Genomic DNA, 59,469 nt, shown 5'->3' on the forward strand with positions numbered 1-59,469 from the left:
TCCCGTCGTGTCTTCTCATCCCCCCGATGGTGGGGAGAAGGAGTCGAGACTTTGGGGATCTCGACCCTCATTTCATCTGGGAGTTAAAAGGGAGGGCAAAAAAAGGGGGAGGTAAAAAGGGGAAGGGCGAGCAGAACCAGTCTGCTCCCTCCCCCCACTCACTGTCATCTCGGCGGCGCTCCCGTAAGTGTCGGTGGGTGCGCCGTCGCCAATGGCGACGATGACGGCGGCGGGTGCGGCGGAAGTCGCACCAGCCGGACCGTCACCGGACGCAAGAGGGGCCCAGGTGGTGGGGGAGGTTGGGGTCTCCTGCCAGGAGCCCTTCCCCTCGCCCGTCCTGGTCTACCCTCCCTTTCGGCGCTTTCCTTCTGAGCCATGACCGCCTCGCAAAAGGCGGCCACGGCTCTCCAGTTGTCTTCGCTGCCGAGCATCTTGACAACGACGCTCGGCAGTGCCAAGTCGTCCCCGATAGTCCGGGTTAGAACGTCGCGCTCGTCCCTCCAGGCTGGGCATGCTTGGAGGGTGTGTTGCGCGGTGTCCTTCTCGTGGCCGCAATGGTGGCAGGCCTCGCTTGCCTCCCGTCCGATGCGGTACAGGTACTCTCCGAAACACCCATGTGCGGAGAGCACCTGTGTCATCCTAAAGGTGCTGTTGCCCCACGCCCTGTCCAGCCATTCCGCCAGACAGGGCAGGACGGCCGACATAGTTTTCTCTCCGGATGTTGGGGGACGCTCGTGCAGCGACGCGATCCATCGCTGCTCGAGGGACTTTTTCTCCTGGAGCTTCCAGGTGCCCAGTATCCTGGCCGGGATCTTGGCTACTCCTCCCCTGCGTGCCGCGGATTTCCGGTCATACAAACGTCTGTATGAATCCGCGACCATATGCAGGGGAGGTAGTCCGGCCAGGATGGTGGCCGCCGCGTGCGACACCGTCCTATAGCCTCGGACGAGACGAATGGCCAACCTGCGCTGGACGCGACGCATCGTGTCCTGTATGCGTCTGGTGGCCATCGCCTCGCCCGCCCACACCGGTGCTGCATACATTAGTATGCTAAAGACGGTGTGCGCGTAGACGCGGCGCACCCGACCGTCCGGCCCACCAAGATTCGGCAGCAAACGGCTAATCGCTGCCGCCGTCTTCTCCGCTCTTGGGACCAGGCGGTCAAAGTGACCCGCGAAGCTCCATCGGCCGTCGATGTGGAGCCCCAGGTATTTAATCTGGGACCCCACTGGGACAACAGTACCGTCCACATCTAGTTGGGAGGTGGGGGGATGCTCCCCAGCGGCCCGGCGGTTGTAGAAGTAGACCGCCTCGGTTTTGCTGGAAGCCACCCTCAGGCCAGTCCGGCTTATGGCCCTCACGAGGCCTGCCACCCCTTCGTTAGCCCTGTTTAGGGCTTTCCCCCAGTTGTCCTCCTCGGCTACCAGCAGGGTATCGTCGGCATACCCGATGACCCGGCAGTCGAGGGGGAGGGCGGTATGGAGGACCCCGAGGTATTTGAGGTTCCACAGCAGCGGGCCCAACACCGAGCCCTGTGGGACCTCGCAGTACACGCGACGGGTGTGACCCTGGCTTTCTTGGTCTTTGTATTCGAGCCTACGGTGACCGAAGTAGGCTCGAATTCCTTTCACGAGGTAGTCGGGGACGCGGTGGGTGTTAAGCGCGTCCCCGATTGTCTTCCACGGGAGGGTGTTGAAGGCGTTGGACACGTCCAAAGCGACGGCCAACGCCACCCTCCCGCGTTCCACCGCTGACTCCGTGAGGGCCCTGACGCGCAGTACGGCGTCCACCGTGGACCTGCCCTCACGGAAGCCGTATTGTTCCTCGTGAAGGGAAGGGACCTCATCGCGCGCCAGATGCTGGACGAGTCGGCGAACGAGAATCCTCTCGTATATTTTGCCGACCTCGTCCAGCAGGCAAATCGGCCGGTACGATGACGGGTCACCCTCCTTCTTACCGCCCTTGTGGAGAAGAAGCAGCTTGGCCCTTCCCCACGTTAAGGGGAATTCCTCCTCCGCGAGGCATCTATTAAAGATGCCTCGCAGCCACCCGGATAGGTTTGGCTCCTCCAGGACGAGCTTTTAAACGCGCTCTGGGATGCCGTCCGGGCCAGGGGCCTTGTTGTTCTTGACCCCCCGGACGGCATCCCTCAACTCCTCCTCGGTGATTTCGACATCCCTGGACCAGGCCTCGGCAACGCCGGTGTTTGCGCTGCCCCAATCGAGACCTCGAGGATCGGGTTTGGTCGGGAACAGAGTCTTGACTATTCGGTCCAGGGATCCCGAGGGGAGGGTTTCCGTCACGGGGGGCGCCCAGTTTATTCGTCACTATTTTGTATGGGCGCCCCCACGGGTCGGCGTCAAGGGACGCGATCAGTTCGTCCCACGATCTCGTCCTGGAGGAGCGAATGGCGACACTCAGCGCCACTCGAGCGGACCGGTAGTTGCTGAGTGCCTCGGCTTTCCAGGCCTCGTCACCACGGCGCTGGGCTCGTTTGAGGAGTCTCCTGGCCGCGACGGAGGAGCGGCGAAGAGACGCGATCTCCTCCGTCCACCAGTACGCAGCCGGGCGCGAATGGGGCCTGCTCTTGGGCATGGAGAAATCGCACGCCTGGGTGATCGAGTCTACCAGGCGCGCGACATCCTCCACCAGGCTCCCCACTCCCTCCTCTGACGGATGGTATTGCCAGAGGATGGCCTGGACGGCCGCCGTCAACCTATCCGGGTCTAATTTTTTCAGGTTCCATCGCGGCGGTGGCGCACCGCCGGTCGGGCTCCCGGGCTGGACGATGGTGCAACCAAACTCTATATATCGGTGGTCCGATAGAGTCTCTTGGTCGATCACCCCCCATGACCAATTTAGGCGTGCCGCGGAGGGGGTTATCTTAGTGAGATCCACTATGGACGCCCCCCGCAGCAGCCGGTCGCATGTGGGCTCGTTGCCGGTGTTTAGTAGGCATAGCCCGAGAGCCCCCATCCAGTCCAGTAGGACCTCTCCCTTGGGGGTGGTGAGCCGGTCTCCCCAGGCTTGCGCTCTGGCGTTAAAGTCACCGGCCACCACCACCTCCTGGGGGAGTATGCTGCGTATGCAGTGCTCCAACTCCCCCAGATACAGCTCAAATTGGGAAAGGCCCCAACTAGGCGGTGCGTAACACGCCACCACCGCGATGGATCCCCATTTCACCGCCACTACCCCCTTCCTGACTTGAGTAAGGAACAGGGGGGGTTGTGGCTGTTCGATCCTCGTATGATTGGGACCGTGCCAGAGCCGTCCACCCTCCAATTAGGATGGTTTGATGGGGGTCGGTACGGCTCCGACACGATCGCCAGTCCTATACCACGCTCGGCGATAGTCTGCAGGAGTAAGTCCTGCGCCCGCCGAGCGTGGTTAATGTTTGCCTGTATGAATTTACAGGCCCTCATTGATGTCGGTAGAGAGGGCCTCCGTCGATTCAGACCCCGCACCACGTGGCCGTGGAAGGGGGGCTCCATCCGCGTTCGATGGCGCATTACCCACGGGCTCAATTTCGCCCGGGGTAAGGGTGTCTCCTTGCACGTTACCACGCTTAGGGTCTAAGCGTGGCTTCCTTTGGGGCTTGGGGGAGTCGGAGCAGAGCTCTTTACCCCCCGCACCCTCCTCGTTTCTTTCTTTGACCGAGTCCGCGCGCCGCTTGCGACACTCCGATGTGTCCATCGGCGCGGGCGCAGACTCGTCTGAAGCCGTTTGGTTCGCTTGTGAAATTTCTCCCACAACGACCTCCATCAGGGACGGAATTGGGCTCTTGTTTTCGATTCCCCCTTTCTCCCCTCCTACCGACGGGGTGGGTTTTTTGGAGGGAGGAATCGATTTGGCCTTCTTCCTGTTGAGTTTTTTCGGGGGGCAACAATTCATGCCCCCCATCCTGTGTCCCGCGGGTGCCCCGAAGTCAGCACAGAGTGCGCAGTGCACTTTCTGCTCGGAGCAGGAATTGGCCTTGTGGCCCTCCTTGCCGCAGCGGAAACACATGTTGGCACAGGATTGGTCGCTGCCGCACTGTTGCTGCACATGCCCCTCCTCCATGCACTTAAAGCATCGAAGGGGGAGCCGCGGCAACAGCTTGATGGGTAATTTGTACCACGATATCGGTACCTTTCCCATCTGTGTCAATTTGTTGGCCGCGTCTATTGGACACTGCACCAACACCGTATTGAGGCCGGTGCGGGGGGCCTTCACGAACGCTCCCACTTTGACGTCCGAGAACCCGCACTTACCCTCTCCGGAGATTGCGGCAACAATCTCCGCCCGGGTAATGGAGTCTTCCAGCCCCCAAATGCGGAGGTCGGCCATTTTTTGGGGGCACGTGACTCGCACCCCTTCGTTGTCCCCAGTCACCTCTCTAACACGTTCGGCGAGTTGTCTCGCCTTGCGTGCCTTGTCCTCACCTGAAATCTCAAGGATTAAGGCACCGGTGAGACCTTTCCTTATCTTGAGGCTTCCTTCCTTGATTCCCAGTTGGTCAAGTTTTACCTCCTTTTTGATGGCGGCCATGTTCTCGCCATATTTTCCTTCTGGGCAATTTATCATGACCGCCGAGGTTTTGGGAACTTTTCTTTTACCGGGTTTCTCTCCCCCCGTTACCTGCCCCCGCTTCTGCTTACCCTGTTCACTGGGCGGTGACTGGGCCGCAGCAACGGGTACAGTTCTGGAGGGGAGGGGAGTCTGTCCTACTTTCTTCTTTCCCTTACGTCCGACCACCACGCTCCACGGAGTTTCCGTGGTCGGAGAGGGGTCATATGTCCCGAGGTCTGTCGACTTCTTGTCGAAGGGCCCCGGGCCTAATGGTCCTCCGCCAAAGGGTGGAGCCCCAGAGGGTTCCGCATCCTGGCGAGATTTCTTTCCAGGTATTCTCTCATCGGCAGCGGGTACCGGCAGGGAAGGGGGGGAGAGATCTTGGTGTGAGCACAAACCTGGCTTTCTCCTTTTTTCTTTCCCTTCTTGGCCGCTTTTTCCTTTTGGCTGCTTTTAGGAACCATTCCCTGCGTCTTGGGCTGAGTTGGCGAGGGGATCTCAGCCTCGGCCTCCTTCCCCATTGGCGGCTAAGTATGTGCGTTCAGGGGAGCAGATTGGACCGCCTCCCCCTGTCCGTTCGTTGCTTCAAAGAATCGCAGCATCCTCTCCCTCAAGTCAACGCCTATTTGTAGGTGTTGATTGAGGGCTTCGTACAGGATTGCAAAGTCGCCCTGGACTGTAGGGCGAGTTACCGGTGGGAGGGGTCAAGGAGATCCACTCAAGAGAGGCCCCTGTGCCTCCGTTACGCTCGCGGCCTGCGGTTCTACCTTCATGCAGGGGTCACCAGCCAGGCCCGGGGACACGCATGCCGGAGATAGTCCGCCCCTCCTCAAGGCGGTCTTCTTTGGGGAGACATTTTGTGTTGTCCTCAGCCTGAGAGAATGCCACTCCCCGCTGTCGGAATCTGAATCCCGGTCAGATTCAATGCGGTTCCGTCCTCTCAGGTTCCTGCCCCTTTTCTCCTTTTCACTTTTTGTGATGCTTCCCTCTTCGATCAGGCGAGTACTGAGCTGGTTCGTCAGCACTTTTACCTGATCGGCGAGTTCCGCCATCTGTTTTTTGAGCTCGCTCGTCTCCTTTTCTTTCTCGGCTTTGAGGAGCTCCAATTGGTGCCAAAGTTCCTCCGCTTCAGCGTTGCTCGGCGAGGACGATACAGTTCTGTCGTGAAGGACTGCTGTGGCAGCCATGATGGACGCCACAGCCTTCTTCATCTCCCCTTCCAGTGGGCCCTTGATGTTCTTGGAGACCTGCAGACTCTTGAAAATGGTCACGCAGTTTGCTATGGTATCCGACACCACAGCCGGTGTCGGAGAGTGGAGGAACATCTCCCTCGCCACCCTCTGGTTGTCTCGGCATCTCTCCCAGGCCTGTCCATCGGGCATTGAGGCACCCAGGGCCCAATCCGTGTCCACTCTCTCTCTGGCCTCTTCCCTCGCTCTGGCCCTTGCCTCCCTTTTCTCCCTTGTCCCTTCACCTGTGGTGATGGGCCTTCCTCTGCCTCTCTTGACGGAGCTGACGTCCGACTGCTCGTCCTCCGAGCCAGCATAGTACGACCCAGCGTGCGATGCTGCTTCGTACTCGTCAGGATCACCCGCCACGCTACTGGCGCGTGATCCCGCTGGGAACGCCAAGTCCTCGTCACTAGGAGCAGGAGTTATACCTGTATCGGTATGTTTCCTCCTTTTCCCGCTCGCTCGGCAGCTGTGGCATATATGCCTCGCGTTGTGAGGGCATTTGCTCGTTTTTTTGGCCATTGGAAATTGGAGGTATCTCCTTTCCAACGCCTCCCTCGCTGCCGTACCATCCTGAATGGCCGTAATGGTAGGTTTGCCACCGAATGTCGATGGCCCTGGGTACGAAGGCATAACCTTCCCCTCTGAGCCCTCGGGTATTTCGGGGAATACCCGCCAATAGATATAAAAATAATTATTAATAAAATAGAAAAATTTAAATAATAAAAATTAGTAGCAAACGGATATAATAATCATATAGATAATATAGTTACAAATTTCATTAAAGGAGTCAAATAAAATAATCGATAATTAGATTTATAAACATAAAATAATTCTTTATTTAATAATTTAATAGCATCGCTGAAAGGTTGCAAAATACCAACTAACCCGACCTTATTAGGACCTTTACGTATTTGTACATGTATATCCTAAAAATTTCCGCTCTAATAAAGTTAAAAAAGCAATCCCTAACAATAAAATTAATAATAAAATTAATAAATTTAATAAATTTAAAACTAAATAATAATAAATATTTTTAATTATTACTTATATAAATTATTTTTATATATTTATAAATTCTAAATTTATTACACTATTCTGCCAAAGTAATCTACAATTTTTATAAAATTAATATTATTCTTTAATTTAAAAAAAATTTCAAATAAAAAGTCCTTTCGTACAAATTTATTTACACTTTAATTATAGATAAAATCCGATCTGGCTTACGTCGATCTAAACTCAAATCATGTAAAATTTTAATAGTCGAACAGACTAAATAATTAAATTTTTCCATCTAATTTTTATTTTAATTCAACATCGAGGTCTCAATCATTTTTTATAATATGATCTTAAAAAAAATATTACGCTGTTATCCCTAAGGTAATTAATTTTTCAATAATTTCTTTTAAAACTTATTCATATTTTCATAAATATATGATTATCTATTAAATAAAATTAAAAAAGTTTATAAAATTTTTTAATCCTCCCAACTAAATATAATTTTATACTAAATTTAAAAACTAATGTATTTTAATAAAAATTATATTAAATTCTATAGGGTCTTATCGTCCCATAATATTATTTGAACATTTTTATTCAAAATTTAAATTTTTATTATTTAATTTAAAAAGCTTAAATCTTATCCATTCCTTCATTCCAGCCTCCAATTAAAAGACAAATGATTATGCTACGTTAGCACAGTCAAATTACTGCGGCTATTTAATACACATCATTGAGCAGAACAAACCTTTAATTATTTTCTAAAAACCATGTTTTTATTAAACAGGTGGACTTAATTTTATTTAAATATATTAAATAAATTTATTTTGCCTAATTCTTTAATTAAATATAAATTATTAATTATTATCAAATTTTTAAAAATAAATTTTATAAATAATACTAATTTTATCATTATTAATTTTTAATTTAAATTAATAAAAATATTTTTTTAATTTATTAAATTTATTTTAATTTTAAAATTATAATTAAACTATGCTGAAATAAATAAATTATTAAATTTTTTCAAAAAATTTTAAATTTTAAAACCATTTTTATAAAATTTTTATAAATAATATTAATAAATTTTTTAAATTTTAAAATTAATTTATAGATTATCCCATAAATTTTTAATATAAATCAATATATTTATTGTAAATAAAAATTATTTTAAACTTTAATAAAAATTTACATATTTAAATTTATATCTAAATTAAATTTATATAAAAAAAAAAATTAGATATCAAAAAAATTGATTAAAGTATCTTCTCTAAATAAATATTAAAAATAATTTTTTTATATTAAATTTTATTTATTTATTTAACTCTTTTTTTTCGAGAAATTTATTTATCAATAATTTTTTTTAATAAACCCTGATACAAAAGGTACATTTAACTAAAATTACTTTTAAAAATTTTTTTATTTTTCATTTACATTACATTATCATTAAAATTAAAATAATTATTTTAAAATTTTTTACTAAAACTTTTTTTTTTTTTAATATAATTTTATTTAATAATTTATAATATTTTTTCTTATATTTATTTATTATTAATAATTTATTTATTAATTATAATAAAATTTTAATAATTTTTAATTAATCTTTTCAATGTAAATGAAAAATTTTTATTTAAACTAAAATTTTTTTTTATTCTAAATACATTTTCCAATATATTTACTTTGTTACGACTTTTTCCATAAATTTTTATTAATGAAAATGACGGGCAATTTGTACATATTTTAATTAAAATTCAATTTAAATATTTTTTTAACTTTACAATTAAATTCAATATTTATAAAACTTTAAAAATTTATTTCAATTAATTAAATTAAATGTAACTCATTTAAATCTTAACTATTCTACATTTTGATTTGAATTATAATTATAATTAAATTTTTAAATTATTAATCTTTTAATATAATTTTTCAGCAACAATATATAAAAATTAAATTAAGTAATTCTATTCGTGGATTATCAAATTAATCAACAAGTTCCTCTAAATCATAAAATACCGCCAAATTTTTTATTTTTAATGATTAACATTTAATATTTAATTATATTTTATTTTCATTTAAATAATAGGGTATCTAATCCTAATTTATTATATAAATTTTTTTAATTTTATTATTAATTTAAATAAAATTATTTAACTTTTAATATCTATTCATATTTCACCATAAAAAAATAAATTAGTTAAATATATTTATTTATTTATATATTTTATATTTATATATAATTATTTAAATTTATTTTTATTTAAAGTATAAACCGCAATTGCTGGCACTTTATTTATTAATAATAAATTATAATTTTCTATTATAAATTTTCATTTAATTAATTATTATAAATACTAATTTATATATTATTAAATTATTTAAATTTTATATAATTTTTTAAAATTTTATTTATACTTTAAATTATAAAATAAATTTAAAAAAAAAAATTAATTTTTAATTATATTTATTAATTATTAAAAACAAATTATAAAAATAATTTAAATTTAAATTTAATATGAATATAAAATTTAATTTATAATATACATAAAAAAAAAATTAAATAATATTCCCCCCCCTTTTTTATATTATTATCATTATTATTAATTATTAATAATTATTTAAATATATTAAAATATTTTATTAATAAATAATTTTTTTTTTCTATATTTTAGGTTTTTAATATTTTAAATTAAAAATAATGATTAATAAGTTTTAATTAATTAATATTAAATAATTAATGTTAATTAAATATTTTAAATATATATAATTAATTATATATTTATAAAAATAATTAAAATATTTTATTAACATTAAATAATAATTATTAAATAATATTAATGTATATATAAATAAAAACTTAAATTTTTAATTTTTTTTACTTTCTATAAAATACTCTCCTTAAATTTATATAAATAAGATTTTTAATTATTATTAATTATTTTATTTATAGATAAGTTTTTTAATTTTAATTTTAATAATATATTTTTTTTTGTAAATACATATAATTAAAATAGTCAATTATTAAATTTAAATAAAATTACTCTCTCCCTCTGAATTTTATTTTAACTAATTATACTTTTTTAATTCTATAATAACTAATTATTTTTAAAAAATCAATTTTTATAATAATTTTATTTATAATATTTTATTATTTAATTTATTAATTAATCTTTATAACTACTTTAATTTTAATAAATTCTTTTATTATTTTTACTAATACAAATTTAATTTAAATTATTTATTTAAATTTACTTATAACCTTTTTTTAAATTAAATTTACTTATCATATTTAATTTTAACTAATGATTAATAGTCAATTTTCAAAAATATTATACTAATTTATATTTATTTAATTAAAGTAAGTAAGCTAATTCTCTAAGCTTTTAGGTTCATACCCTAAATATAGAAATTTTATCTTTCTCTTATTTAATTAATTATTTTTGCTATTTAAATTTTATTAATAACTAAAAATTTATTTAATGATATGCCTGATAAAAGGATTATTTTGATAGAATAAATCATACATAATTTATATATGTTTTCATTTAAATTAATTTTTTTATATTTAATAGATTTAAACTATCTCAAAAAATTTCAAAAATTTTTATGCTTCATAATACATTAAAATATAATATTAATATTCAATATTTATTCAAAGTTTAATACAACTAAAAAATTAATTTTATTTATATGCATCATAATTTATTCATAAAATTTTTTTTAATGTCTTATTTAATTTATTTTTCTTTTATTTCTTTATTTTTATACGATTTATTAATAATTTGATTTATTATGGAAATTAATAATTTTTTATTCATTTGTTTTTTATCAATTAAATTAAAAAATAAAAAAATTATTTTTTTATATTATCTCATTCAAGCTTTAGCTTCCTTAATAATAATGTTAACTTTAATTATTAATAATTTTATATATATACAAATAAATTTTATTATAATCAATTTTTTTATCTCTATTATAATTAAATTAGGGATCCCCCCATTTCATTCATGAATCCCTTCTGTAGCTATTTTTTTAGATTGATATTCATTATTTATTTTTTTAACAATTCAAAAAATTATTCCTTTATACATAATTTCACTTATTAACCCTCCAATTTTTTTACTATATTTTATAATTTTAACATCTGCATTTATCTCCGCCTTTAAAATAATTAATTCAATAAATTTTAAAATTTTATTAAGATTTTCTTCAATTAACCAAATGTTTTCTTCAATTAACCGGATGAATATTAATTTTAATTTATTTTAAAACCCTAATCTGATTTTCATATTTAATATTCTATACACTTATCCTATTAATTATTATTATAATTTTTATATATTTTAAAATTTCATTTAGATTTTCTTTAAGTAATAACTTTCCTTCAATTAATTTTAATTTAATTTGTTTGTTATTAATTTTTAATTTAGCCAGAATTCCTCCACTAACGTTTTTTATTTTTAAATGAACTATAATCTATATTTTTTTATTAAATTCAAATTTTTACTTTATTTTTATTTTAATGATTTTAAATTCTTTCATTTTAAATTATGTTTTTTATTAATTTAATAAATCTAATAATATATTTTTATTCAATTAAAATTAAGCTTTTTAATAAACCAATATACATATATAAATTTTCCCACTCATATAGATTATTTATTTTTTTCATGATTTTAAGCTTAATCTTTTCATTAATTATAATTTCAATTTAGTTTGTATACAATTTTTTAAAATTAGATATATAATTTTCACCCCACTTAATCAATAAATTTTAAATATTAAGATTTTAAGTTAAATTTTTAAACTTTAAATTTTCAAAGTTTACACAATAAAATTTTTAAAAATTTTTAAATCTTAAAAATTCTAATATTTTAATTTTTTATTAAAAATTTTTTTAAATTTGCAATTTAATATTTTTATTAGTTAAACTATAAAATATATAAAAAATTTTTATTTTTATAACACATTTAATGTAATATCAGAAAATTAAAATTTTCTTAAATAAATTTACAATTTATTACTTAAATCAGACATGATATCTATTATTATCTCACTTAAACTTAGTAAATAATTTTATTATCAATAAAAATATACTATGAATAAGTGACTTTATTCAACTAATCACAAAGATATTGGCATTCTATATTTTTTATTTGCAATTTGGGCTGGGATAATCGGATCTTCTATAAGAATAATTATTCGTTTAAAATTAGGATCATCTAATGCACTAATTAATAATGATCAAATTTATAATTCAATAGTTACTAGACACGCATTTATTATAATTTTCTTTATAGTTATGCCATTTATAATTGGGGGATTTGGAAATTTTCTTGTCCCTCTAATACTTGGTTCACCTGATATAGCCTACCCTCGAATAAATAATATAAGTTTTTGATTTCTACCCCCCTCACTCTCTCTACTTTTATTAAGTAATTTTATTAATGATGGAACTGGGACTGGATGAACAATTTATCCCCCTTTAGCCTCTAATACATTTCACAATGGTCCTTCAGTAGATTTAACAATTATTTCTCTTCATATTGCCGGAATATCTTCTATTCTAGGGGCTATTAATTTTATTTCTACAATCTTAAATATACATCATAAAAATCTCGCAATTGATAAAATACCCCTTCTAGTTTGATCAATTCTCATTACAGCAATTCTCTTACTTTTATCCCTCCCAATTTTAGCCGGAGCAATCACAATACTTTTAACAGACCGAAATTTAAATACTTCATTTTTTGATCCGTCAGGAGGGGGTGATCCTATTCTTTATCAACATTTATTTTGATTCTTTGGTCACCCCGAAGTTTATATTCTTATTCTCCCAGGATTTGGGCTAATTTCCCATATTATCATAAATGAGAGAGGAAAAAAAGAAACCTTTGGTGCCTTAGGAATAATCTATGCTCTTATAGCAATTGGATTTTTAGGCTTTATTGTTTGGGCTCATCATATATCTATTGAGCTAGATGTTGATACCCGAGCCTATTTCACTTCAGCAACAATAATTATTGCAATTCCAACAGGAATTAAAATCTTCAGTTGAATTACAACACTTCATGGTACAAAAATTAATTATAATTCCTCTCTTTGATGGGCTATAGGATTAATTTTTTTATTCACAATGGGGGGATTAACTGGAATTATACTATCCAATTCCTCAATTGATATTATTCTTCATGATACATATTATGTTGTTGCCTACTTTCATTATGTTCTTTCTATAGGAGCTGTATTTGCCATTATTGTAAGATTTATTCATTGATTCCCTCTTATTACAGGATATTCTTTAAATAATTACTTTTTAAATATTCAATTTATCTCAATATTTGTTGGTGTAAATTTAACATTCTTCCCACAACATTTTTTAGGGGTGAGAGGCATACCTCGACGATACTCAGATTATCCAGACACCTACCTCTCATGAAATATTATTTCTTCAATTGGTTCATTAATTTCTATCATCAGATTAATTTTTTTAATATATTTAATTTGAGAATCCCTATCATCTAAACGTCTTGTCTTAAATATATTCTATCTTAATCCTTCATTAGAATGACTAAGAAAATTACCACCTGTTAATCACAGATATAATGAAATTCCTTCAATTTAATTAAAAATTATCAACTTTAAAAAATTTTAATATGGCAGATTAGTGGCAATAGATTTAAACTCTATATATAAAGATAAATTCTTTTATTAAAAATAATTACTTGAATAATTTTCCTTCAAAATTCTAATTCACCTACATATGATATAATAATTTTTTTTCATGATTTTACTATAATAATTTTAATTTTCATTACTTTATTAATTCTTTTTATTATAATTTCAATAATTAATAATAAATTTACTGACCGATTTATACTTCAAGGCCACACTATTGAATTAATTTGAACTATTTTTCCAATATTTATTTTAATTTTTATTGCCATCCCATCAATTAAAATTTTATATTTAACTGATGAGATATTTAATAATAAAATTACCCTGAAATCTATGGGACATCAATGATATTGAAGGTATGAACTTTCAGATTTTTTAAATATTGAATTTGATTCATTTATAATTCCTACTAATGAATTAAACCCCAATGAATTTCGTCTATTAGACGTAGATAATCGTTGTATTCTTCCATATAATTATCCCATTCGTGTTTTAACTACATCTATAGATGTAATTCACGCTTGAACAGTCCCATCTTTAGGAATTAAAATAGATTCTACACCCGGACGACTAAATCAATCAATGTTAATTATAAACCGACCAGGTCTTTTTTTTGGCCAATGTTCTGAAATTTGTGCTATAAATCATAGATTTATACTCATTGTTATTGAATCAACAAACTTTCCTAACTTCAAAGACTGACTTCTTACCTTTTAACTAATTTTTTTTATTTTAATTGAATAATTAATAAATATAAAATATAATTTTTACATTCATTAAATGACTGAAAGTAAGTTTTGACTTTTTAAGTCAAATTATAATAGATCTAACACCCTATTTTTAATGTAAAGAATTAGTTTAATATTAAAAAACATTAAATTGTCAATTTAAAAATATTTTCACCCCCACAAAAATATTCTTTTATACCACACATAATACCGATAATATGAGCAATAATGTTAATTTTAACTATATTTTCACTTTTTATGATTTTAAGCATTATTTATTTTTATCCTATCAACTTAAAAATTAATTATTATAATAATATAATTTTAACAAATCCTAAAAAATGAATTTGAAAATGATAATAAATTTATTTTCTATTTTTGACCCCTCAACTAGAATTAATTTTTCTCTAAATTGATTAAGAACTTTAATTATTTTTCTTATTTTTTCATATCAATATTGACTTATCCCCTCTCGTTTACATATATTTTTTAATTTTTTATTAAATTTTCTAATAAAAGAATTTAAAATTTTAATTAATTATTCCTATTCTAATTTAATTATTTTTATTAGTTTATTTTTATTTATTATTGTAAATAATTTCATAGGCTTATTCCCCTATATCTTTACATCTTCTAGTCACTTAAGTTTTTGTCTTTCTTTATCTTTATCCCTGTGAATTTCTATAATGTTATTTAGAATTTTAAATTACACTAATGATTTCTTTTCTCATCTTACCCCTCAAGGAACTCCCTTCATTCTAATACCATTTATAGTCATTATTGAATCAATCAGTCTGATTATCCGGCCTCTCACGTTGGCAATTCGTCTGACAGCAAATATAATTGCAGGACATTTACTTTTATTATTATTAGGATCTTTCTGGGCAAATTATTAATAATTTCTTAATTTTTTTAATTATAATCTCCTCTCAACTTTTATTATTTATTCTTGAATTATTTGTATCAATTATTCAGGCCTATGTGTTTTCCATTCTTTCTACATTATTTAGAAGAGAAATTTAATTAATTTTTACTATTTCAAATAAATAAATAATAAATAATTATAATCAAATTTTATAGTATTATCATTATGACAAAATTACATCAAAATCATTCATTTCATTTAGTATCAATTAGACCTTGGCCTATTATTATTTCTTTCAGATTATTTAATAACTTAATTTCAATAATTATATGATTTCATAAATTAAATTATCTAATTATAATTTCTATTCCTTGCACATTATTATGCATATATCAATGATGACGAGATGTAACACGAGAATCAACATTTCAAGGATCTCATACAATTAATGTATATATTGGCCTTCGCTTAGGGATAATTTTATTTATTATTTCAGAAATTTTCTTTTTTATTTCCTTTTTCTGAGCTTATTTTCATTCTGCTTTAGCCCCTTCCATAGAAATTGGTCAATTATGACCCCCCTTAGGCATTAAACCATTCAATCCATTTGATATCCCTCTAATAAATACTATTATTCTTTTATCCTCTGGGATAACAGTAACTTGAACGCATCATTCTATCTTAAATAAAAACTTTAATGAAAGATATCAAAGCCTTTTATTAACAATTATACTTGGGATTTATTTTACCTCCCTTCAAATAATTGAATATTTCGAGTCACCTTTTTCAATTGCTGACTCTATTTATGGGTCAACCTTTTTTCTAGCTACAGGCTTTCACGGAATTCATGTAATTATTGGGACGCTATTTCTTTCAATTTGTTTGCTTCGCATAAATTTTCTTCATTTCAGAAAATCTCACCATTTTGGTTTTGAGGCAGCAGCCTGATACTGACATTTTGTAGATGTTGTTTGATTATTTTTATATATTTCTATTTATTGATGAAGATACTAAAATATTACTTAATTTAAATTAATTTATTATTTTATAAATTTATATAGTATATTCATATTACATTTAATTTCCAATTAAAAAAATTAATAAAATTTTAATATAAATAATTTTAACTTTTATTTATATAATTACATTTTTTATTATTCTATCAACTCTAATTTTATTAATTAATTTACTTATCTCATCTAAATCATTAGCAAATCGAGAAAAAATCTCACCATTTGAATGTGGATTTGATCCTCTATCTAATTCTCGTCACCCATTTAGAATTCAATTTTTTTTAATTAGTTTAATCTTTTTAATTTTTGACATTGAAATTACTCTCTTAATCCCATTAATTTACATATATTTTATAAATAAAATTATTATTTTTTCCTCATTATTGTTCATTTTCATTCTAATTTCTGGCCTAATCATTGAATATTTAGAAAAATCAATTGACTGAAAAACTAATTAAAATTTATAATTTTTTTACATTCATAAATTTATTTTTTATTCTTGATAAATTTTATTCAGGATTTTAGTTAAACATAAATAACATTTAAATTGCAATTAAAAATTAAATATCTTAATATTTAAATCTTAATTTTCTTTTAAAGTAAATATTTACATTTAATTTCGACCTAAAAATTTGATTAATTTCAATTAATCTAAAAGAATCACATCGAATAAAATTTATTTTTTGAAATAATAATATTTTTGAGCTTCTAACTCAACATTCAATGAAAGGTTTCATTTTATTTCATAAATTTAATAAATATCTAATTAAAAATTATTAACTAAAACCAAAAAAGAGGTAAATTATTGTTAATAATTATATTGAATCTATAAAAAAATTCTAGTTAATTTTTCTTTTTTATTCATTTATATAGTTTAATTAATAAAAACCTTATATTTTCATTATAAAAATAATAAATTTTTCTTTATTTATAAATAAATTATTTAAAAATAAAATCTTATTATCTTAATATCTTCAATATTATGCTTTACGAAATTTAAGCTATTTAAATATAAATTACTTTAAAAATTAATTAACTAATAAAAAAAATAATTAATAAAATTAATACTGAAATAAAAATAAATATATAAATTTTAAATAATTTTATCTTAATTACTAATCTATTTATTATCCTATAAATAATTTTCTTTCCCATAAATTCAATCCATATCTTATCTATCCTATAGGTGTTTAATCTACAAATTATAATAAGACTATAAATTCATATATATATATATATATATAATTTATAAATCATATAGATCTAAAAAAATAACTAAATATTAATATATTAATTAAATTTTTTATAGACATAATCAACCTTAATAATACTCCCACAAATAATAATAACATTGTAGTTATTTTTACATTTACATTCATATATAAAAAGTAATTATCAAAAAAAAATATTCACATTAATATAGATCCTCTAATTAACCTTAAGATTAATAAAATAAACATCGATAAATTCATTAATTTATCTTCTTTATAATAATAAAATCTTGAATTTTTAAATGAGCCAAAATAAATATAATAAATCAATCGTAAAGAATATGACACAGTAAGAGAAATTGATAAAGTAATTATTATTAATAAAAAAATATTAATATTATTTAAATAGATAATTTCTATAATTAAATCTTTAGAATAAAATCCGGCTAAAAAAGGAATTCCTATTAATGCTAATCTAGAAATATAAAATCTTATTATAGTAAATGGAGTAAACTCATTTAAATTACCACATAATCGAATATCCTGATTATTATTCATTAAATGAATTATAACTCCTGCACACATAAATAATAATGACTTAAAAATTGCATGAGTCAATAGATGAAAAAAGGCTAAAAAATTAAATCTTAAACTTAAAATTATTATCATTAACCCTAATTGACTTAAAGTAGATAAAGCAATAATTTTTTTTAAATCATTTTCAAAATTTGCCATCAACCCAGCTATAAATATAGTAAAAATTGAAATATATAATAAAATTTTCTCAATGCCCCTATTCATTAAATATTTATTAAAACGAATTATTAGATAAACCCCTGCAGTAACCAAAGTTGATGAATGAACCAAGGCTGATACTGGGGTCGGGGCGGCCATAGCTATTGGTAATGAAACAGAAAAAGGAATCTGAGCACTTTTTGTAGCTGCTGCTAAAACAATTATTCTTAAAATTAACTTATAATTTTCCATAAAACTTAAATTCCAACTTCAAAATGTAAATATTAATCCAATTCTTATTAATAACCCAATATCTCCCACTCGATTGCATAAGACTGTCACTATCCCAGAATTATATGATAAATAATTCTGATAATAAATCACTAAACAATAAGAAGTTAATTCTAACCCATCTCACCCAAATAAAATTCTAATTAAATTAGGGCTAATAATCATTAAAATTATTGATAAAACAAATATAATTACTAACTTAATAAACCGATCAATAAATATGTCATCGCCTATATAAATTATTCTATGTAATATAATTATTGAAGAAATTAATATAACTACCCCAATGAACAATGAGACTCAATCAAATAAAATATAAAATTCTACATTAATTGAATTAAAATTAAAAAATAATCATTCCATTATATATCTTAAATTTATTAAATTTAAATATAATCTTATAAAAAAAAATAACATAAAAATAATTATTATAAAAAATGAATAAATTTATAATAATCTAAGATAAATTTTTTTTATATCACTAATTTCACAAATTAATATTTTATTTTAAACTACTTAAATAATGACATTATAATAAAATAAATAAATAATAAACATTACTTATTTATTAATAATTAATATTATCTATATTGACTAATATAACAAAACTAAATTCTATTTAAAAAAATTAATGTAAAAAACTTAAATTTAAAATTATTAAAATTAAAGGAATTAAATGAATCAAAATAATCATATAATCTTTTATATAAATAAATTGTTGAAAATTTTTCTTCAAAATAATTAAATCCATGCTGAATATATGAATATAAATATAATGAATAAGCACTCCTAAAAAAACAAATTATTATTATATAAATAATAACAGATATCTCTCATCTAATTAAAACTCTAATTATAAAAATCTCTCTAAAAAAATTTAAAGAAAAAGGAAAAGAAAAGTTAGCAGCACATAATAAAAATCATCAAATTCTTAAAGACGGAAAAATATTTAATATTCCTTTATTAAAAAAAATTAACCGACTCCCTGATCGCTCATAATATAAATTCACTATAAAAAATAAACCTGATGAACATAGGCCATGAGAAATTATTAAAATATAAGCACTAATAAATCCTAATTTTATTATTGTTAATATTGAACATATTATTACATTTATATGTACAACAGAAGAATAAGCCACCAAACTTTTTATATCAATTTCAACTAAACATAAAATACCAATAAACAACCTTCCTACAATCCCAACTCTAAAAATTACATACCTATACTTATTCCTTTGAAAAATAAATATTATAATAAAACGTAATAAACCATACCCCCCTAATTTCAATAAAACAGCAGCTAAAATTATTGACCCATAAACAGGCGCTTCAACATGGGCCTTAGGCAACCAAACATGAAAAATAAAAATTGGTAGCTTAATAAAAAATGCTATAAAATAAACTAAATAATCTCAAAATCCTATATTAATTATTATATTTTTTATCAATAAATTAAAATCAAATGTTATATTATGCTTATAAATTTCATATAAATAAATTAATAAAGGCAAAGAAATAAATATTGTATATATTAATAAATAATAAGATGCAGAGGTTCGTTCAAAATTTAACCCTCAATAAATAATGACAATAAACATAGGAATTAATCTTAACTCACAAACATTAAATAAAATAATATTAAATTTATAGAAGAAAAATAAATAATTAAAATTAATAATATAATTTCAAATATTAACAATTATTTTTCATAATTTATTTTAATTAGCCTACCACTCCTCTCCTCCAACTGAATAACTATTTTTATTAAAGCTAAAATTCAAAATCTTAAAGCTAATAAAAAAAATGAATAAAAATCAAACCCTATAAATATTCTCACCCTAATTCAAATATCATCTTTAAATATAAATTTAAATAAAAATGAAAATCTAAAAATAAAACATGAATTATAAAAAAATATAATTTTTTTATTTTTTATTAATAAAATTATAAATATAAAAAAAAATAAAAATTTTATCATATTAATTCAAAAAAAATAAATAATAGAATAATTTAATTATACTATAGTTTATACTAAAACATTAATTTTGTAAATTAAAAATATTTATTATAATAAATTTGTGTAAAATTATAAAATATTTTAATATAAAATATTAAATAAATTTTTAATTTTTTAATTAAAACTTATTAATATTAAATAAATAATATAATTCATTCCCATGAAAACGAACAATAATTACCAATAATGTTAATCCCAAAACTCCTTCACACACACTAAAAACTAAATAATAAATTATAAAAATCTCCAAATTAAATATCCTAAAAATCATAAATATAATTATTGATAAAATTAATACTATTAATTCAATTATTATTAAAATAATTAATATAAATTTATATATAAAAATTAATAATAATAAAATAATTATATATATATATATGTATAAATTAATAAATCAATATAAATAATTATATAATTATTTTATTATATAATTCAAAAAATAAATCTATTTATGCCATTAATCTCCAAAATTAATATTCTTTTTCTAAACTATTTTTTGAAAATAATTAAATTTTCATTGATTTTTACCAATATATTCAATTTAATTAAACTTTAATTTTTTCAACCCCTCTTATATATGAATAAAGAATTACTTACTTTTACTATTTTAATTTTTTTAATATTTTTTATTATTTTATTTTTACTAGCTACTAATAACAGCTCTATCCACCCTATCTGAATAATTATCTCTATTTTAATTTTTAGAATATTTATTTGCATAAATCTTTCAGTCTGACAATCTAATTATATTTATTCTATTATATTATTCTTAATTATAATTAGAGGCTTATTAATTATTTTTCTTTATTTTGCAAGATTAATCTCAAATGATCAAAATAAACTTAATAATTACAACCCCTATTTACTTATATTATTCATTTTAAATTGATTATTATTAATTAGATATATATATATTTCAATTTACCTTGACCTAACTTATTAAAAAATAAATTTAATTATAGTGATTCAATAATAATCTTAAAATTTAATGAAATAAATTATCAAAATATTATTAACCTTTATGAATACCCATATAATAATATAACTATTAGCTCAATATTTTATCTACTAATTTCATTATTTACTATTATCAAAGTTTGTTCTATTAAATTATTCACTATACGTAAAATCAATTAAAAATTTATTTATGAATAAAAACTTAATAATATTTATTAATAACTCTTTACTTAAACTCCCTACACCAATTAATATTTCTTACTGATGAAATTTTGGATCATTATTAGGAATATTCTTATTTATCCAAATTTTAAGGGGCTTTTTTTTATCCATACATTATTGTTCTAATATAAATTATGCTTTTAACAGAATTATTCACATTATTCAAAATGTAAAATTAGGATGATTATTGCATAATATTCACATAAATGGAGCTTCAATATTTTTTATCTGTATATATATTCATATTAGACGAGGATTATACTATAATTCTTACAAACTTTTTAATACCTGAATAATTGGAGTAAGAATCTTCTTAATATCCATAGCAACAGCTTTTTTAGGATACGTTTTGCCATGAGGCCAAATATCATTCTGAGGAGCAACAGTTATTACTAATTTAATTTCCACAATCCCCTACATAGGAAATATAATCGTCCAATGAATTTGAGGGGGATTCTCTATTAATAACGCAACTTTAAATCGATTTTACTCTCTTCATTTTATTATACCCTTCCTCTCTCTAATTATATTAATAATTATTTTACATTTATTTTTCTTACATAATACAGGATCTTCTAATCCTTTAGAAACTAATAGAAATCTCTATAAAATTCCATTTCATATTTACTTCACGATAAAAGATAATATTACTTTTATAATTTTCATCATAATTTTTTGAATTATTAATCTAGAATATCCATATATATTTAGGGATCCTGATAACTTTCTTCTCGCAAATCCTATAATTACACCTATTCATATTCAACCTGAATGATACTTTCTCTTTGCTTATGCTATTCTTCGATCAATCCCTAATAAACTAGGGGGGGTTATTGCCCTATTAATATCAATTTTAATCTTATACACCCTTCCTCTTTTAACCCCTAAATTCAATTCATTAATAATTTATCCTATTAACCAGCTATTATATTGAATTTTTTTAAACACATTTATTCTCCTTACTTGGGCAGGAGCCCAAGTAATTGAATATCCATTTATTAGAATTAGTCAAATTTTATCAGTTATTTATTTTCTTTATTTTATTCTTATATCTATCATAATAAAAATCTGAGATATTATTTTATTAAATTAAAAATTTATTTTTATTATTTATATTTAACTATTAACCAATAAAAAAATTATAAATTCATAAGTTAATGATCTTGATTAATAAGTTTATGTTTTGAAAACATAATAAAGAAATTCAAAATTTTCTATTAACTTCCAAATTACTTATTTTTAATCTCACACACACCACACAACTTAAGCCCACTTTATCTCTATTCTATAATAAAACAATAACTATTATGAATTTTATTCTTAAAATTAAAACTAAATATATTAAAATAATAGGCAAAATAATTTTTCAACATAAATATATTAATTCATCATACCGCATTCGAGGTAATAATCCTCGCATAAAAATAATCAAAGATCTTATTAAATTAATTATAACAAATATTAACATAGAATATAAAAGTAAATTAGTAAATAAAATAATTCTAATAAATCTAAAAAAAATAATCATACCATATTCAGATAAAAAAATTAATGTAAATCCCCCCCTAAAATATTCAATATTAAACCCCGAAACTAACTCTGATTCGCCCTCAATAAAATCTATAGGGCTACGATTTAACTCAGCCAAAATTCTAATAAAATATAACAAAAATAAAGGATATAAACTAACTAAATACCAAATATAAATTTGATATTTATAAAAATTCAAAAAAGAGTATCTTTCTCTTATAATTATTAAAATTAAAATAATTAAAATAAACCTTACTTCATAAGATAATATTTGAGCAACAGATCGCATAGACCCTATTATTGAATAAATTGAATTTGCTGACCATCCTATAAAAATAATGAAATACCCGCCAATAGATATAAAAATAATTATTAATAAAATAGAAAAATTTAAATAATAAAAATTAGTAGCAAACGGATATAATAATCATATAGATAATATAGTTACAAATCTCATTAAAGGAGTCAAATAAAATAATCGATAATTAGATTTATAAACATAAAATAATTCTTTATTTAATAATTTAATAGCATCGCTGAAAGGTTGCAAAATACCAACTAACCCGACCTTATTAGGACCTTTACGTATTTGTACATGTATATCCTAAAAATTTCCGCTCTAATAAAGTTAAAAAAGCAATCCCTAACAATAAAATTAATAATAAAATTAATAAATTTAATAAATTTAAAACTAAATAATAATAAATATTTTTAATTATTACTTATATAAATTATTTTTATATATTTATAAATTCTAAATTTATTACACTATTCTGCCAAAGTAATCTACAATTTTTATAAAATTAATATTATTCTTTAATTTAAAAAAAATTTCAAATAAAAAGTCCTTTCGTACAAATTTATTTACACTTTAATTATAGATAAAATCCGATCTGGCTTACGCCGATCTAAACTCAAATCATGTAAAATTTTAATAGTCGAACAGACTAAATAATTAAATTTTTCCATCTAATTTTTATTTTAATTCAACATCGAGGTCGCAATCATTTTTTATAATATGATCTTAAAAAAAATATTACGCTGTTATCCCTAAGGTAATTAATTTTTCAATAATTTTTTTTAAAACTTATTCATATTTTCATAAATATATGATTATCTATTAAATAAAATTAAAAAAGTTTATAAAATTTTTTAATCCTCCCAACTAAATATAATTTTATACTAAATTTAAAAACTAATGTATTTTAATAAAAATTATATTAAATTCTATAGGGTCTTATCGTCCCATAATATTATTTGAACATTTTTATTCAAAATTTAAATTTTTATTATTTAATTTAAAAAGCTTAAATCTCATCCATTCCTTCATTCCAGCCTCCAATTAAAAGACAAATGATTATGCTACGTTAGCACAGTCAAATTACTGCGGCTATTTAATACACATCATTGAGCAGAACAAATCTTTAATTATTTTCTAAAAACCATGTTTTTATTAAACAGGTGGACTTAATTTTATTTAAATATATTAAATAAATTTATTTTGCCTAATTCTTTAATTAAATATAAATTATTAATTATTATCAAATTTTTAAAAATAAATTTTATAAATAATACTAATTTTATCATTATTAATTTTTAATTTAAATTAATAAAAATATTTTTTTAATTTATTAAATTTATTTTAATTTTAAAATTATAATTAAACTATGCTAAAATAAATAAATTATTAAATTTTTTCAAAAAATTTTAAATTTTAAAACCATTTTTATAAAATTTTTATAAATAATATTAATAAATTTTTTAAATTTTAAAATTAATTTATAGATTATCCCATAAATTTTTAATATAAATCAATATATTTATTGTAAATAAAAATTATTTTAAACTTTAATAAAAATTTACATATTTAAATTTATATCTAAATTAAATTTATATAAAAAAAAATTAAATTTAAAAAAAATTGATTAAAATATCTTCTCTAAATAAATATTAAAAATAATTTTTTTATATTAAATTTTATTTATTTATTTAACTCTTTTTCTTTCGAGAAATTTATTTATCAATAATTTTTTTTAATAAACCCTGATACAAAAGGTACATTCAACTAAAATTACTCTAAAAAAATTTTTTTATTTTCATTTACATTACATTATCATTAAAATTAAAATAATTATTTTAAAATTTTTTACTAAAACTTTTTTTTTTTAATATAATTTTATTTAATAATTTATAATATTTTTTCTTATATTTATTTATTATTAATAATTTATTTATTAATTATAATAAAATTTTAAAAATTTTTAATTAATCTTTTCAATGTAAATGAAAAATTTTTATTTAAACTAAAATTTTTTTTTATTCTAAATACATTTTCCAATATATTTACTTTGTTACGACTTTTTCCATAAATTTTTATTAATGAAAATGACGGGCAATTTGTACATATTTTATTTAAAATTCAATTTAAATATTTTTTTAACTTTACAATTAAATTCAATATTTATAAAACTTTAAAAATTTATTTCAATTAATTAAATTAAATGTAACTCATTTAAATCTTAACTATTCTACATTTTGATTTGAATTATAATTATAATTAATTTTTAAATTATTAATCTTTTAATATAATTTTTCAACAACAATATATAAAAATTAAATTAAGTAATTCTATTCGTGGATTATCAAATTAATCAACAAGTTCCTCTAAATCATAAAATACCGCCAAATTTTTTATTTTTAATGATTAACATTTAATATTTAATTATATTTTATTTTCATTTAAATAATAGGGTATCTAATCCTAATTTATTATATAAATTTTTTTAATTTTATTATTAATTTAAATAAAATTATTTAACTTTTAATATCTATTCATATTTCACCATAAAAAAATAAATTAGTTAAATATATTTATTTATTTATATATTTTATATTTATATATAATTATTTAAATTTATTTTTATTTAAAGTATAAACCGCAATTGCTGGCACTTTATTTATTAATAATAAATTATAATTTTCTATTATAAATTTTCATTTAATTAATTATTATAAATACTAATTTATATATTATTAAATTATTTAAATTTTATATAATTTTTTAAAATTTTATTTATACTTTAAATTATAAAATAAATTTAAAAAAAAAAATTAATTTTTAATTATATTTATTAATTATTAAAAACAAATTATAAAAATAATTTAAATTTAAATTTAATATGAATATAAAATTTAATTTATAATATACATAAAAAAAAAATTAAATAATATTCCCCCCTTTTTTATATTATTATCATTATTATTAATTATTAATAATTATTTAAATATATTAAAATATTTTATTAATAAATAATTTTTTTTCTATATTTTAGGTTTTTAATATTTTAAATTAAAAATAATGATTAATAAGTTTTAATTAATTAATAATAAATAATTAATGTTAATTAAATATTTTAAATATATATAATTAATTATATATTTATAAAAATAATTAAAATATTTTATTAACATTAAATAATACATATTAAATAATATTAATGTATATATAAATAAAAACTTAAATTTTTAATTTTTTTTACTTTCTATAAAATACTCTCCTTAAATTTATATAAATAAGATTTTTAATTATTATTAATTATTTTATTTATAGATAAGTTTTTTAATTTTAATTTTAATAATATATTTTTTTTTTATAAATACATATAATTAAAATAGTCAATTATTAAATTTAAATAAAATTACTCTCTCCCTCTGAATTTTATTTTAACTAATTATACTTTTTTAATTCTATAATAACTAATTATTTTTAAAAAATCAATTTTTATAATAATTTTATTTATAATATTTTATTATTTAATTTATTAATTAATCTTTATAACTACTTTAATTTTAATAAATTCTTTTATTATTTTTACTAATACAAATTTAATTTAAATTATTTATTTAAATTTACTTATAACCTTTTTTTAAATTAAATTTACTTATCATATTTAATTTTAACTAATGATTAATAGTCAATTTTCAAAAATATTATACTAATTTATATTTATTTAATTAAAGTAAGTAAGCTAATTCTCTAAGCTTTTAGGTTCATACCCTAAATATAGAAATTTTATCTTTCTCTTATTTAATTAATTATTTTTGCTATTTAAATTTTATTAATAACTAAAAATTTATTTAATGATATGCCTGATAAAAGGATTATTTTGATAGAATAAATCATACATAATTTATATATGTTTTCATTTAAATTAATTTTTTTATATTTAATAGATTTAAACTATCTCAAAAAATTTCAAAAATTTTTATGCTTTATAATACATTAAAATATAATATTAATATTCAATATTTATTCAAAGTTTAATACAACTAAAAAATTAATTTTATTTATATGCATCATAATTTATTCATAAAATTTTTTTTAATGTCTTATTTAATTTATTTTTCTTTTATTTCTTTATTTTTATACGATTTATTAATAATTTGTATTATTATGGAAATTAATAATTTTTTATTCATTTGTTTTTTATCAATTAAATTAAAAAATAAAAAAATTATTTTTTTATATTATCTCATTCAAGCTTTAGCTTCCTTAATAATAATGTTAACTTTAATTATTAATAATTTTATATATATACAAATAAATTTTATTATAATCAATTTTTTTATCTCTATTATAATTAAATTAGGGATCCCCCCATTTCATTCATGAATCCCTTCTGTAGCTATTTTTTTAGATTGATATTCATTATTTATTTTTTTAACAATTCAAAAAATTATTCCTTTATACATAATTTCACTTATTAACCCTCCAATTTTTTTACTATATTTTATAATTTTAACATCTGCATTTATCTCCGCCTTTAAAATAATTAATTCAATAAATTTTAAAATTTTATTAAGATTTTCTTCAATTAACCAAATGTTTTCTTCGATTAACCGGATAAATATTAATTTTAATTTATTTTAAAACCCTAATCTGATTTTCATATTTAATATTCTATACACTTATCCCATTAATTATTATTATAATTTTTATATATTTTAAAATTTCATTTAGATTTTCTTTAAGTAATAACTTTCCTTCAATTAATTTTAATTTAATTTGTTTGTTATTAATTTTTAATTTAGCCAGAATTCCCCCACTAACGTTTTTTATTTTTAAATGAACTATAATCTATATTTTTTTATTAAATTCAAATTTTTACTTTATTTTTATTTTAATGATTTTAAATTCTTTCATTTTAATTTATGTTTATATTAATTTAATAAATCTAATAATATATTTTTATTTATACCGCATTCGAGGTAATAATCCTCGCATAAAAATAATCAAAGATCTTATTAAATTAATTATAACAAATATTAACATAGAATATAAAAGTAAATTAGTAAATAAAATAATTCTAATAAATCTAAAAAAAATAATCATACCATATTCAGATAAAAAAATTAATGTAAATCCCCCCCTAAAATATTCAATATTAAACCCCGAAACTAACTCTGATTCGCCCTCAATAAAATCTATAGGGCTACGATTTAACTCAGCCAAAATTCTAATAAAATATAACAAAAATAAAGGATATAAACTAACTAAATACCAAATATAAATTTGATATTTATAAAAATCCAAAAAAGAGTATCTTTCTCTTATAATTATTAAAATTAAAATAATTAAAATAAACCTTACTTTATAAGATAATATTTGAGCAACAGATCGCATAGACCCTATTATTGAATAAATTGAATTTGCTGACCATCCTATAAAAATAATGAAATACCCGCCAATAGATATAAAAATAATTATTAATAAAATAGAAAAATTTAAATAATAAAAATTAGTAGCAAACGGATATAATAATCATATAGATAATATAGTTACAAATCTCATTAAAGGAGTCAAATAAAATAATCGATAATTAGATTTATAAACATAAAATAATTCTTTATTTAATAATTTAATAGCATCGCTGAAAGGTTGCAAAATACCAACTAACCCGACCTTATTAGGACCTTTACGTATTTGTACATATCCTAAAAATTTCCGCTCTAATAAAGTTAAAAAAGCAATCCCTAACAATAAAATTAATAATAAAATTAATAAATTTAATAAATTTAAAACTAAATAATAATAAATATTTTTAATTATTACTTATATAAATTATTTTTATATATTTATAAATTCTAAATTTATTACACTATTCTGCCAAAGTAATCTACAATTTTTATAAAATTAATATTATTCTTTAATTTAAAAAAAATTTCAAATAAAAAGTCCTTTCGTACAAATTTATTTACACTTTAATTATAGATAAAATCCGATCTGGCTTACGCCGATCTAAACTTAAATCATGTAAAATTTTAATAGTCGAACAGACTAAATAATTAAATTTTTCCATCTAATTTTTATTTTAATTCAACATCGAGGTCGCAATCATTTTTTATAATATGATCTTAAAAAAAATATTACGCTGTTATCCCTAAGGTAATTAATTTTTCAATAATTTTTTTTAAAACTTATTCATATTTTCATAAATATATGATTATCTATTAAATAAAATTAAAAAAGTTTATAAAATTTTTTAATCCTCCCAACTAAATATAATTTTATACTAAATTTAAAAACTAATGTATTTTAATAAAAATTATATTAAATTCTATAGGGTCTTATCGTCCCATAATATTATTTGAACATTTTTATTCAAAATTTAAATTTTTATTATTTAATTTAAAAAGCTTAAATCTCATCCATTCCTTCATTCCAGCCTCCAATTAAAAGACAAATGATTATGCTACGTTAGCACAGTCAAATTACTGCGGCTATTTAATACACATCATTAAGCAGAACAAATCTTTAATTATTTTCTAAAAACCATGTTTTTATTAAACAGGCGTCAGTCATGATGCCCCGGAGTCGTTCCATCTCCAACTGGAGGTCCGACCCCTCGGCCGGTCTCTCGAGCTAAGTAGCCGAGAGAAATATGGCCATCAGGAGGTCCTCGTCCACAAGATTGTGGACGGACCACAGCGGAGAGAGTATCCATGCCGCCTGGCGGTGGCGAGTGAACACCTGTGGAGGGACTACCCCCGAGCGGAACTCTACGTGTCTGTCATCGGACAACGATTCCCGCTCGAGGATGACCCTCTATTTGCTTGCATTTCGCAGGGCGGAGGGAATGGCCTACGTTAGGTTGTGACCAAACCGTTCAAATTTATTGGTCCCCTATAGGGCCTATTAAGACGCTCTACCCGAGCACACCCCGAAGACCTACACTACACCTCTCTCATCTGAATTGCAGGCCACGGTCGTCATCCACTTTAACCGCCAAGTGGAAAGGTAAGTATTTTCCGGGTCAATACTCGACCCGAGCTTCTTCGAATGAACTGATTCTGACCGGATTTTTCCGAAATATCCAGGTTTTCTGCAGCTCCACAGCTTCACGATCCTCTAGCTTCAGCCTTCGCGTCTACGGCACCGCTATTCGATCCACGGTCCGCTCAATGTCGGATCAAGAAAGGCAATTGACGAAGTAAGTATTCAACAAGGTAAGTATTGAATTGAATTTAAATATTTTACTTCTTCTTCTTTTCCTTTCTTTATCGTGCAACAATTCTACAAAAAGTCTTTCCGTGTTACGCGTATTTCAATTTACAAAATTAACCGCTTTGTACGGAGACAGGATCGGGTTACAATTTACGAACCGACCAGCTTCTATTAAGAACGACTGATTCTAACGACCGACTGACCTCGAGGTCAGTCCGCTCTCGCCTTTTATAGGAGTGATTTCCCCTTTTTCGACTTCCGCGTGCGCGCCATCTAATGTTTTTGCGTAGGTCGACTTTAGCCAGGTCGAGTTTGACCAATTTAAGTCTGCTCAGGTTGATCAAAGTAGCGCTGGTCCTCGCTTGTCCAAACGTCCAACGATCGCATGCCGACTCCAGGCACCTTGTGCCAGAAAACAGCACCGCTCGCGCACAATACCCCGACGTCCACCCGGATCATTCGCACCATCAGCGCGATGCCAAACGTTGTTCTGCTGCCACTGCTTTATCCAATCGCAGCCGTACCGCATATTCTATGTTAACCCGATCAAACTTACAAATCCCATTGCTTGGTTTATCGTCTCGTTAACACATGGATATATGTACCATCCTCATTTAATTTAATATTAAGAATAAACACAAAAAAAAGAACCGGTACTGATAACTAAAATAACCCTTTTGATAATGTTTTAACGCACCTACAATTTACTTAATTAATAAACTCAAAATAGTGTCTTGTCAAAATCAGATATAAATGTATGAGTAACCAAACGCAACTTATTTTAGTAACGCAAAACAGAATTCAGCATAAGGCCATGTCCAGAGTACAAAAGAAAATAACTTTAACATATATGCGTCTTAGTTTCTAAACGCATCGCAGATAACAAAACTTGATACCAGATCGGGTCGAAATCCAACAACAGCACAACAATAGTAAACAAAAACTAAAAATCGAACTCGGTCTTTCACACTTACAATTTTAGTTAAATAGTTAAGTCGGCTTAATGCCCTGTTATAACCACGTATAACAACGTTAATCATCAAACGCAAATTGTCTTTATTAAAAAAATAAAAAACAAAGTTTGGCATAGGGCCATGTCAAAAAAGAACAAAATATAGATATCATCGATGCCTTCATAAACCAGAAAATAAAATTTATTTGAACAAAATCAAATCGCACGTCGCCAACCAGCACTCGCCTCTCACTCCGTGGTTCGCGCGCCCACTACTCCACTCGTTGCAATACCAACTTGCGGTCGTCGGTCCAGGTCGACGTCCCCCGCTAGCTCTCGGTCAGGGTCAGCCAGGTCCACTATGGATTCTCCGCCCCGCGGAAAAAGGTGCTCATGCCACCGGTATTTAGCAACCGGAGGTCGTTGCTAAATACCGGTTTGCTGCCGCCCACTCTTCTACCAAATGCCCGCAGAGATTTGTGCTGGCGGACCCCCATGCTAAAGACCATGCGTTGAAGTTCCTAGCGTGAGGGTCGGCCAGGAGCGGCTGTACCGGACCAACCAGTCCGTTAATGTGTCCAGCCGCTCCCTGAATTCCCCCAGAGGGAGAGGCAAGTACACCCCCATCCCCTCCCTTGACCGCCACCTTGTCGTGGTGGGAGGGCTCACCCGAAGACATTTTGGGTGCCCAGAGCGGTCAGTACGAAGTCCTCGGACTTTGTACAATTGCTCCCCAAGTTCTGGGAAGTGCTCCCCAGTCTCGGGGGGGCTCCTCCTGGGGTGGAAGAGTTCTTTGCATCCTGGGGGGACGGGGCCCACTTCCCCGCAGGGGCAACCCTCTTCCGAGGGGACCCGTATGTGGTAAGGGACGGCAACCCGAAATTTAAACGCCCGGTGGCACGGCACCGTTAGGGAAAGACATTGCACGGGGCTGCTGCTCCAGTCTTTCCCGCCGAGCATGGGGTTCAGCCCTTTTCAGAGCTCCCTTTTCGGGGCCACGGGGGGGATGTGGGTGCCGTTCCTTTTTGTGCCTGGGGCCGGGACGGCAGCGCGGGATCTTCTGCGTCGTTCGCGGTCTGGCATGGGGGAAGACAGCGTCCCACAGTAGGGTGAGAGACCCTTTGTTTCTGTGCAAACGGCGGAAGGACGTGGCCCTCTCTGTACGCGCACAGAGGCGGGGTGACTGTTGCCGGGCCACTCAGACGTATTCTGAGCTCAGGCCGGTAACAGTGCCTCAGGGTGCTAGTGGAGAGCCTTGGCTCTCTCGTCTCAGCGTCCCTGAGGAGGGCCGCCTCCCGGGCCACTCGAACGTATTCTGAGCTCGGGCCGGGGAGCGGCGGGTGGGCCGTGTGCGCGCCGAGGGCTTACTCCGGAGGTGCAGCATCGGCCTGCCGCCGGGGCCGCTCGGACATATTCCGAGGCAGGGCCCGGCGGCGCGATGGGTGCCACCGGCGGTGCATCGCGACCGTTCCCCTTTCCGAAGCGGTGCACCGCCGGTGCCCTCCTCGAGGATTGTCGAGGAGAGGGTGTTAACACGGTATGCTGGTCGCCACGGCGGGTAAGGCGGGGTAGGGGAGCAGCTGCTCCGTCCCAACCGTCCGTGGGGCCCTCCGGGTGGCGCCGCCCCTTGCAGTGTCCGAGGTCAGACACAGAACCCCTGAAAGCCCATGAGGACGTCAAAACCCCATGGGTCAGTAAGGGGCTGAGATCCAGTGCCGGTGCTGTCTTTGGCCGCCGGCCCGTGGTGTATCTCGACCCCCCGGGGAAACTTGGGGCCCCTCGTCGGGAGCGTTACGAGTCATGTTTCGGGGCGCTTTCGACGGCGGTGAAGATATACCCTGGTCGAGGGAGCTGCAAGGGGAAAGTGGGATTATTTTCAAATGGACCCATCAATAAATAATATTATAAATAAAAAAAATAATAACAACGAGGAGGGAAAAAACGCTGGGGAAAGAATCTGGTCGCGGTCCACCTGTCCGTTGCGTTCGGGCGATATATCCGAAGATTCCTCTTCGGTTAGGATGACGCTTAGGCGTCCACGTCAGGTTCCCTACAGGAGCAGTGCGAGGTTAGCCTCTGCAACAAACAGAGAACACGTAGTTAGGATGGAGAAGTTGCGCATCACTAGGATTGAAGATGTTAACTTCCAACTCCCCCTCACCCGTCGGAAGGAAACCGAAGGGACGATGGAGAACCCACTTCCAAGCACGAGTGGGATGAGGCATGACCCCCCTCCATCCCCGTTGATGAGTGCGAAGGACAACGAGGTCAGGCCAGCTGCGGAAGATTTTTCTGCACGTGTGTTGGGATACAACCATTCCTGGCTCAAGAAGGAGAGGACTTCCGCTCATGATGAGAATATGGAGGCAGACTCCATAGATGGCGAGGAGATCCGCGATAAGATCGCAGAGGAGAATGACAATATTTCTGTCACCAGTTCGGTGGCAGAAAATATAGTCAAGGAGCAAAAGGAGAAACGGGGCAAAGGCCATCAACCGGTCATCGGCAAACATGTCGGAAGGCGCCAAAAAAAGAAGGAAGCTCAAAGACGCAGAAAAGAAGAGAAGAGAGATAGAAGGGCGGCAGAGTCGCTGCTTCCGGATCCTTCTAAATCAGCGAGGTGGAACGTCTCCTCAACGATGAAAAGGAGATGGAAGAGTTGCTCTTGCTGGAATCCACCGAGGTAATTGCGGCGCAACTCATGGAGCATTCCACCATCCTATATAAGGTGGCGGACTGCTCCAACGGAATGAAAGGGTCTCTGGTCAGGAAGGTCAAAGACACTGTAGTCCTGCTGAGAGCAGCTACAACAGTTATGGCCAGACAAATCAGGGAGGGAGAGAACCCTGAGCTTAAAGAATTCCGTAAGGAACTGACAAAGCTCCGGGAGGAAAATGCGGAGTTGAAAAGGGAGGTGCGAACTAGAAAGCTCCTCTTCCTCCCCTTGTATTTTTACCCGCCCCATACTCTTCCTCATCTAGGGACATTACCCAAGAACACAAGAAGGAAGAGGCTGGTGGTGAGGTCGGATGAGGAGGATTATCGGAATCCCACCTCTCCTTGTTTAGCGGGAGGGACTGCCCCCTCTCCCCTTCCTATACAGGGGGAAAAGGATATAAGGGAGGATATGAAGATGGACACAGCAGTCCCCCCGGCAAGGACAGGTCCCGTAAGACAGGCGGGATCGACGATCAAAGGGGTACCGCGGCCATCGAAGGCCTTCCCTCCGAATCTGCCCGAGGAGCTGAGGGCAAAATATAATGAGCTGATGGACCAAAAGGATGCAGTTCTAGCACTCCTGGATCCCATCGCGAAGCAGATGGAGACGCTAAGGCTCTCTGGAGCGGTGGTTGCTCCAAAAAAGCTTGTTCCGGCTCTGCATCCTGTCCCGTCTACCGCTGGAGAGGAGGCTAAGGCCTCTAATCCCCGGGGAAGACAAGAGCAGAATCACGTGGGACCCGCTCCCACGGCCCCTGACGCAAAAACGGAGGGACCGCGAGAGGGTGGAAAGAGGAGGAGGAAAGGGGAAAAGGCCCGCGGAGGGCAAGATCCACTGAAAGCGGGACCCCAGCCGCCTCCCAAAAAAAAAGGAAAAGCTGCCTTCTCCAAACCCAAAAGGGGCCGACAAGGCCCTGTCGAAGGGCAGACACAAGCCCTCAAGGGTAAGGCGAAACCCACCGAAAAGACAACACTTTCGCCTCCCCCGCTCACAGGGAAAAAAAAGACATGGTCGGAGGTGGTAGAGCGTAAAGCTCGCAAAAAAACCACCAAAAAAGGTGACAATCGGGCTCCGGCAACCACGAATGTTAAGGCGAAGGCAAAGGAGCCAGGCAATAAACCACAGGGCCCTCAACCTAAGCCTGCGATGTCCAATCCTCCCTCCCAACCAAAAAAGAGGGGAGGGAAAAATGGACGTAGGAGAGTCCCCCGTACAACTGCGATGGTGCTTACATGCCCATCCGGCCAATACAAGGAGAATCTGAGACTGGCGATGGACAGTATAGATCTCGCCAGTCTCGAAATTAATGGCCTGAAGGCCAGAAAGGCAGTTACCGGTGTCCAACTATTTGAGGTTGGGGGTCCGGACAACAAAAAAAAGGCGGATGCGTTGGCGAGCCGAATGCGAGAGGTCCTCGCGGATAAAGAGGGGGTGATAAGAGGGGGAACCCCTCGAGCAGAGGGTACCAAGGAAAGGCTCTAAAAAAAAGCCCGAGGATACCCCTCTGCCGAAAGATGATGGGGAGGGTACGCAGATAGAGGCAAAGCCGGAGGAGCTTGATCACCCAAAATAAATGGCGGTCAGGTTCCTCCAAGCTAACCTAAACCACGCCAGTCAGGCACAGAATTTCTTTTATCAGAGCCTGGCTGAGCGTGGCATCGGGCTGGCCATTGTTGCTGAGCCCTATAAGATCTCAGCAAAGCTTACGTGGCTGGGGAATGCAAGAAGCACGGCGGCAATCGAGGTCGGTGCTGCAACAAATAACACCCCCCCTCTCAAATGTATTGGAAAGGGGAACGGATATGTTGCAGCAAAGTGGGGGTCCACAACAATAATTAGTTGCTATGTCCCCCCTAGTTGAAGTCCTGCCCAGTTTGACTCACTCCTTGAACAGGTGGGGGATGTTGTCAGAAACATACTCCCTGCCGATCCACTCATAATAGCTGGAGACTTTAACGTCAAGTCTCCGGCACTGGGTGAGTCGAGGCAGGACACCAGGGGAACTACCCTGGTGAGGTGGGTGAATTCGCTCGGCCTTCACGTTATTAACGAAGGCCGAGTGAGCACATGTGTCCGGCCCCAAGAGGAGTCGATCGTGGATATAACGATCGGCTCCAAGGGGGCCAAGAGGTGCGAGGATGGCGCGTGGTGGGTGACTCGAGAGGGGAAACCTTTTCGGACCACCAATACATTGAATTTGTCCTGGACGCCGTGCATTACTGGGTACATCACCCACCTCGAGGCGGGGACACAGGTAGGTGGACCCTCACAAAGCTGGACCCCAAGAAACTAGAAGAGGCCTTAATGACCATTTTGTGGGGTATCCCGGAGGGAGAGGAAAGGCGGGACATTAACCTGGATGTGGAATGGTTGCGGGGCGTTATGCGCGAAGTCTGCGACGCAGCCATGCCACGCGCCAGGGTCCTCCGCCCACGTCACGCCGTCTATTGGTGGACGGAGGAAATAGCGCAATTAAGGCGCTCCTCTGTCCAGGCGCGACGCACCCTCTTTCGTATTCCCAGAAGAAGAAACCCGGAGATCCGAGAGGAGGCCTTGGCTGCCTATAGGGCCGCAAGATGCGCCCTTAGCGCCACTATCAGGAAGTCCAGGGCCAGTTGTTGGGATGAGCTACTGTCATCCCTCAACACGGACCCATGGGAGCGTCCATACAGAATAGTTCTGAATAAGTATAGGAACTGGACACGCCCCCCGTCACGGAATCCCTGGATACTCCCGTCCTCAGGAATGTTGTGGACACCCTCTTCCCGCTAGTGGTTTAGGAGTCCACACTCAACTGGGGTCCCGGCCTGGGGGGACCTTATGAACTAGAGGAGGACGAGGAGATATCCAGCAACGAACTTCAGCGCGCCGTCAAAAGAATAGGATCAAGAAAAGCTCCTGGCCCTGACGGCGTGCTTGGAAAGATATGGGTCTGGGCACTGGACTTTCTGGGAGAACGTCTGAGGTACATATTTAATAAATGCCTCAGACATGGCGCTTTCCCCCAGCAATGGAAGCAGGCTAAATTGGTCCTGCTCCCCAAGGAAGGCAAGGAAGAAGGAACCCCGTCGGCATATAGACCAATATGCCTGCTGGACGAGGTCAGCAAGATCTTTGAGAGGATCATTGCAAAACGACTTGTTCGACATATATCCCGAGAGGGTGGTCTCCACGAGGAGCAATATGGCTTCCGCGAGGGACGTTCGACTGTGGATGCGATTAGTCGTGTTACGTCCCTCACGGAGGAAGCCGTGGAAGGGGGCGGGGTGGCACTTGCGGTATTACTAGATATCGCAAACGCCTTCAACACCCTGCCCTGGGATAGAGTAATGGATGCCTTGTTGCAATACAGGGTCCCTCCCTACCTTGTGGAGATCATCAATAGACAATATTTCCGGGATAGGAGCCTGGAGTTCGTCACACAAGACGGACTCCAATGCCGACGGGAAATTCGATGCGGGGTTCCGCAGGGGTCAGTCTTAGGACCCCTACTGTGGAATCTCACATACAACCGAGTCCTTTGCCTTCCTCTCCCTCGTGGCTGCCACGCCATCTGCTATGCAGACGACACATTAGTGGTGGCCGCGGGGAGCAGCTGGGGGATACAGCAGCCAAGGCCGAGACAGCGGTGGCAGTTGTGGTACAAAGCATCACTGGTATGGGTCTTAGAGTGGCGGCTCAAAAAACCGAGGCTCTTTACTTTCACAGTAAATCCTCTGGGAAACCGCCAAGGACTCATATCCGGGTGGGAGATACTTCTATCTCGGTGGGGAACCGGCTTAAATATCTCGGTCTCCTACTGGACGGCGAGTGGAAGTTTGGACACCACTTCAATGTCCTTGCCCCAAGGTGAAGCGCTTCTCCACGGCGTTGGGTAGGCTCCTGCCAAACCTTGGGGGACCGGATGGTTGAGTCCGCCGTATATACATGGGCACCGTAAATGCGGTGGCCCTGTATGAATGCCCAATATGGGCGACGGATCTCGTGGCCATGCGTTATGCAAAGGACAAGTTCCGACGCATACAGCGCAGCATGGCCGTGAGGGTGATAAGGGCCTACCGCACGGTGTCCCATGCGGCGGCCACGGTCCTGGCGGGTTCGCCCCCCTTGGAGTTCCTGACCGCAATGTACGCGGAGCGGTATAATTGGGAAAGGGGGCTCAGGAGGGGTCATGGCCCTCTACCAGCCAGGGTCAAGAAGACCATCCGGATCCACGCCCAGCGGTCTATGGTGGAGAGATGGAGTGCCCACCTATCTGACCCGAAGACTGCGGGTTAAAGAACCCGCGTTGAGGCCGTCCGGCCCTGTCTACAAGAATGGTTAGACAGGGCCCGAGGTGAGGTATCCTTTAGGATGACACAGGTGCTCACCGGGCATGGGTGCTTTGGTGAGTACCTGTATCGAATCGGCAAGGAAGGTACCACGGCCTGCCACCATTGTAAGGAGGTGAGAGACACGGCGCGGCACACGCTGGAGAAGTGTCCGGCGTGGGACACGCTGCGCCGTGATCTCTGTTCAGTGATTGGCAACGACCTCTCGTTGCCAACCATGGTTACAAAGATGTTGGGTGATGAGAGATCCTGGAAGGCGATTGCCTTCTTCTGCGAACAAGTTATGACGCAGAAGGAGGCGGCCGAGCGCATACGCCGACAAGAAGAGGCGGCGGCAGAAGCGGCGATTGCGGCCGCTGCAGCGGCTGTTGTAGATGACAGCAGCGAGGAGGAACAGGAGAAGGAGAGTGACTCCGATGGGAGCTTGGGTCCCTCCTTGCATCGGCTACCCCCACTGACAATGAAGCTAAGGCCTTGACGAGCAATTGAGGGGGGACAATCCAGTCGCCCTCTCCTCAAAGGAGAAGATGACATTAGAGGGGGGCATGGTTGGGGATTGGATGTCTCCACCAAGTGCTCCCCTCCCCCTTATTAGCCCCCCTAGTAACAAACAGGATGGCGAGGAGGTAATAAGATCCCTCCTCATGGTCGCTAAACGCGAATGAGAGAATTAAAAAAGAGAGGGGCCAATAGGCCCCTCTATAAAAACCACACCTCAACGAAAGGTGGCTGGAATGATGTTCCCCCAACCAGAGACGAACGTCTGCTTTAGAGACGGTTGCGTCTCTCCCTCGGGACCTGGGTAGTGCAGGCGGGGGCCTGCATTGCCCTGTGTCGGGTCCCAGAGGAAGGTGAACGGGCGGCGTGGCCCCACTCGTTCACAAAAATAGAAGAAATCAGGTAGGACATCAACAGTCCTATCTGGGAAGGAGACTCAGCGAAAGTCAAATGTCGCCGAGTCTTAAGCGCGAAGGGGACCCACAGTCAGGGATACCGAAGTAATGTAACTGCGAGTCCCGGGTCCCTGCCTGCCCCTCCATCGCGCGGAAGGCCACCGCAGGAGTTTTAGTTGGTAGTCCGGTGGTCCAATATGATCAGGACCACCGGGAGTCCAACATAACCACCATCCCTCTCCCGAGGGTGGTGGTATGCATCAAGCATTTCTCCTGCGTCAAAAAAAAAACGTACACCCCATCACCACGGTGGTCCCCCACTGGACGGCCACCAAATCGTCTTCTTTCTCTAACATGGAGGCCAGAGCGGAATTCGCCGTCCTCGGTCTCCATGTTATGGACACGGAGCCCCGATCGTCCCGCACCCAAATCGGCCACCCCCAGGCCATAACCCTCTGCTGCGAGGCTGTGGACAAAAACGTCCTGCGCCTTGCGGCAGTGGTTCAGTTTGGCCTGAAAGATTTTAGCCTTCATTTTGGTTATTAAAGGCGATCAGGTCCTTCAAGGAATCTTCTGTCCCCACCTGGAGATTCCCCCAACCCTCCCCATCTAGGGGATAATCGGTAAGTAGACAATAGGTGGGGGAGGGTGAGGGCGACGTGGTTGCCGCTTCTGTTACAGATTCCAGGGTTGGAAGGTGGAGGGGGACAGAGGGGAGAAGAAGTGTTTTTCCTTTTCCTCCTTCCTCCCGTGGGCCCTCTACTACCTTAACCTTCACAGGTGGGGATTGGGCCTCTTAAGCGTTTCCCTGTGTCAAGGATACGGGGTCCTCCCTCGCATACCTTTTTCTTTTTTCCTTCCCAGTTCTGGCATCGACGTCCGTAACTTCCTCTCTATACTTGGGTAGCACAGCTACCTCAGGGGTTGCGGGGTAAGGATGGGCGGACGCCGATCCAAACGGGATATTCTCTTTCTTTTTGGGGGAGAGGGGGACGGCAGGGGGTTTGGTCCTCACGGCCCCTCCCCCTTCCTTTGCCGGTTTTTTCGGCTAAGGTTTTGTTACGGGGCAGACTTGCCGTCCAATCAAATGGTTGGACGGCCGCCCGCGCCCTGCACAAGTCAAACAGCTCGGGGTCTTGGCCGGACAGTCCTTGGGTGTGTGAAGTTAGCATCTCAAATGTTAGAATCTCAAAAATAAACTTTATATTTACTTGCATCCAGCATAGTTCTACAGTTCCTGATAAGTTTTAACAAAAGTTCCGTCCAATTAATTATTAAAATCGAATTTTTAAAAATGAGATGCTAACTTCCGACAACACTTTACAGCATCTCACCATATTTCGAATACCTGATTACGGGGAAGTAAGAATAAAAAGAGTTCTATCGCCTAAACACGTCCTGTCAATAGTTCTGACGATTAAACAATTATTTTACCCAAAAAATTCATATTTTCGAACATAAATGTGAGATGCCGGTCGATTTTCGACAGTTCTGTTTATTTTAAGACAGTTCTAGTATAGTTTTGGTCATGTACATTAATTTCATAAAGAGTTCTCATGTTAAAAACAATTAAAAATATTTTTAAACAATTATTTTTCCAAAAATCGCGTATTTTTTAATATAAAGCTGAGATGCTGGTCGATTTTCGACAGTTCTGTTTATTTTAAAACAGTCTAGTATAGTTCTGGTCATGTACATTAATTTCATAAAGAGTTCTGATGATAAAAATAATTAAACAAATTTTTAAACAATTGTTTTGCCCTAAAATCGGGTATTTTCTTATAAAGCTGAGATGCTGGTCATTTCTTGACACATATGTATATATATATATATATAATTACATTTATAATTAATTAAATATTATATACTTCCATTATTAAAAAAATGTGTTAATAAAATAATCTTTTATATAATTCACTAATAATACCATTACTGTTGCTATTAAGTAGTATAGTAATAATTAAGTCAATAATTATTTTTTATTTTTATATTATATATGTGTATATATACATACATACATACATATATTATACATACAAGGTTTCCCGAAATGACTGGTAAATATTTTAATGGCAGGTTCTTAAAACATTTTATATATATATATATATATATATAATATATATACAATATATATATAATTATATAAAATTATATATACTGTTACGTCCGTGTCAGCTATATAAGAAAATTGATATATCGATCGGTCAAAAGTTTGAAAGAAAAAGGAGCGTCGCAAGAAGACGAGTCTGCTTTCGGACGTAACATATATATATATATATATATATATATATATGTGTTACGTCCTGTCGGCTCCACATTTTTCCTCCCACGAAATGAACAATAATCGTCCGATCGGTCACAAAAAACGGATCGCGCAATAGAAAAGAACCGTTATTATCAAATAACGTTTAGACCTACTAAAAACGATATCTAAACAAATACCGGAAGGGATCAATAACGAAATCCTCTAAACAACGAAACAGGCAAACACAGCTGCATAATCTTAAGAAAGAAACAAATAATGCCGCTACGCACTGTCGGCTCCACGTTTTTCCTCCCACGAAAATGAAGCAATAATCGCCCGACTAATCATAAAAAGGATCGCGCGACGAAAAATATTTTAAAATATTGAAAACGATGTTAAAAGAAACGACCGGAAAGGGTCGATAGTGAGATCCTCTAAATGAATAAATCGACAAACACAGCTGCATAATCTTAAGAAAGAAACAAATAACGCCGCTACGCACTGTCGGCTCCACGTCTTTACCTCCTATAAAGATAAAGCAATAATTGCCCGACCAGTCATAAGAGGGCCGCGGAACGAAAAAAATGTTTTAAACATTGAAATCGATGTTCAAAGAAATGACCGAAAAGGATCGATAGAGAGATCCCCTAAATAAATAAATGGAAAGAAACAGCTGGATAATCCCAGGAGATAACCAAATGAAGAATCTTCAAATTTCCTAAGAGGCCGTACAGAGCCCACCAATCAGCAACAATCAAAAATAAGGAGGAGAAGAATCTCACCGAACGATAGCTTTTTACACGTCAAAATCTCAAAAATACTCCCGCCCAAATTGTTAACACGCCCTCAAGATTTAATATAAAAAGGGGAGACTTGCGCATTACGAAGACCAAAAAATTTAAAATCAGTCGACAGTACAGCATCAGATTCATTCGGCACAGATTTTTCGGTCGTTCGCTGATTCAAGCAATTCGTTTTACACTGCGGGAGTCCCGATTACATCTTAAAATCTATTAGAGTCAGTGCTTAACAAAGACCACCCGCCAAGTAAGACCACAACTGGAGCCACAACTACACCAGCAGCTAAAAAAAACGCAACAAATCTGCCTAAATAGTAAGTTTAATTTCCTTCTCTTTTGTTTTGTTTTTTTTTTCTCATCGTCTCTTTTCTCCTTTATTCAACCCTGTTCTTTTACTAAGTATGCCTAAAATCGCACCGACCCGCCGATTCTCGCGAGCCAACCGAGACCATAGATCGGACGACACGACCGTGTGCGAAATCGCGCCGTAACACATATTACATTTTCGTAAATCTTTATTATTATTTTTTTTCCTCTTATTATAAACCATTGTAACAAATATCAACCAGAATAAAATCTTTAGAATCGCACTCTTTCCTCCTCTTTTCTGGTTGATGACCTCCGTACTTATGTAACACCCGCGATCCACACACACACACACACACACACGCACACACTCATACAAATAATTTTAAAGCCGATATTAATAAGATCATATGTAAAATGGTAAGAATTAATTGAATAAATATTAATCTAAAAATTAAAATGATCGGTAAACTTATTTAACTCTCTCACTCCCTCCACGCAAAAGATCATATAAGGTCCCGTCCCGCGTAAAAGAGATTCAATTCTCTTACGAAAAAGGGACCACCGAGAGAACGTTCGCATAACAGAGTAATAACGACACCCGTCGTTTACTTGTTTGCTAACCTGCAGCTCGCTCGACCGAGTCACTCGTCGATAAGACTTTTGACATCGGAACAGTTCTTGTTACGCCCTTTCTCTGACTCATCCTCTCTACGGGCCTGGACGTAACATATATATATTTATATTTTATATATAATTATACATAAAAATATATATATGTATTTATGAAAATAAATAAAAAAAAAAGAAAATAAATAGAGTTTTTAATTTACTTTAAATTAATATTTAATATTAATATATGTATAATTTAATCATTAATATTTAAAAAAATTTTATGAAGATATCTAAATTTTTGTAATATTACGCAGCATAACGTTATCTTCCGTAAATTAGTTACATTTTTATATAAGTATTGTAAATTTACAGTTAAATGCTCGTTAGTTCATTTGTGACAAACCATGAATTCGATCAGATATTGATATTGTGTTATAAACCCGGTAAAAAATTTTTATATATAATCAGACAAAAATAGTCGTATCTAATTATACAAATTTATACGAAAATATACGAAATTTGTCCATTTTATATATAATTATTAATAATTATACATAAAATGTTGCAGGCATTGTGTATAAGTATGTATAAGCTTACATATACATAATTCTAATTGTAGCTATCAATCCATTTATATATAAATATACGTAACGTTTTATACGGTGTCATCTATAATAAGGACTCCTCCGGAAGGGAGGACGCTCTTCAGGCGGGCGCGCTAAGGCCCTCGCGTAGTGTCTTCGTTACTCCTCAACCCCCGCCCAGCCACGCTCCGGCTTAAGGGCTTTCGCCCCCGGCGTACTATGTGGCGCTCACCATCATTTCCGCCGCGACCGTCGCGTCTGTAGCAGGAACCGATTCGTACGCGTCCGACACCCAGGTATGCATGCCGGTGCTATGCATCCTGCCCGAGCCGGGGTCCAAGAGGAAATCCGGCTAAAGATGCGCTCTTAACTATCCCTCCACTCCGGTTTCCCGGGGCTTCGGGACAGAGCCTCCCCACCACGTCAAGGTGGCGCATCATCGGGGAGGAATCTAACCTTTTTTTTTTTTTTTTTTTTTTTTTTTTTTTTTTTTTTTTTGTTACGAGGGGGAAATGCCTTTACGCATCCCCGGCCTGGTATTGGTTGGCCGGGGTATGTGGGACTCGCCGGCGCTATAGAGGAAGCACCGGAATGCCCACTAAAACCCCCCCGGGTATCCTTCCCAGACGGTTTATGCAGAAAGGAGGGCCTCGCCATCGGCACTATCCCTCCTCCTGCCCGTCTCGTACACACACACGCTTGGACCTGGGTCCAACGAGCACTCGCAGGAGCGTCCCTTCCCTATTACGACCCCGGGATACCAGCCGGGGTCTTCTCCTTCCCAGATTGCAGTAGACGGAGGTGGAATGTCCGTTTCCTACCCACCTCCGGCTCTGCGTCTCTCCCACACCAGAGACGTAATGGGGGGGGGGATAATCGTGTCTCCCCCTTCATCGTCATCTTCGTCCTACTTCCTTGTCCACCCCACTGCCTGCCCCGGCCCCCTGGTCCGACCGCCCACTTACTAGTGGTGGTTGGCTTTCAAGGGTGGGGGTCTGATGTTGGGGGTTCTCGCCCAAATTCCCGGGAGAGGGAGGAGGGGTCTCACCTTCTCTCCCCCCGCGTCTCTCTCGTCCTTCTCTCTCTCTTTCTCGCTCCGCCTCCTCTTTTGTGCTGATGACTACTCCACAGAAGGAGGCCACCGCTTTCCATTTGTCCTCCCCTTCTGCCATAGCCTTCACTATGCCTCTCCCACGGCCGTGGACAATTCCGCCCGGCTTTCCACCCACACAGGGCACATCTCCAGGGTGTGCTGCGCCGAGTCCAGGGGATCAGTGCAGTGGTGGCACTTGCCCGTAGTCTCCTTCCCAATACGGTCCAGATATTCGCCGAAGCAGCCGTGCCCCGTAAACATTTGGGTCATACGGAAGGTCATTCCCCCCTTCCTTTTTTCCACCCAGGCCTCTAAGTGAGGCCCTATGGCCTCAGCCACCCTACGCCCCGCAGCTCTGCCAGACGGAGAGAGCAGCTGCTGCTTCCACCGTTCCAGCATCTTCCTATGGTGCTGCCGCCTCACCGCAATCCTCGCCCGGGGGACGATGTTCCGCCCCGCCTCCCGGAGCCCTCGCATGCGTCGGTACACATCGGTGTACATTTTCGCGAGGAGCTCCACGGGAGGAATCCCCGCCAAAGCAGTCGCCGCTTCGAACGACACTGTACGGTAGGCACGTACCACCCGTAATGCCATTTTCCTTTGGACCCCGTGCAAAATGCCCAAGGTCCTCCGGTTGCCGCTGATATCTTTGGCCCATACGGGTGCCCCGTACAGCATCATGGCGTGAACCGTCCATCCATACAGCCGCCTGACTCGACCGTCAGGGCCTCCCAGGTTCGGGAGTAGACGGCCCAGCGCGGCAGCTGCTTTCTCCAGGCGGGGAACTAACTGGGCAAAGTGCGCGGCGAAGCGCCACCCACCGTCCAGCAGTAACCCCAGATATTTAGAGGTATTTTCCACCTTCGTCTCCACCCCCTCTACCATGACCCAAAGGCTCGGCGGCACACCTCTAGCACCTGGCCGGAAAATGATTGCCTCCGTCTTCTGGGGCGCCACCCTCAGGCCCAACTCCCTGATAGCCCGCGTAATACACGCCGTCGCTACCGTGGCCAGGGCCGAGGCTTCCCTTCCGTTTTCCCCCTCGGCTAACACGATCGTATCGTCCGCGTAGCAGACGACCGTGCAGCCGGGGCGGATGGCCGTTCTTACCACCCCGTCGAAGGCCAGGTTCCACAGGAGTGGCCCGAGGACCGACCCCTGTGGGACTCCACATCCCACTCGTCTCGTAACCTCTACCGCGTCCCTGTTGGTGTAATGCAGGGAGCGGTCGCTGAGGTACGATTGGATGATCCGGCGGAGGTATCCCGGCACGCCGAAGCGGGCCATGGCTCTTTGGATACATCTCCAGGGCAGGGTGTTAAAGGCGTTCGAGATGTCAAGAGACACGCCGATCGCCACCCTGCCCTCCCGCACCGCGGCCTCCGCAAAGGCGCGCACCCTCAGTACTGCGTCCACGGTTGATCTTCCACCGCGGAAGCCGTACTGCCGGTCATCCAAGTTCGGCCCGATGCTTTCCAGGTGCTCGACGAGGCGATTGGCGACTATCCTCTCCAGGATTTTGCCAGCCTCGTCGAGCAAACATATGGGCCTGAATGACAAGGGGGTCTCCATATCCTTGCCTTTCTTGTGCAAGAGGACCAAATTGGCCCTCTTCCACCTCTCGGGGAAGACTCCCAGTCTGAGGCACTTCGTGTATAGGTGTGCAAGATGCCCACCCATCACCTCAAAGGCTCCAGCCCATGCCTTCCTAGGGAGTCCATCGGGTCCGGGGGCCTTGGTGCCGCGGAGTCTCCGCCTGCAACTCTCCATTTCTTCCCCCGAGACCGCCAGTCCTCTGACCATTCGGGTCCTCCCCTCGCAAAGATGGGGAAGGGGGTATCCTCCTCCTCAGACTGAGGAAAGAGCCCTCCGACCACCCGGTCCAGGGCTTCCGGGGAAAGGGTCTCCGTAGCCGGTGGCCCTCTATTGCGAAGCTTCCCGAGCACCATTTGGTATGGCCGTCCCCAAGGGTTCTCTTCCAAGTGCGAGAGGAGCTCGTCCCACGCCCTAGCTTTCGCTTTTTTTATTTCCAGGCGTAGGGCGTCCCTGGCCACTCTGTACGCCTGGTAGAGGCCTCTAACTTCCTCTACCGGCCTATCCTTCTTCTTGGCCCGGGCGTATTTCCTCCTTTGATGGACCGATGACCGCCGCAATTCCGCGATCTCCCCGGTCCACCAGTACGCCGCTCTACGGCCTTGCGGACCAGCCTTGATCCGGGGCATTGACGCGTCACATGCATCAGACATGGCGCCCCGGATCCACTCGACTTCCTACTCTATGTCCCTATCGGCCTCTCCCGATTCTCCTCTCTCCAGCCACGTGGCCGAAAGGATCGAGGCCATAAAGGCGTTCTCGTTCATTTTCTTTGTGCTCCAGCGCCTAGGAGAGGTCGTCTCTCTCAGCCGTCGACGCTGGAGCACCTGCTCGGGTGTGACCACGAGGCCGTAGACTATGTACCTATGATCTGACAAGGTCTCGACCTCCGTGGCCACCTTCCACCCTAGCACCTTGTTGAGGGTCGCTGGGGAGGCCCAGATAAGGTCCACCACCGACTCTCCCCTTTCCCGTACGCAGGTGCTTATCCCTCCCTCGTTCAGCAGCCTTAAATCCAGTGTCGCGGCCCACTCTTCGACCGCGACACCTCAGCGGTCCGTCCTCGGGGAACCCCACGTCATCGATTTTGCGTTAAAGTCCCCAGAGACTACCACCCGCCCCACTCCAATCCCGCTGATGATAGCGGAAAGGGAGTCCAACCTCTCAGCAAATCCTGAGAGGTCCAGACTAGGCGGCAGGTAGACCCCGATGACCAAAACGGGTCCCCACCTGACCGCCACCCACCCTTTGCCCTTGCCCACCAATGTGGCGGAAAGTGAGGCGCGAGCATCCGCCCTCCATGTAAGGGCTACGGAGCCCAACTCGTCCCCCACCCACGAAGGGTGCTCGGGGATCTGGTACGGCTCCGCAGCAATGCCCAAACCACAACCACGCTCCGCCAGAGTGTGCACAAACAAGTCTTGCGCCTGACGGGCGTGGTTGAGATTTGCCTGCAGGACCCGAGCCACCATTTATTTATTATTTAAATTTTGATTCGGGCCTGCCTCCGATCCCTTTAAAGAAGAGGGGCTTTCGGGACCCCTTTCCCATCCTGTACCCTCTCCTTCAGGGGGGTAATCTGGGGTGAGGAGATTTGTATCCTCGTCCTCCTCTGTGTTTCCCTTCTTCACCTCGGTCTCGCCCACCATCCCAGCTGTCGCTGTTCCGGCGGGTACTCCTTCCAGAGTATTCTCCCCTTCTATGATGGTGGGGACATCCTCCGTTTCCTCATTTCTCTCCATTTTTTCTCTCCCCTCCTTCAGCTGCTTGTTGGGGGGTGAGGAGCAGGAATTGTTGAGGTCTTTAGCTTTTTTCTCCACTTCCCCCTCTCTCTTTTTCTTCGGTTGCGACCTAGGTGTTGACGCGCCGCGGGGTGTGGGAGTTCCCCCATCCATTGCCCTCTTCGCCGCGTCGGGTCCTTTTTCCTTTGTAGAGGATCCTTTTCCCCCTATAGAGGAGGGTTTCCGGCCAGTGCTCTCCCCTACAGGCCTGCGTGTTTCCCCACTAAAGGCCCCGGTAGTTCGCCCAGTCATTCGACCACCCTGCGCAATGGGGCAAGCCGCACTCCCCGCCCTATGTTTTGCCGGCTTCCCTTTATCCGCGCATATGGGACATCTGGGCGCCGCTCTACAGTCCGCCGCTCGGTGTCCCTCCTCCCCGCACTGGAAGCAATCGAATCTTCGTTCCACGGTTGCCGTGCATTTCGACTGTACGTGTCCCCTACCCAGGCATTTAAAGCACTGGAGGGGCCTCTCCTCCAGCAATTCAACCCTGGCGTGGGCCCACCCAACCCTTATTCTGCCGGCTTTCGCCACCAGATTGGCGGCAGCTGCAGGGCATTTGGCCCACGCCGAGCCCATCCCGTTGGGGGCTCTTCGTATCGTCCCCACTTTGATGTCCCCGTGGGCACATCCACCGACTTCCGCGATTGCGTCCCTTACCTCCGAGGCCTGGACTGCATCGTCCAGGTCCCGAAACAGAAGCTCCGCAGTCTTGGTAGGGAGGGATACCCTAACTCCCTCCGCCCCCTTCAACGTCTTCCTAAGTTTGGAGGCAAAAGCCATAGCCTTTTGGCTGGCTCCCTCACCTCCCACTTCATATATAATCGCCCCTGTCAGGGCCCTCCTGTTCCTGAGCTCCGTGATGTTGAGCTCAGTCAGGTCGATCTGTCCTTTCGCACGGCGGACCATTTCGCTGTATTGCCCCTCCGGGCATGTAAGGACAACCGCCGCGGTGCGGGGGACCCTTATCGGCCTGGAGGCACCAGCTCTCTTCTTCTTCTGAACCCCATCAGGGGGTCCAGGTGGTGGTGGTCTCTTCTCCTTTCCCTTTACCTTGGTTGTCGGGGGTGCTGGTGATGCGGTCTCCTTCCCGCTCCTTAGCTTCCCTTTCTTTTCCAGTGCCGCCGCATATGTGAGCCGCTCCTTGTCGGCTGCCCGCGACGGTCCTGGGACTGGTCCTCCTCCGCCTTTAATTATGGCGGCTTTAGTTCCCGCTCCTCTTTCTTTTTGCCCTCTGAAAGGGCCCTGATCTTCTCCCACAAAGGTCGATCCCAAGGCGAGGTTTTCGGCGTACCTAACCTCTACCATCAGGTCTCCCTCCTTGAGATACTTCCGCCCTTTGATAACTTTAAGGGCCTCGGACACGACCTCCTCCACATTCCATCCCACCTCGGGGTTGGCCCTAATTCTTATCTCCTTCTCCTCCATGAGCGAGAGGGAGATTGGCGGTTTTTTACCTCGGGGTTGCGGTACCTCCAATTTCCTCGCCGCCCCCTTTTTCCTGTTCTTCCTTTGGTTTTTCCCTTCCCTTATGTCAGGTCCCACCTCCCCTTTTGTATTTGGGAACTTTCCTCCTTTGTATGATCCCGCGGGGGATGTGTTTGTCCCCATGGATTTGGGAGCCACCGAATCGGTTTCTGGGGCCCCTTTCTCCAGGAGCGGTTCGGTCTCCATCTCTTCGCTGGAGCCTTCTTCCGCGTAATTAACTACTCCCATACCCTCTCTGCTTCTCGTACGAGGGGCAGGGGTAGGGGTACCTGGAGCCACCTCCAGGGGAGGTTCTTTCCTCCTGATGGGCGTACCTTCTTCTACTCTTTTCCTTAGGAGTGCATTCTCCTCTTTAAGCGCGGTTTCTCTCCGCGTCAGCTCCTCCATCTGGCGCTGAAGGGAACCGCTCGTTCCCTTCAGTTCTTCGACGTCCCTTCTCAGCTTTGTGTTTTCCTCAATGAGGGCCTCAAACTAAGCCTTGGTCTCCTCCAATTGCCTCCTTACTTCGTCAGAGGACATGCTTCCCCTACTGGCTAGGGTAACTGCCCCGGCAGAAGTCACTAGCACGGCTTCCTTAAGAAGCCTGACGAAATCTCCTTTGAGGTTTTTGGAGACCTTCGCTACCTTCTCCACAGCCTGTGTTGCAGTGAGTATTTCTGCGCAGACATCAGCTGCCGGAGAATTTTTAAGTTCCTCCTCGATCTCCTTTTGAGATTTCAGTTTTCCCCAGGTTTTGTTTCTTTTCCCTGGCAGAGCAGACCTGTCATAGACCCATTGGAATAGAGCCAGTTTTTCCTGAGCTTGTTTGATCCGGTCCATAGTCTTCTTGACCTCGTACTCGCCCGTAGTTATCGGGCGACCTTGTTTCCTCTTTTTAAAGAGGAAGGACCCGGTATCACTCTGTGAGTTTGTTGAGCCGGCCGATCCCGAACCGTCAATGTCGGAATCATCCTCCACCTCGATAACCTCACCAGTTCCTTCTTACTTGCTCTCCTTTTTGAGCGGTCTCGCCCTCATCTTTTTCAAGACTGGGTCTAAGTTCGCTTTTTCCAAATCAGTCAGCGATCTAGTTTCCCTGACCACAGGGACACCAACGGCCGCCCCGACCGAGGCTCTCCTTCCTCTTCCTCCCGTGAGACTCGTAGTGTCTCTCGTTACGCCCACCTCCGTATTTGTTTTTATTGGCGCCATTTCTTGTTAGTTCCCGCTCCCCGCTGCGGCTCCGTCACCCAGGGTATACTTTCACCTGCCGCAGAGTATCCCGAAACGTGACCGGCAACACTCCACGACAGGGCCTCAAGTTCCCCCGGGGGGGTGACATACGACACGGGCCGGGGGATATACATCCCCGGCACTGGTCCCTGGCCCCTTACTCACCCATGGAGGTTTTGACGCCTCCATGGGCTTTCGGGGGTTCCCGGCCTCCGACCTCCGGGATACCGCAGCGGGTGGTGCCACCCGGGGGGCCCCATGGACGGTTGGGACTGGGTCGCCGCTCCCCGGCTCAGTCTTACCCGCCATGGCGATCAGCTTGCACGCGCCCTTGACGAAAGTTACCTCCCATCAGAGGGCCCCGACGGTGCACCGCTTCGGAAGGGAAACGGTCGCGATGCACCGTCGGGCTCCGTCCCGCCGTCGAACCCTGCCTCGGAATACGTCCGAGCGGCTCCGACGGCTGGGCCGACCCGGCGCCGTTGGGCTATGCCCGTGCGGTCCGCGCCGGCCCTCCTCCGCCTCCCCGACCCCGTCCTCGGAAAACGTCCGAGCGGCTCGGAAGAGGCCCGGCCCGATGGGTCCGGGAGTTCCGGAGATCCATTGGCCCGTCCGCTCCCCTCGCGGCGCGCACTCAGGGGCAGAACCCACTGAGCCGCCTGCACGCGAGATGGAGCCTCATGACTGTGGGACGCCAGCCCATGCCCACATCCCCCCAAGGGACGCCGCACGGCGGGAACACCCACACGCGCGGAAACCCTCATGTGCCAGGAGCACCCAGCGGTACCCAGCATGTGGATATCCGGGGGGTATGTGAGACTCTCCCTATTTAAGGGCATACCCACTAAAAACCTCACGAGTGGCATCTTCGGCGATTGTAGGGGAGACTCCTGGAACTAGCGATGCAATACTTCAGGAGCCTCTCCTCGCCACACTCCTTAACTGGAGTTCTTCCTGGGAGGGAGGGAAGAAAGGAACATATCCTATACTCCCCTCCTCTCCAAATCGAACTTTTACTCTGCGGCGGGAGGGCCACTACCTCCTCCCGTCGTGTCTACTCTTCCTCCTGATGGGGGGTGGAGGGGGAGAATCGAGATTTAGAATTTCGACCCTCCTCTCATCTGGAAGGGGTTAAATAGGGAGGGCAAAAAAGAGGGGGAAGTAAGGGCGGGAAGGTCGAGCAGAACCAGTCTGCTCCCTCCTTCCACTTACTGACATCTTGGCGGCGCTCCCATGGGTGTCGATGGGTGCGCCGTCGCTGGTGGCGACGATGACGGCAGCGGGTGCAGCGGAAGTCGCACCAGCCGGACCGTCACCGTACGCAAGAGGGGCCCGGGTGGTGGGGGAGGTTGGGGTCTCTTGCCAGGAGCCCTTCCCCTCGCCGTCCCGGTCTACGTTCCCTCTCGGCGCTTTCTTTTTGGGCCATGACCGCCTCGCAAAAGGCGGCCACGGCTCTCCAGTTGTCCTCGCTGCCGAGCATCTTGACGACGACGCTTGGCAGCGCCAAGTCGTCCCCGATAGTCCGGGTTAGGACATCGCGCTCGTCCCTCCAAGCTGGGCATGTTTAAAGGGTGTGTTGCGCGGTGTCCTTCTCGTGACCGCAGTGGTGGCAGGCCTCGCTTGCCTCCCGTCCGATGCGGTACAGGTACTCTCCGAAACACCCATGTCCGAAGAGCACCTGTGTCATCCTAAACGTACTGTTGCCCCACGCCCTGTCCAGCCACTCTTTCAGACAGGGCAGGACGGCCGATATAGTCCTCTCCTCAAATGTTGAGGGGCGCTCGTGCAGCAACGCGATCCATCGCTGCTCGAGGGACTTTTTCTTCTGGAGCTTCCAAGTGCCCAGTATCCTGGCCGGGATCTTGGCGACTCCTTCCATGCGTGCCGCGGATTTCCGGTCATACAGACGTCTGTGTGAATCCGCGACCATATGCAGGGGGGGAAGTCCGGCCAGGATGGTGGCCGCCGCGTGCGACACCGTCCTGTAGCCTCGGACGAGACGAATGGCCAATCTACGCTGGACGCGACGCATCGCGTCCTGTATGCGTCTGGTGGCCATCGCCTCGCCCACACCGGTGCTGCATACATTAGTATGCTAAGGACGGTGTGCGCGTAGACGCGGCGCACCCGACCGTCCGGCCCTCCGAGATTCGGCAGCAAGCGGCTAATCGCTGCCGCCGCCTTCTGTGCTCTCGGGACCAGACGGTCAAAGTGACCCGCGAAGCTCCATCGGCCGTCGATGTGGAGCCCCAGGTATTTGATCTGGGACCCCACTGGGACAACAGTACTGTCAACATCTAGTCGGGAGGTGGGGGGAGGCTCCCCAGCGGCCCGGCGGTCGTAGAAGTAGACCGCCTCGGTCTTGCTGGGGGCCACCCTCAGGCCAGTCCGGCTTATGGCCCTCACGAGGCCTGCCACCTCTTCGTTGGCCCTGTTTAGGGCTTCCCCCCAATTGTCTCCCTCGGCTACCAGCAGGGTATCGTCGGCATATCTGATGACCCGGCAGTCGAGGGGGAGGGCGGTATGGAGGACCCCGTCGTACCCGAGGTTCCACAGCAGCGGGCCCAACACCGAGCCCTGTGGGACCCCGCAGTACACGCGACGGGTGTGACCCTGGCCCTCTTGGTCCCTGTATTCGAGCCTACGGTGACCGAAGTAGGCTCGAATTCCCTTCACGAGGTAGTTGGGGACGCGGTGGGTGTTAAGCGCGTCCCCGATTGCCTTCCACGGGAGGGTGTTGAAGGCGTTGGACACGTCCAAAGCGACGGCCAACGCCACCCTCCCGCGTTCCACAGCTGACTCCGTGAGGGCCCTGACGCGCAGTACGGCGTCCACCGTGGACCTGCCCTCACGGAAGCCGTATTGTTCCTCGTGAAGGGAAGGGACCTCATCGCGCGCCAGATGCTGGACGAGTCGGCGAACGAGAATCCTCTCGTATATTTTGCCGACCTCGTCCAGCAGGCAAATTGGCCGGTACGATGACGGGTCACCCTCCTTCTTACCGCCCTTGTGGAGAAGAACCAACTTGGCTCTTCCCCACATTGGGGGGAATTCCTCCTCCACGAGGCATCTATTAAAGATGCCTCGTAGCCACCCGGATAGGTTTGGCTCCTCCAAGGCGAGCTTCCAGACGCGCCCTGGGATGCCGTTTGGGTTAACGGCCTTGTTGTTCTTGACTCCCCGGACGGCATTCCTCAACTCCTCCTCGGTGATTTCGAGATCCCTGGACCAGGCCTCGGCAGCGCCGGTGTTCGCGCTGCCCCAATCGAGACCTCGAGGATTGGGTTTAGTCGGGAACAGAGTCCCGACTATTTGGTCCAGGGATCCCGAGGGGAGGGTTTCCGTCACGGGAGGCGCCCAGTGACGTAGTTTGTTCGTCACTATCTTGTATGGGCGCCCCCACGAGTCGGCGTCAAGAAACGCGATGAGCTCGTCCCACGATCTCGCCCTGGAGGAGCGAATGCGACACTCAGCGCCACTCGAGCGGACCGGTAGTCGCTGAGTGCCTCGGCTTTCCAGGCCTCGTCGCCACGGCGCTGGGCGCGTTTGAGGAGTCTCCGCGACGGAGGAGCGGCGAAGAGACGCGATTTTCTCCGTCCACCAGTACGCAGCCCGGCGCGAGTGGGGCCTGCTTTTGGGCATGGAGAAGTCGCACGCCTGTGTGATCGAGTCTACCAGGCGCGCGACATCCTCCACCAGGCTCCCCACTTCCTCCTCTGGCGGATGGTGTTGCCAAAGGGTGGCCTGGACGGCCGCCGTCAACCTATCCGGGTCTAACTTTTTTAAGTTCCATCGCGGCGGTGGCGCACCGCCGGTCGGGCTCCCGGGCTGGAGGGTGGTGCAACCGAACTCTATATATCGGTGGTCCGATAGAGTCTCTTGGTCGACCACCCCCCATGACCAATTTAGGCGTGCCGCGGAGGGGGTTATCATAGTGAGATCCACTATAGACGCCCCCTGCAGTAGCCGGTCGCACGTGGGCTCGTTGCCGGTGTTTAGTAGGCATAGCCCGAGAGCCCCTATCCAGTCCAGTAGGACCTCTCCCTTGGGGATGGTAAGCCGGTCTCCCCAGGCTTGCGCTCTGGCGTTAAAGTCACCGGCCACCACCACCTCCTGGGGGAGTATGCTGCGTATGCAGTGCTCCAACTCCCCCAGATACAGCTCAAATTGGGAGAGGCCCCAACTAGGCGGTGCGTAACACGCCACCACCGCGATGGATCCTTATTTCACCGCCACATACCCCCTTCCTGACTTGAGTAAGGAACAGGGAGGTTGTGGCTGTTTGATCCTCGTATGATTGCGACCGTGCCAGAGCCGTCCACCCTCCAATTAGGATGGTATGATGGGGGTCGGTACGGCTCCGACACGATCGCCAGTCCTATACCACGCTCGGCGATAGTCTGCAGGAGTAAGTCCTGCGCCCGCTGAGCGTGGTTAATGTTTGCCTGTATGAATTTACAGGCCCTCATTGATGTCGGTAGAGAGGGCCTCCGTCGACTCAGACCCCGCACCACGTGGCCGTGGAAGGGGGGCTCCATCCGCGTTCGATGGCGCATTACCTACGGGCTCAATTTCGCCCGGGGTAAGGGTGTCTCCTTTCACGTTACCACGCTTAGGGTCTAAGCGTGGCTTCCTTTGGGGCTTGGGGGAGTCGGAGCAGAGCTCTTTGCTCCCCGCACCCTCCTCGTTTCCTTCCCTGACCGAGTCCGCGCGCCGCTTGCGACACTCCGATGTGTCCATCGGCGCGGGCGCAGACTCGGCTGAAGCCGTTTGGTTCGCTTGTGGGATTTCTCCTACAACGACCTCCATCAGGGACGGAATTGGGCTCTTGTTTTCGATTCCCCCCTTCTCCCCTCCTACCGACGGGGTGGGTTTTTTGGAGGGAGGAATCGATTTGGCCTTCTTCCTGTTGAGTTTTTTCGGGGGGTGACAATTCATGCCCCCCATCCTGTGCCCCGCGGGTGCCCCGAAGTCAGCACAGAGTGCGCAGTGCACTTTCTGCTCGGAGCAGGAATTGGCCTTGTGGCCCTCCTTGTTCGGCGAGTTGTCCCGCCTTGCGTGCCTTGTCCTCACCGGAAATCTCAAGGATTAAGGCACCGGTGAGACCTTTCCTTATTTTGAGGCTTCCTTCCTTGATTCCCAGTTGGTCAAGTTTTACCTCCTTTCTGATGGCGGCTATGTTTTCGCCATATTTCTTTTCTGGGCAAGTTATCATGACCGCCGAGGTTTTGGGAACTTTTCTTTTATCGGGTTTCTCTCCCCCCGTTACCTGCCCACGCTTCTGCTTACCCTGTTCACTGGGCGGTGACTGGCCGCAGCAACGGGTACAGTTCTGGAGGGGAGGGGAGTCTGTCCTACTTTCTTCTTTCCCTTACGTCCGACCACCACGCTCCACGGAGTTTCCGTGGTCGGAGAGGGGTCATATGTCCCGAGGTCTGTCGACTTCTTGTCGAAGGGCCCCGGGCCTAATGGTCCTCCGCCAGAGGGTGGAGCCTCAGAGGGTTCCGCATCCTGGCGAGATTTCTTTCCAGGTATTCTCTCATCGGCAGCGGGTACCGGCAGGGAAGGGGGGGGAGAGATCTTGGTGTGAGCACAAACCTGGCTTTCTCCCTTCTTCTTTCCCTTCTTGGCCGCTTTTTCCTTTTGGCTGCTTTTAGGAACCATTCCCTGCGTCTTGGGCTGAGTTGGCGAGGGGATCTCAGCCTCGGCCTCCTTCCCCATTGGCGGCTGAGTATGTGCGTTCAGGAGAGCAGATTGGACCGCCTCCCCTTGTCCGTTCGTTGCTTCGAAGAATCGCAGCATCCTTTCCCTCAAGTCAACGCCTATTTGTAGGTGCTGATTGAGGGCTTCGTACAGGATTGCAAAGTCGCCCTGGACTGTTGGGCGAGTTACCGGTGGGAGTGGTCGAGGGGATCCACTCAAGAGGGGCCCCTGTTCCTCCATTACGCTCGCGGCCTGCGGTTCTACCTCCATGCAGGGGTCACCAGCCAGGCCCGGGGACACGCATGCCGGAGATAGTCCGCCCCTCCTCAAGGCGGTCTTCTTTGGGGAGACATTTTGGGGCGTCCTCAGCCTGAGAGAATGCCACTCCCCGCTGTCGGAATCTGAATCCCGGTCAGATTCAATGCGGTTCCGTCCTCTCAGGTTCCTGCCCCTTTTCTCCTTTTCACTTTTTGTGATGCTTCCCTCTTCGATCAGGCGAGTACTGAGCTGGTTCGTCAGCACTTTTACCTGATCGGCGAGTTCCGCCACCTGTTTTTTGAGCTCGCTCGTCTCCTTTTCTTTCTCGGCTTTGAGGAGCTCCAATTGGTGCCAAAGTTCCTCCGCTTCAGCGTTGCTCGGCGAGGACGATACAGTTCTGTCGTGAAGGACTGCTGTGGCAGCCATGATGGACGCCACAGCCTTCTTCATCTCCCCTTCCAGTGGGCCCTTGATGTTCTTGGAGACCTGCAGACTCTTGAAAATGGTCACGCAGTTTGCTATGGTATCCGACACCACAGCCGGTGTCGGAGAGTGGAGGAACATCTCCCTCGCCACCCTCTGGTTGTCTCGGCATCTCTCCCAGGCCTGTCCATCGGGCATTGAGGCACCCAGGGCCCAATCCGTGTCCACTCTCTCTCTGGCCTCTTCCCTCGCTCTGGCCCTTGCCTCCCTTTTCTCCCTTGTCCCTTCACCCGTGGTGATGGGCCTTCCTCTGCCTCTCTTGACGGAGCTGACGTCCGACTGCTCGTCCTCCGAGCCAGCATAGTACGACCCAGCGTGCGATGCTGCTTCGTACTCGTCAGGATCACCCGCCACGCTACTGGCGCGTGATCCCGCTGGGAACGCCAAGTCCTCGTCACTAGGAGCAGGAGTTATACCTGTATCGGTATGTTTCCTCCTTTTCCCGCTCGCTCGGCAGCTGTGGCATATATGCCTCGCGTTGTGAGGGCATTTGCTCGTTTTTTTGGCCATTGGAAATTGGAGGTATCTCCTTTCCAACGCCTCCCTCGCTGCCGTACCATCCTGAATGGCCGTGATGGTAGGTTTGCCACCGAATGTCGATGGCCCTGGGTACGAAGGCATAACCTTCCCCTCTGAGCTCTCGGGTATTTCGGGGAATACCCGCCAATAGATATAAAAATAATTATTAATAAAATAGAATAATTTAAATAATAAAAATTAGTAGCAAACGGATATAATAATCATATAGATAATATAGTTACAAATCTCATTAAAGGAGTCAAATAAAATAATCGATAATTAGATTTATAAACATAAAATAATTCTTTATTTAATAATTTAATAGCATCGCTGAAAGGTTGCAAAATACCAACTAACCCGACCTTATTAGGACCTTTACGTATTTGTACATATCCTAAAAATTTCCGCTCTAATAAAGTTAAAAAAGCAATCCCTAACAATAAAATTAATAATAAAATTAATAAATTTAATAAATTTAAAACTAAATAATAATAAATATTTTTAATTATTACTTATATAAATTATTTTTATATATTTATAAATTCTAAATTTATTACACTATTCTGCCAAAGTAATCTACAATTTTTATAAAATTAATATTATTCTTTAATTTAAAAAAAATTTCAAATAAAAAGTCCTTTCGTACAAATTTATTTACACTTTAATTATAGATAAAATCCGATCTGGCTTACGCCGATCTAAACTCAAATCATGTAAAATTTTAATAGTCGAACAGACTAAATAATTAAATTTTTCCATCTAATTTTTATTTTAATTCAACATCGAGGTCTCAATCATTTTTTATAATATGATCTTAAAAAAAATATTACGCTGTTATCCCTAAGGTAATTAATTTTTCAATAATTTCTTTTAAAACTTATTCATATTTTCATAAATATATGATTATCTATTAAATAAAATTAAAAAAGTTTATAAAATTTTTTAATCCTCCCAACTAAATATAATTTTATACTAAATTTAAAAACTAATGTATTTTAATAAAAATTATATTAAATTCTATAGGGTCTTATCGTCCCATAATATTATTTGAACATTTTTATTCAAAATTTAAATTTTTATTATTTAATTTAAAAAGCTTAAATCTTATCCATTTTTTCATTCCAGCCTCCAATTAAAAGACAAATGATTATGCTACGTTAGCACAGTCAAATTACTGCGGCTATTTAATACACATCATTGAGCAGAACAAACCTTTAATTATTTTCTAAAAACCATGTTTTTATTAAACAGGTGGACTTAATTTTATTTAAATATATTAAATAAATTTATTTTGCCTAATTCTTTAATTAAATATAAATTATTAATTATTATCAAATTTTTAAAAATAAATTTTATAAATAATA

General features: G+C 39.5%; 2 protein-coding genes and 4 pseudogenes across 2 annotated transcripts; 4 read left to right on the forward strand and 2 right to left on the reverse strand.

Moving 5' to 3' along the window:
- The first annotated feature begins 6,366 nt into the window (after positions 1-6,366).
- LOC140675526 (cytochrome c oxidase subunit 1-like) lies at positions 6,367-12,686 on the forward strand (annotated as a pseudogene).
- A 2,583-nt stretch (positions 12,687-15,269) lies between these two features.
- LOC140675527 (cytochrome c oxidase subunit 3-like) lies at positions 15,270-16,070 on the forward strand (annotated as a pseudogene).
- Positions 16,071-17,310: 1,240 nt separating this feature from the next.
- On the reverse strand, positions 17,311-18,627 carry LOC140675543 (NADH-ubiquinone oxidoreductase chain 5-like; annotated as a pseudogene).
- Positions 18,628-21,464: 2,837 nt separating this feature from the next.
- Positions 21,465-22,568, forward strand: LOC140675553 (cytochrome b-like; annotated as a pseudogene).
- A 15,560-nt stretch (positions 22,569-38,128) lies between these two features.
- LOC140675529 (uncharacterized) lies at positions 38,129-38,479 on the forward strand. The gene has a single exon (XM_072910124.1). It carries the CDS (start codon positions 38,129-38,131, stop codon positions 38,477-38,479), a length of 351 nt encoding a protein of 116 aa, XP_072766225.1.
- Positions 38,480-47,338: 8,859 nt separating this feature from the next.
- LOC140675530 (uncharacterized) lies at positions 47,339-48,133 on the reverse strand. Its single transcript, XM_072910125.1, has 2 exons — positions 47,823-48,133; positions 47,339-47,669 (listed from the first exon to the last, which is right to left on the reverse strand). Exons 1-2 carry the CDS (start codon positions 48,131-48,133, stop codon positions 47,339-47,341), a joined length of 642 nt encoding a protein of 213 aa, XP_072766226.1.
- Positions 48,134-59,469: the final 11,336 nt, after the last annotated feature.

This window comes from Anoplolepis gracilipes, unplaced genomic scaffold, assembly GCF_047496725.1.
Source record: "Anoplolepis gracilipes unplaced genomic scaffold, ASM4749672v1 Contig19, whole genome shotgun sequence".
Taxonomy (NCBI): domain Eukaryota; kingdom Metazoa; phylum Arthropoda; class Insecta; order Hymenoptera; family Formicidae; genus Anoplolepis; species Anoplolepis gracilipes.

What these genes read in the sequence shown, in the direction of transcription:
- LOC140675529 (XM_072910124.1), top strand. Translation starts at nt 38,129, where the DNA reads ATGGGCACCGTAAATGCGGTGGCCCTGTATGAATGCCCAATATGGGCG.
- LOC140675530 (XM_072910125.1), bottom strand. Translation starts at nt 48,133, where the DNA reads ATGGTGGCTCGGGTCCTGCAGGCAAATCTCAACCACGCCCGTCAGGCG. An exon ending in CTCTCAGGATTTGCTGAGAG is followed by an intron (nt 47,670 to 47,822) that starts GTTGGACTCCCT and finishes ACTGGATTTAAG; the next exon opens with GCTGCTGAACGAGGGAGGGA.